The 69,564-nt window shown below is 42.9% G+C and overlaps 1 protein-coding gene across 1 annotated transcript; it reads left to right on the top strand.

Annotated features, from left to right (window-relative positions):
• The first annotated feature begins 8,864 nt into the window (after positions 1–8,864).
• rnd3a (Rho family GTPase 3a) lies at positions 8,865–24,022 on the top strand. The gene is made up of 5 exons (XM_008283146.1): positions 8,865–9,187; positions 9,384–9,471; positions 18,764–18,873; positions 20,698–20,832; positions 21,055–24,022. The coding sequence occupies exons 1-5, from the start codon at positions 9,038–9,040 to the stop codon at positions 21,301–21,303; spliced, it is 732 nt and encodes a 243-aa protein (XP_008281368.1). The 5' UTR covers positions 8,865–9,037; the 3' UTR covers positions 21,304–24,022.
• Positions 24,023–69,564: the final 45,542 nt, after the last annotated feature.

Raw genomic sequence — 69,564 nt, 5'->3', positions numbered from 1 at the left:
TGCTGGAAGAAAAACAATTAAAAATGTAAGCACATTGAACGCAATCACAGTCGCATGAAATGATCCATTACCAAATTTTTTTTTTTCACAAGACGGAATGTAAATAATATTGTTAACTAAAACGACGAAAGGCTCGCTAGAAAACAACATCCTATTTCAATAATGTTATCATGCCGCCAGCAGCGCTAGCCAATGTTTCGCACCTCGGAGGGAAAGAAGTACAAAATGTATGCACACTAAATAAGTTTACATTCTCATTAAAAAAACATGATCAAAACAAGCATGTCAGCGCATTAATATTCATAAATACATACGCTAACTCTAGCGTTCATTATCACGAGCCGTACAGCAGGTGGGGTTCATGCTAACGTAGCAGCTGTCTGCATGTAAACCAGGAATGGTACGATTTAATTAATTTAAAACCAATACATTTGAATGACTTTTTTTTCTCCATTTAATGATTAAACTTTTCTTTCTTCCCGTCATGTAACTTGACAGATATGATTATTTTCCCGTCACGTGGCTTATGTTAATGAAGACACAATTTCACGCGCGATTAACCCCCCGAACGCGGACACATCCTCACAAACACACACATATGCTGGAGCTTCCCTGAAGAATCGGGTCATCCCTGGAATGATTCATCCTTCAATCTATTGGATCGCTGTGCCTCATTACATCAGTGTGTGTGCTCAGGCCTGAACAGACCTAATGACTGACGGGAGACGCTCAACACGCTTACTGTACTCCGTCTGACATGTCGCTGCCTTTTGCCCGTCGGTGTGTGTGTGTGTGTGTCGGTGTGTGTGTGTGTGTCGGTGTGTGTGTGTCGTGCCCTTGCAGCCCCACGGTACGTTCAGCGGAGGATATTAAGCTAATGGTTTATTAAAGGAAAATGTCATGTGTTAGTAAGCCAAAGGGGAGGAGGAGGGAGGAAAGGAGGCTTGTTAGGATTAATTAGGAGGTTCCAGTCGGTTAAAACTGTTTCATGCACCAGAAACCCCAGAATGCAGCTCTCGTTGTCGTGGCGTGGATTTGATATGCGGCGTGAGACTGTCCCGCTGGCAGATTACCTGTTATCCATCCTGGCTCTGGTGCTCCACGCTGATGTTTGAGATGATGTCATGTTGAGCGATAGCAGGTGACTCACAGCGTCCGGTAAAACTGTGCTCTCCCTCAGAAGCACACAGTAGATAAATGACTCACAACCTCGGTTCTCGACACCAAAACACACCAGATAGTTTACAAACCGTCAGTATGCAAAGCAAGTTCTGGATGTGAGGAGGCCTGAAGAACCGGATTTGGTGTTTTGGAAACAGCAGGAGGAGGAGGAAAGCAATTTCGCAAGACGTCTTTAATACTAAAAGGAATTTTGGAAATCTTCCCAGGCATGTCCAGTAATGTTCTCTACGCTTCAAACCAGAGTACACAAAGTGCTGTAGAGAACAGTGGATTCAAAACACAGCAATTACAGTGAATTTTGTATTTCTGAGTAATTACAAAGCAGCCATGTCATTCTAAATATAGCAAAGTCTCGACTATGATGTCAAACAAACAGTCCAGGAAGCTTCCTGATGTCATTTAGAAGGAATTACCAAAGAAAAAGAAGCTGTAGCTAGCATCAAACATAGCTTAGCAACAGGTACAAGGTTATTATTCTCTTAGAATGAAAACACACGGGAGCAAACGTGGAGTGAATTGATTAATGAAACAAAAGCATAACATATACAGCAAGCATTAGCATACTCAGCTAACTAGCTAGCTAACGTAGCCTATGTGTGGCGTTATGGGGCGGCTGTGGCTCAGGTGGTAGAGCGGGTTGTCCTCCAATCCCAAGGCTGGCAGTTCGATCCCCGTCCCTCCACAGTCGAAGTGTCCTTGGACAAGACAATGAACCCGAAGTTGCTCCCAACGGCGGGCAGCACCTTGTATGGCAGCTCCGTCACCATTGGTGTATGAATATGTGTGTGAATGGGTGAATGAGAAACACTATATAAGTGCAGATCATTTACCATTTACGTAGACACAACCTTTCAGTCCACTTCAAACCCACCAACACCCTGAGACAGAAGCTGGTCCACTCGAAGGACAAAACACTGAGACACAAACAAAGCAACGTGGTGTCTGCGGTGCAGTGCAGCAAGGAAGCAGCATCGGGAAGACTAAACAACCGGTCCACAAGCTCCTCAGGACAGGACCCAGCAGTCCACCTGCATCTCAAGGACAACAGTCATTCATTCGAGGACAAAAATGTACAGATGTTGGCCTGCAGGGAGGACAGATGGTTTGAGAGAGGGGTGAAAGAAGCCATCTAACTGGAAAGACCGTCCCTCAACAGAGGTGGAGGTCTGAGACATCACCTCTCACCTGTTTACAATTCAGTCCTAAGAACTCTCTCCAAGAAGATGAAACATTCACACCAAGACACAAAGACCCTAACGAACCCCTTTGTGGCAGGAGGAGAAATAACGACCCACATGACGAGTGGAAGGAGCCACAAACCCCCAACTGAAACCCAAACTCAGGCGTTAATGGCTCCTTTAGGATAGAAGTACCTGGATCTCCTGACTAGTCAGTCGGAGCCGATGAAGCCTCTTGGATGAGAGGTGGAACGTCTTCAAGGAACTCAAGCAGTTGCTGCGAATAATCTATCAGAATAAACACAGAAGGGTGTGCAAGAACTTCCTCAGAAATTTACATCACAGGGATTCTCACCTACATGCACCTACAGGCCGGACCTGCAAGAATTAACATGTCAACACAACCCATTGTGAAGGTTGATGCTAATTTATTCAATGTCTTGCGTTGCTACCTGTTAGCTTTAGCCCTGATCTCTGAGCATAACATCAACCGTCTGTCATAGACTTCCATATGAAACCAAGGACCCAGTGTTTAAATAACTACTACGAGTTTTAATGGCTTGTCTGTCAGCATTAATACTGTAAAATATATGTTTCATGCAAGAACAGAAAACTCTCACAGCAACAGTGAGTCAGAAGGGCGGGAAGTTAGCCTGTTATTGTCTTAAGGTGGAATTACAGTGACTCCAGCGATTAGAGGGGAAAACCTTTTGTTTATGCATTTGTTCTTCACACAGATTCCATCCAGGAAAAATAATCAGTGTGAAAATGCAGACAAACATTCACACACACACACACACACACGGACACACACATGTCATTAAGGGTCACTCACTAGCTCAGCTGGTGTGAAATAACATCTCTCCTTGTCCTGAAACTGGAGCACTTTCATACCGCCACCCCCTGCTGCCGTCAGCCTGAGATCAAGGCTGGGAGCTGAGAGCGGGGGAAGAATACGGCGGGAGGTCAAACAACTCATGACATCTCATGTTTAACAAAATGTATTTTATTTTACAGGCTCCCTTTGAAGATCTCATCCAGGCCTTCAGCGCTGAGTCGCAGCAGGTGATACGAAGATGAGTTTTGTTTAGATAATTTAATTCTGACTGATCATCACAGTAACGTCCGGGCCGAGATCGCTGACGGCACATGCGAACAGGGAGACGTCCGTCGCTGTTTCTCCCTGAACTGTTCTGAATCTGCCCTTAATTTCCCAGTCACGGTGACTAACCATCGAGGAAACCCCTCTCAGACCGAAACAAGCGCCTGTTTGCCCCGGCAGTAAATGTCAGCGCGCCGCTGATTGAATGCACGTCGACAGAGATAACTGTGGGGCAGCGTGCTGTCAGGGCAGAGGCACAGAGACCCAGTGACCCAGACTCGTCACACACCTCCAGCGCTGCCGGCGAGAACCAAACCGCTCCAGACCTGGCTCCCACTCAAACCGCTCCTTACTCACCCTTAATCATTGCTGCGACCTGTTTTCAACATGCGATCGCCAAACGTTTCTGGAAATCGTTGCAGCAACGCGGCAAATCCCCCGGATTCAGGAGAACGGGAAGAGCGTTTGACCCGCGCTTGAACCGCAGTGACGAGTGTTTGCAGAGTTTTATTAGTGGAAAGTACAGTGTTGCTGCTCGGAGGTATTTTCAGGATGAATAATTGAGAATATTTACAGCTGCAAAAATATCTGTTCCTGATTTAATGTTCGCGAGCGCTGTGGTTTTTTTTATTTGCCAACAAGCAAAAAATGCTTCAAAAATCCTGCAAGGTAGACATGTGCTGACCTAGTTGTGCAATAAAGCATTATGTAGACCAAGGTCGTCTAGTGTTTATCTAAAACATTATACACGCTTCCAGATTTAATAATCATCGTGCACTAATTGAAATGCTCAGTTTGTCATTATTTTTGCTGCAGAAAGATTCAGTCTGTTTGTGTCCACAGCTGTCACAAACATCCAGAGAGCTCACAGGCATCCATCACTCCTCTGAAGAGTCTCCGCTGCCTGTCACATATATTTTATTATATGTGTCAGGCAGTGAAGGATGCTAGTAGGTAGCTGCATATGTGGCGCAGGGATCCCCGACGGGAGCAAACACAGGGCTGGAGCTTATTGATGTTTCAGTCAAGGATACCTCAAGATCAGCCTTGAAACGCGGCTCATGCGCCTCAACTTTGCTTTTTTCCTCCGGTGAAAAAGACGCCGACTGAAAATCAAAACGTAAACGTGTAAAGGTCACCGAAAATTAGTTCCGAGTCGCCCTCATGGAAATGTACAAGATCCGCGGGATGTTGACAGCACCATGTGACCACAAACAGGTGGTACCCTCATTTCTATTCCGGGAACCGTGTACAGCGTTTAGGCTACTGTACCAGTCTGCCAACTCGATTAACAGAAAGACCCAGTTTACTGTATCGCACGTCCTTCGGGGTCCGTTTTTGTCATTTATCTCAGCGAGTGTCGTGCTTGGTGACATTCACAGGGAAAGGAAATAAACAGGCAGAGGCGAGGCAGCGGTTTGTATACAGAGACACAACACGGTGGCTCTTTGCACATGTATACCTTCACTGAGGTGTGTTGATCGTGTTGTGTGAGGATTTCGAAATGCTCCTGAATGCATCCATCTCGGTTTACCTTTAAGATGTTTCTGCATAATGTCGGTCTGCACACTCTCACTCTGGCCCAAATGTGTGGCTGCACCCAAGTGTGATTGGCAACGCTGCAGGCTATAGCAGACTGCAGCACACACACACACACACACACACACAGTCAGCCAGACAGCCTGAATAAAACTGCAGAAGGGCACCGGGGCACAGTGTGTAAACAACTCAGCTAATGTGGTTTTGTTCACCGTCTCCTGTGCTGTGGCCCTTTCAATCTCTGCAGGCTTGGATTTATTTAGACACAGAGGAGGAGGGTAAACAGTCGAGCTGGGGAGTCCACATAAATACAAAAATGACTGCTTTGCAAAAACCAGGCAGGTGAAATCTCCATAATCTTTTGATTGCGACTGAATTTGAATGAGGTCAAATGCATATGGTACGGAGACGGCAGCCAAGTAGCAGCAGCAGAGCTCCAGTGTTCAGAATCCCCCCACCGCCGCCGCCGTCCCGTCTCTCCTGGCAGCGTCCTGGAGGCAGAGCTCCCACACAACAGACGGGACTCCCACCACACAGCCTGCAGGGTGGAGCTGTCTCACTGTCAAAACGCTGCCAGCAACTCCAAGAGTCCAATCGCTGTGTCGCAGAGGGGCGAGCTGATGCACGGCGCTGATGTTTTCCCATTTTGGTGGAAATTAGCAACGATGGCGCGTTGGCGACGGAGGTAGCCCGGAGGCTGAGAGACGAGGCCTCGAGACCAGAAGGGTTCCTGTTCGCACTCTGGAAAAAAAACTGAAAAATGTGAACGCGGTGCATTATCAATCCCGCGGGGAAATTTAGTTTCCATTTTCTCTGTCTTCTCATAAGAATGTGGATGAAAGCTAATGTGTTTTCTCTGGCTGCGCTCGCCACAATAAGCGCACGTATTGCTCACAGATAATGAGGGGAATCCTCTGTGGAAGCCGCTAATGCTGCTCACTGGAAATAGGCAGCATCTGGTACTGGATCCACTGGTTTATTATTTTTTCATGTGGCAGCGAGTTCAGCCGAAGTTCTTCACTTGGAAGTGTTGAGAGGAAGGTGTGCAGAACATAAAGAATAATAACGAGGCTTTGCTATGTGACGGCCTTCGCGAGCCTTTATCGAGCAGAAACAAAAGCTCTTCTGTAAAACAAAATTACGCATTGTGTAGGAGATACAGCACAATATATCATTTGTAAGCACTGCAGCTAAATCACACAAGTAAGAATTTATTTTACTACTCATTAGTCAAGCAAGGACTGACTTGAGTATTCCCTCACTGTTCACTGTTTTATTTTAGTCCTGACTAGTTGAATATTAATTACAGTATTTGTTATGTCCAGTGGTTAAAGGTTAATTGTGTTTTCCTCAAGTAATCTAATAAAGCTGCGCGAACAGTACAAAGCCGTACGATAACATTTAAATGTCAAATCATTACATCTAAGTTGAACAGTGGAGTTTTTGCACTTATGCCACGTAAACAACAATTTAGATTTAATATATGAGAAATTCCAGAGAACCTATAAGCTGCCATATTCTGGTCTCTGCAGGAGGGATGTGTGAAGGTGTTTTATTGAAATGCTTGGCCCGGTCATAGTTTTCACTCTTTTCCTTCTTTAGAAATGATTCTGGCAGCGTGCTCTGGATCGTTATTCCTCTTTTGCCAAGTTTCTCCAGTCTGGGAGTCGTCTTGTCAGCCTGTAGTTTTGCTTTATATCGCTGAGATTTATGGCGCCATCCATAAACGTCGTCCCCTCAACACCTTTTGTACTCGTGCAGCTCCCGCCTTCATGCTTCACTGTCAGGACTTTGCGTTCACTGTGGTGGTTCTGGCCCGGTTCATGCCAAACATGCTGTACTCCGTCTGACCCGGACAAGTTTACGTGGATCTCATCTGACCAAAAGAATGTTCTCCAACATTCATCAGGCGTCTTTTGTGGCAAAGTTTCATCTTGTAGTTTTGTACCAAACACCAAGCGAGGGTGTTTTTTTTGGATAGAGTTTCACGTTATGCAATGTTCTCTGAGCTGTCACAGAAACGTTCATTTTCATTGATAAACGCTTTGCCAAGTATGAAGCACTCGTCCGTCTGGTATTCAGAGGTAGATTGTGTAAGTAGTGTAGCAGAGGATGACCACTGTGGCTTAGATCAGTGCTACTATAGCTTCATCTATACCTCCTGTGTTTTCACTGACTTGGTGGTCTTCTTGTATCATTTTCTATCTCACACATGCAGAAACTGAGAAGGTTCTGGTGTTCTCAGTCATTTTATAACCATGTTCATGTAGTCCGGTGTGTTCAGTTATATTTCACTAATCACAGGTTTACGAACTTTTGTGTCGTTCATCATTTTCACTTTTGTTGTGCTGAATTTCTAGCTTAGGGCCTGAATTTGTAATTAAGTCTTTCTAAATTATTTGTTTTTGATTTTTTTTTTTTTTATAGGGATGCTACAAGTTTCAAGGGTTCAATATTATTGTTGAATAATATCACTGAATAATATATTATTGAATTTATTGCACTTTTCAAAGTCCAAGTTATAAAGTTTTAAGCTGCATTAGGGCTTACTTTGCACAAACCTTTTAGCTAAATGCTAACTGTAGCTAGCAGTTCCATCTTGTTGTGAGCAAATGAGGCTAATATAAGCTAATGTACACTTGCTAACTGTACACATGTTGAAGCAGGGGTGGTCACATTTTCTATAAATATAGTAAAATATAAAAACACACAAATGAAAGCCTCAAGTGTCTGACTTTGAAGGGAAACAGCTTTAATTGAGCTACAATTCCATGTTGGCGGCCATTTCGCAAGTGTAGCTTGTTTAAGTGCTAATTTTACCACTGTTTTTGTTTCATAACTTTTTTACTAAAAACAGAAAAGTAGAATTAGTGCTGACTATAAAGTTTAAGGCTAAATTAGGGCTTACTTTGCACAAATCTTTTCGCTCAATGCTAGCTGTAGCTAGCAAATCCATTTTGTTGAAAGCAAATGAGGCTAATATAAGCTAATGTACACTTGCTAACTGTACACATGTTGAAGGTGGGGCGATCCTGCCCCAAATATTATTTTTTTTTTACATTTTCATAAATATAGTAAAAGATAAAAATGTACCAATGAAAGCCTTAAGTGCCTGACTCTGAAGGTTTAATTGAGCGACATGTTAGCGGCCATTTTGCAGGTGTAGCTAGTTTAAGTGCTAATCTTGCTTTTTTTTTTTTTGCCACTGTTTTTGTTTCATAACTTTTTTTTTTAAAACAGAAAAGTAAAATTAGTGCTGATTATAAAGTTTAAGGCTAAATGAGGGCTTACTTTGCACTAATCTTTTTTGCTAAATGCTAACTGTAGCTAGCAATTCCATCTACTATAAGCTAATATATACTTGCTAACTGTACACATGTGGAAGCTGGGACGTTCTTGCCCCAAATATGTATATTTACATTTTTGTAAATATAGTAAAAGATAAAAATGTACTAATGAAAGCTTTGGGTGCCTGACTTTGACGGTTTAATTGAGCTACATGTTGGCGGCCATTTTGCAGGTGTTGCTAGCTTAAGTGCTAATTTTGCTTCTTTTTTTTGCCACTGTTTTTGTTTCATTATTTTTTTTATTTTTTTTTTAACAGAAAATTCAGTGCTGAAAGTACCACTACTTTATTTAGTTTTGTGTCTCTTGTTTTTTTTAAATTTATTTTTATTTTATTTGACACAAGCTGCGGCCCTTGTGTCGTCCAAACGGGGGCGCCATGATGGAGGACGGGCCCTGCAGGCTGCTGTGTGGAGGCTCGCAGGAGGAGGAGGAGGGCCGAGCCTCTCGAGCAGAGCCGCTGCCATTGGCTCCTGCCACGTTATAAATACAAGCAAATGGCATTTACCGGCTCAGAGCAGGCGGAGACACCGGAGGAGGCAGCGGGCAGGAGCGCAGGCAGGCAGGCAGGGAGAGGACACACCGCATCTGTCGCTTGTGGGGTTTTTTCTTTTTCTATTTTTTTTTCTTACACCTCGACGACTCCAGGGATTGGACTCATTTTTTCCCTATTTCATCCCGACTGAAATCAATGAAGGAGAGACGCTCGTGTCAGAAGTTATCTCTGAAATCCAGCATGGATCCCAGTCAGAGTGTGAAGTGTAAGATCGTGGTGGTGGGGGACAGCCAGTGCGGGAAGACTGCGCTGCTTCACGTGTTCGCCAAGGACTGCTTCCCGGAGGTGAGAGGCTGCTGAAGGCTGCAGGCTGGAGGCTGATTAAACACACATGCACTGTGATAGGAAGGAAAAACACCAGTAACAGATCCAGTCATGATGCAGGACTGTCTTCCTCTAATGCATGTGTTAGTTGAGACATCAGCTGCAGGATAATTAATCTGCTTCATGTTGCTCATCAAACTTTCTCTCCTTCCTGCAGAGCTACGTCCCCACAGTGTTTGAAAACTACACGGCCAGTTTTGAAATCGACACGCAGAGGATTGAGCTCAGTTTGTGGGACACTTCAGGTAATTACGATTTTTCAGTTTCCAGCAGGTCACTGTGGGAAAAATGCTGATTAGATCCATGTGCTGCAGCTTTAAGGTTCTACCTCAACAAATTCTAAAGAGCATGTCTGCCTATTTTTTTGTTTTTTTTTTGTGAGTAATGAAATTAATCTGTGACCCATTTTAATCAATAAAGCCGGGTTAATCCTTGCTCATAGTCTGGGGTTGCTGCTCCTATACAAGCCAGACACATTTCCCCCCTCAGATTAGAACCGGCCTCACCTTTTACCTACATGCACACATTTTGGCATCCAGAGTGGATTTGATTTATGGATTCCCTCCCAGCTGAGCAAAAAGCAGAAACAGGAAACCCAACGACAGGCGCTCACATCCATACATCTGGTGAACACACTTTGGAAATTTATCCGACTTCCCCGTTTTTTTGTTCTTTTTTTGGGTGGGGGTGGAAAGTTGTGCAACACGAGTCCTGGCTCTCCAGCTTTTTTATCGCTTGTTTGTTGGACTTTGTGTTCGTAGCCTAAACCAGCTGTGTGTGTGTGTGTGTGTGTGTGCTTTTAAGTGTGTAAACAAACCCACTTTCCCATCCATCAATGCCCGAGCGGTGAATGGCACAGCAGCGAGGCGTGAGCGAGGCGTATGTTGCATGTGTGTGAGCATGTGTTGTGTGTGTGTGTGTGTGTGTGTGTGTGTGGGAGTGATGGGCGGTGACAAACCGACAGCCAGCTGTTGCGGGTCCTTGGCCTGGAATTCCTGAGCGATGTTTGGGGAACTTTCTCGTATGCAAAAAAAAAAAAAAAAAAAAAAGTTGGATCCTTTGACCTTCTCGCTGAGTTTCAGAGGGAATAAAAGTAACGGCATCAGCAGAAGAATCCTCGTTTTCAGGCCCAGAAACGCTACGAGCACAACCAATTTGAAATTCCTCGGCCCCTCCGGTTTGTGTGGAAAAGTGGGGAGGCGATGAAATGAAAGGCGGCCGGAGGAGTGAGAGTTTTGTTTTATTGCGCCGTGTTGGCCGGCCGCCTGGAGCCATTTTTCTTTTTCTCTCTGCTTCATAAAACAGAATAAAAGGGGGAGTCGGGGATGTGGTGGTGGTGGTGGTGGTGGTGGTGAGGAGGGGGAGCGTTTCCTATTAGATCAGTGAAGCCAGATACCCCCAACCCCCACCACACACACACACACCTAGTGACCGATTGATAGAGCTTTCGACTTGACTGGTCCTGTTTGTAGAGACACCCATCGGCCACGGACCAATCCCATTGATCCCTCGTCTCCTGAGGTGTGCTGGGGGGGAGGCAGGGGGGGCGGGAGGCACAAAAGCCCCGCCACAGGGATGAAGACAAACACCTCCTCCCCTTCCCCACAAACACACACCTCCGCACGCCGAGGTGGTCTTTGTTCTGCGGTGATGAGCGGCCTAATGAGCAGCCTGGTGTGTGAGTGTGTTTAAAAGGGAGGGTGATGGGAGTAATTCGGGTCATTAAGGTAAACGCCTGCCAGTTGCACAGCCCTCCATTTGGCCCCCACACCCTGCTCGTCTGTGGGCGAGGCCCGCCGGGGCAGAGGTGCCGCCTTTGATGCCTCTTTCAGGAGGAAGCGGTTTCTGTCTGCTTCGTCTGAATGAGCCGCAAAAGGTGTTTGTTTGGGAGTCAAACGGGAGGCGGAGGGCAAACAGAGCAGCCTGTGGATCAGCACCTGGCCGCCCGAGGCCTCGTCTCACTTTACAGGAGAGGAGTCGACACAAAAGCATCTCGGGAGCTTTAAATAGGTAATCCAAGGCAGGGCTGTAAATAGCTGCTTTTATTATTAGCAGTCGAGTTTTTAAAATGTCAGAAAACAAACGCCTCCCAGAGCTTTGATGGGGAGCGAGGTGGCGGGTACAGTTCTAGTGCTGAGAAACAGCAAGAAGCACCGAATCCTCACATTTAAGAAGCTAAACTTCCACTTTTTACACTTCCTTCTTCTTAATTTGGCTTTTAGCTTTTGTTTTTAGGGTGGCATTGTTTGATAAAGTTGTAAGTCTATACAGGGTTGTGTTTCAGTTGTATTCACTTTATAATAGCTAGCTGCTAAATGCTCTGCTGTGTTCATCACGTAGCCGCTAGCGTAGCCTGCTGGGCCATTTGCTGCGTTTTATCCCAACGTAGTCTTCAAACAAGTCAGTTTTATTCGTTGACAACATATGCCGTCTCACAGGGCTTAACGTGGTAAAGTATAGAAACACATTTAAACAGAGAACCCAACAAGTCCCTCTGAGCAAAACAGCTGCTTGTTGCATCTGAAGCTAAACATTAAAGCTGCAGGAGATCAGCCCGAAACAATGAGCTGAAAGATGCTAAAGTAGATCTGACTCTGTGTAGGTTTGTTCCTACATCGTTTATATTAAAACATCAACGAAAGCAGCTTTAAAACCGCTGCCGTTTAATTCCTCGCCAATCAACTAATCGTTTCCGTGCTAATCTCGCGCTCGTAGAAGATTGATTTAAACAGATTTTGTTGAAATATTCCTGATATACTTATTGTAGGAAGCGGCTCAGTGTTTTTCTCACTTCCAGCCTGGAATGTTTGCTCCGACTCTCTCAGGCAACTTCCCCAAAGTTAGAACAAATAAAAGCTTCAGTATCAGAAGAAAACACGAGAACCACAGGCATTTTCAAACCAAGGACTCCCGACGAGACACGTGTTCGAGCCCGAGGAGCTCATTTGACAATATTTATCTCTGGGAACCTTGTGGGGAAAATGTGTTTTTGTTTAGTGAGCACATTAAAAGTTGACCCACTTTGAGGAACATCTGAGTTGAAATGGAAGAAGTCTGGCCGTCCAGGATGATCGCGCTTCACTCTGTGGTTTCTGGGGCTCGTCGCATGTGCTGCTTCCCATGTAACGCCGGACAGCTTAGCTTACTGGGCGCTCGCTAAGCTCCTCCGACAATCGCACCGTGCCCCCCTCCCTCATTCTTCTGTCTGTGGCCATTGTTGCATTGGATCACATTTCTGGGCTCAGCGAATTGGAGCCGCATGTCTGGCATTCCTCAGACTAAAGGTTTCTACTTCCTCCTCTACAAAGACCCCTATTGTACCCGGCAGCCCCAGATCCTCGGCCGGAGAAAGAGAAGTGGCGAGGATCACTAAAGCCCTACCTCGTTTCCAGGGAGGAGGAGGTGGAGGAGGAGGAGGGGGGAAATTGAATCACGGTGGAATTTGCCGACCGGTAGTGGGGCGGTGATAGGGCGCGAGTGAGGGGAGATTAATAGACATCCTGTGTGCTAATGCAATGGAAGGACTTTGTGTGTGTGATGTTACACCTGACATTAAAAACCCGTGTCCGGTCTTCACACCGAGCGCTCTGCATTCTTGGCCGTGGACTTGTACATGTGTCCTGCCGGCGCCGCTCACAAACGTGACCGTCCCGCATGTGTTTCACCCGCTGCCAGTTTGAACGTCCATGTCAAACTTGAATCACACTTGGCTCACGCTGTGTTGTTGTTGTTGTTGTGTGTCATTCGGTGCACCTCCACAGCTCACACCAGGGAAATTTAGTGCAGGTTAAACTGGAAAGTTTTCAGCCTCATTTTGTAAGTGATAAATCTGCTTTTTTTACGACAGGAGCTAAATCATAAGTGAAGTGCAGACTTTTAAGACAAAGCAAACCAAGGCAGGACGTTTGTAGTGTATGTGGAGGTAGTGAAGCTTCTCAGGCCGACAGTGTTGCGTTGTATTGTGTTAAGTATCAGAAAACACATCACAGCTTACTGTATTGTAGTGTATCAAATAGTATCGTGACATATTGTTGTGTGTTATAACTGATTGCATTGTAACATCAAATTATCGCAACATATCATAACATATCGAAGTGTATCACAAAGTACTGCAATGTGTCGTAACTCGGGATGCACGATATATCAGCGCCCACATCGGTATCGGCCGATATTAGCGTTTGTTCCGATATATCGGTATCGGCCTGATGAACAAATGTAGCCAATTTGAAAAACCGCCGATTGTCTAACGTTAGCGCCTTCGTCTCTACGTTCTCTACGTTTGATATTGCTGCTATTTCACCGATGTTTTTACTTAAATGGTTCTGGACTTAAATATGTTTGTTACACAATAAAGAAGACTATGTGGTCTAATCTGGGCTTCTTTTGAATCGCTCTCACGTTCTCGCAGTGCTTACTTATGCTAATTTTTTGGTGTGAACAAAAATTAGACATCGGTAACATCGGTTATCGGCGATATCAGAAATCTTGATATCGATATCGGCCAGATTAATATCGTGCATAGCTAGTCGTAACGCATCGTAATGTTGTGATATAATCTAAGTATCATAATGTCGTGACATACTGTAGCATGTTGTCACATATCGTAACACATTGTAGTGTATTGTAATGTATCGTATTGAAACAAAGTGTATTATATCATGTTTCATGTACGACATTTTAACTTATCCAACCATATCCTAGCATCATTTGTCGTTATCATCGGTTATCGGCGATATCAGAAATCCTAATATCGGTATCGGCCAGAAATTTTAATATCGTGCATCGCTAGCGCGTCATAATGTCACGATGTAATCTAAGTATCATAATGTGTCATGACATACTGTAACAGATTGTCACGTATCGTAATGTAGTGTATTGTAATGTATCGTATCATATTTTAACTTATCCAACCATATGCTAACACCATTCATCACACCCCAACACACATAACCTTAAACATTGCCATAACACTGTCTCCAACCACACTGAGTAATAAAATGTCGTACCATAACACGTGTTATTGTTCCATAGCGTGTTTTGTGTTGTACCATATCTCGTGTAGTATCGTGTCTTATCACATTGGGATAAATTGTGCGTCACATCTCGCTGTGTGTGTGTTATCACTCTGGATGTCGTTTTAACCTGATACCTGTTTAGATCCCACACGGTACGATTGCAGTGTTTACAGCATCAGATATCCCCGTAACCACAGCAACTACCTCAGATATTGGTGGAGGTTACTCCAGTTTAAATCGCTCTTTGTCCTCCGTTTGCGTCGCCCGGCTGGCGAGGGGAGGTTATATATTTAAACCGGCTGGCGCAGGATTGCTCGACGTGCCTGTCGCCGTTTTGCTGTTTCCACAGGTGTCCCCCGAAGGCTCCAACGCCTCTCCACACACACACACTCACACACATGCTGCACACAACAGCCTTCAGCGGCGCTCTGCTCAGCTATGTTAGCTATGCAGTAAATCAGCAGGCCTGCAGACCTGTTGCCGTACCTCCAGACTGTCAGCCGCAGCTGGCTTACCTCAGGTCTGCTCTGTTTGTGTGAGATAAAGTGAATTTCCATGTCAGAAAGCCATTACTGTGTAAAGTGGGATGTGTTGAACATCATGGAATATTTTAGAGCTTTAATCCAGACGGGCAACATCAGGAGACTTTTTTTTAATGGCGGAAAGCAGAGAACATCTGGGAATTTGAATAATGAGTCACATTACATGAAAAGCGCAGAATGTGTTTTCCAACTCGTTTCATGTATATTCATTGCGTTAAGTGGTGCTTTTTTTTATTCCAGCTGTTGTGGAAATGAGCCTTAAAGAGATTCTACACAGTCATGGAAAAATGTTGAGCATGTCGTCAGGACCACAGTGGAAGTTTGCTGGCGTTACGCTGCATCCGCCGGCGTCGCATCGGTTTTCTGTGACACTAGAGAGGGCATGTTTAGGAGGAGGCAGAGGGGCTGTTGAAGGGAGGACAGGGTGTGTGTGTCTTTCCTTCCAGATTTAGAGATCCTGTGGGAGAACAATGACAGGAGCTAATTAGATGACAGTCACCAGGTCTTTGTGTGTGTCGCTGTGGGATTTCCTCTTATCTTTCCGCCTGGCAGGAGGATGACCTCAAAGCAGAGGTTGGTCTCGGATGCAGGTCTATCCCAGAACGTCCTCTATTCACAGCCTACGCCGCACCAACATTTTGATCCGCTCGCTTTTCTCGGTCATGATGCGCAGCTTGAAGAGGTTTGCGAACATGTGGCGGCTATAAATACTTTAATCTCCAGGTAGATTCACAGGAATATGTGCAGACGTATCAACAATGAGCCCTCACACCCTGCGCCTCAGATGTGTTGATAAAAAAACAAGCAAATTCATTGTGAAATGTCAACTGGCTCTACAGCTTACGCTTTCAGTCACAGGGTCTTATTTTTCCAATGATTTGTTCCAGGCAGCGAGGGATGAGGGAAAAAAAACCCTTCAAACAATGCGATGTGGTCGTGATTGATTGTGAGACAGCCATGAAAAATGGGAAATAAATTCTTGTGGGGGATCCCGCATTCCTCCTCGCCTTGCATTTCCTGAGCTCCGTCGATGGTAGCTGCTCAGCGTCTGGCCTTTATGTTTAGGTGGTGTCACCTATTGGACAGCTTTAAAGATTCTCGGGGAGCGAGTGGAAAATAACCAGCCGGCGCGCTCCCATCTGAAATGCATTACGTTTGTAATTTGCTCTGTGTAGTTCCTGGCATCCACACTTCACTGACTCACAGTTTTTTGAAATGATAATAACCATTAAGACACAGAAATTAGCTGCATCCTGAGTGAACCCTGCATGTGAACATTTAGAGAAATGATACTGTGGAATGCGAAGCTCGAGCCAAGAGCGCCGATGTGACTTCAGATGTCCTGAAACCCATCATGTCCCGTCACTAAAAGCCCCCGTCACCCAATGTTCTGGGAAAATCTAGAGGAGAGCCAAAACCTTCAGCAGGCGTCGCATTTTTACCTTTTATACGATGTTTAAAGACCCCCTCTGGTGAAAATGGAGTTTTATTTTTACCCTGTTGACATGGCCATATGGTGTTTTGTTGTTTTGTTTTGTTTCTTCATGGTGGATCATATTCACCTTGAAACTGGAGTGTCATGGAAAACTTAAGGAACCTGCAAGGTGGTGCTTTCAATATCGACATTCTTATACAGAATCAGATTCTGATCAATGGCCAGAGAGGGATTTTAACACTTACTCCATTAGTTAGCTAAACTACAAAGCTAATATGTTGCCTGTTAGCGTGTAAATGTGCATGACAAATTTACTTCCCTATACTTTGGTAATTCGAATAACTTTTCCAGGTCATTTAAACTTTAACAGTTCTTGCTAGCTTGGTTGCTGCTGAAAACAAAATTCAAAAATAAGTCTGCAAACAATAGCCATGTTTCCATTTTAGAAATATCACATCAGAAAACGGTAATGGAAACAACAATATTTGGAAAATAACATCTCGGATTTCACAAAAAAGCGTTTTGCGCTCATTTGAGGTGGTTTGTGGCCTTGTTTGACAATGAGCTAACATGCTACATGGGAGATTAAACTATATTTTCAAATAAGTTCTGACATAACAAACATTTAACTCACGAATCTAATAGACTGCCTGACATGTCCGATACCAGCTGACATGACAGAACAATTCCAACTTTCCTGATTGAAAACAATTCCTGAAGACTTACCTCAATTTTTGTTTGTCGTATACAGCTAGCGTATTGTTAGCTTCTTTTTTGTCGTCGTGGTTTTTGGGGGGAGGGTGCGATAGCCTACAAGCCTAATTTGTGCTTTCTTGCTCAAATGTTTGCTTCAAATTCTCGTAACGATTATATAGAAACACAGCTAGCTTAGCATTAGCATGGCTGTTATTTTACAACCACAAACAGCATTTAAGTACTGATGGCTAGCAGATACTAAAATAAAATAAGAAAATCTTTTGTATACATTTAAACACCACTGTCTTTTTCCCCATTATTTTGGATTTGTGGATATTCAGAGTTGGGTAACAACTGCTCATGTTGGTCTGGAAAACTTTTAGCTAGCATTAGCTCGCTTTAGCTAACTTCTAGCGCAGCAGCCAAAAAGGAGAAAGAAAGAAGCTTATTTAGATGATATCTGCTGTCTTTTCAGAACAACTTATTAGTAGATAAGTGTCCCCTTTCAATGCAATTAGAATAATAATTTAAGTTTTTTTAGGTATTATAGTAATGTAGCTGCTATGGCAGAACGTGAGGTTTTCTACGAGGAGCTGCGTTTCTTTAACAGAACTATTTGTATGTATAATGTCTAGTTTGTAAGAACTTGCTAAACTATTGTTTTAATACACCGCTCCTACAATCCGTCTTTTACCTGTATAAAGGTTTTAATGTGTAGTTTATGTTGAAGCTATTAGCGAGTCTTTAATTATTAGATTGTTATTTAGATGGTGTTACCTCCCACCCAGCCTCAGCTCAAACACATGGACGCTGATGGACATAAACATGCACACATCTCTATTGTGCAAGACCCCGGCCTGGATGGAGAGTTTTAAAACGGTCTCTCCAAACCCAGACTGTTTAGATTAGGAACACCAGCTCTGCGAGTGAGCGTGCACGTGACCGTGCATTCCTGCCTTCTCTCTGCAGCAGTGTTTAGAGAGGACCTCCCAAGGGAACCTTTCAGTTACCAAAAACAAAATTCTCCAGATTCTTGGCAGCCGGTTGTGTGTGGTCACCTCTTGCTTGTCATGTGATCTTGACTCACCTTGACACGACGCCGCCTCCCCCCCCTCACCTCCTCCCCCCTCTGCTCTGGAGATGTTTCAGTCTGGCAGCGAGATGGGCGTCTCCTCGCACATGGTTTCCATTTGAGGAGGGAGTCATTTCCCCACTCTGAAGTTCTCTGTTTCTCCAGAGAACATTATTTTTTTTCACAAGTAATCTTGTCGTAGTCAGCACATTTTTCTACTGATGCGGCATTATTTGTTTTTCTTGCCTGGTTGCTATGGATTAGGGCCGAGCTGCAATCATGTCATATGAGAATAACTGTCAGAAATGTTTAAGAGTTCAAAGAGATAATTTGGCTTTTTTTTTTTAATGCATTAAAGAATCCTTGCTTGAGGTTTTTCTGTACATTCGGTCGCCGTCCCTCACTTGAATGCTGGTATTTCCTTTTGTGTGAAGCCAGTGTTCTGCTCGTCTGATGAGTTTTAGGTCTTCCAGGAAAGAAAGAACCTTCCTCTAACCGGGTCCTAAATGGGAAGATCTGTGTTAATCAGATTTGTGATCCAATTCTCTGTTCTGAAGCACTGATAGCAGGTTTTGCTGGAGTCCCTGGAGCTGGATCCCTGTTTAGATTATCCAAAAATAGCAAAACTGTAAATTGAATCAGGGAAACGTCTCAGCCTCAGCTGGCCACCTGTTCTCTGGGAGCAGACAAAGTTCCTTGCACGGTCATGAATAGAGCAGCTTGGGGTTTTTTTGGTAACAGCTTGTGAATGTACTTTTGTGTCTTCCTTTGTTTCAGGATCTCCGTACTACGACAACGTCAGGCCCCTCTCCTATCCAGACTCCGACGCCGTCCTCATCTGTTTCGACATCAGCCGCCCTGAAACACTCGACAGCGTTCTGAAAAAGGTACGTCGCTCCTCACCGAGACGTTGGTTCACGAAGCAGATCTTTGATAAGCTCAGTAGAAGTCATTCTTTGCTTTAAAGTCTGCTCACTTTGATTCAGTTTGATCTGCTAACAAAGGTTGCATTTAAATAGATCAAAAGTTAAAGTCTCCAGTCAGGAGGCCTGTTTGGGGTCTCGGTCACGTCAGATCTTGTGATGTGAAGTTGTAAAGCTGCAGTGTGACTGGAAGGTCGCTGGGTTAAATCCCCAGAGCGGTTGGAACGAGGAAGTACTGCTGAACCGCCAGCTGCTCACATGGAGCTGCTCGGCGGTTAACATCCGATGACTTCCTTCGGCTGACTCCCGCATGTCCGAGCGTACAGCGAACGTACAGACAGCATCAGTCATCTGACCGGTGGACAGATTTGATGGCTCTCGGAAACGGGTTGCTAAAAATATTAAAACCATTGTCTGTCCTGCAGTAAAAAGCACCTGGCATGTGCTCTTATTTTGCAATTCACGTCCTGTTTGTTAGCTGTCCACAAAACCAGACACATTTGCAAAGTCAGTGGTGAAATTAGATCAAATCTTTGTGAAGCTGAGGGCTGGGTGGTTTGGGCGAAAACCAAACAGTTCAATCTTTCACAACTTTCCATGTCTGTGTTCACTGTCTCCATCCAATAAAGACTAAAATGCCAATAAAGTAATAAAACATGTTTACATCCAACCCATGATGGACTAAACTGAAATTAAAACCATCGGTCCCAAATTTGGTCCTGGTCACCAGGAAGACCCATGAGGACCTGTTGGACACAACAATAATTACCCACCATGTGGAAGGTGTGAGGGGTTTCCAAAGCTCATCCAAGCCTCCGACATCCCCTCTGATGGAGCACACCGTTGGTTTTAATGCTTCCCTCTGCATCAGGGCCATCTTCGATAATTGAGGTCATGGGTCGAGGTCCAGCAAGACTCCAGGTCCTATTTATGTGGCTTAATAAAAGTCAAATATACGGACTCTTATCTGCAGAATGTAATTTCCCCCCAAGGTCTCGAACTGGTAAATAATGATAAAATCAGCGTTGTCAATGGTTCTGGCTTTCCTGGCAGCCCTATTTGAGGTGTGTGTGTACAATCACACTCCGGCTGACGTCAGGCTTTGAACAATTACGTTGCCTCATTTGGAAAATCATAAATGAATCAGAGTAATTAGGAACCAGCTGATCAGGTCGCTGCAACACAAATCGTTCCACAAAAGCTCTACTGATTAAACTGTTCCACCGTTTAGAGCTTGTGTTCTGAGACAATGAGCGTCCACTTTACGTTTAGCTTCCTTTCAGGCTTTTAGTCAAGTGATGTTTGCGCAGACGCACTTTAAAAGACGACTTCCTCTTCAGATGTCAATGAACTTGATCCCCTGACCAGCCAGCCAGCCAGCCAGCCAGCCCTGAGGCACTTTAGCCTCAGAGTAAAGCCCCCAGAGAAATACCATTGATCACAGAGCATTTATTGTTGTCAGGGAGGAAACATGGGGATTATTTGTAGTTCCTTCAAAGCATGAGGGGCTCCAGGAAGTGGCAGCTTTAACCTTTCTACTTAACGGGTAGTTGTGGGGGGGTAGAGGGACTCGTGGGATTTCTTGTTGGTTTGTTGTGGCCGACAGGCATGTTTGCATTTTAACAAATATTTGAACGCTGTCAGAGTAAACTCATCAATTTTAAATACAAAGCTTTATATTGGGGCTTTTGGGAATCGAGCTAATGGACCGGTGCTGATGGATAATGTCTGAATGGACTGAGAGGATCCATAGTTCACCTGATTGAGGGTTTTCGTCTGTCTCCACAGTGGAAAGGAGAGATCCAGGAGTTCTGTCCCAACACCAAGATGCTGCTGGTCGGCTGTAAATCAGACCTGCGCACTGATCTGAGCACGCTGGTGGAGCTGTCCAACCACCGACAGACGCCGGTCTCATACGACCAGGTACGCAGATCAGCAGCGACATTTAACCGCTGAACATGTGTGAAACGTGCTGTAATCTGGTGAATAGCTGCTCATTGTACTCTGCTTTAAGCCATTTTTAATTGATCCCTTAGAGTGAAAATGCTGCCGTCATTGTTGACGCTGGCACTTGAAAAACAGAAAGTCTTAACCTCTTGCTAGCCTGCCGTTCCCGTGACCATGTTTGGCCTGTTCCCTCCTCAGGGCTCCAGCATGGCCAAGCAGATCTCGGCGCCCTACATCGAGTGCTCGGCTCAGCAGTCGGAGAACAGCGTCAGAGACATTTTCCACGTGGCCACGTTGGCCTGCATCAACAAAAACAACAAAAATGTGAAGCGCAGCAAGGCCGCCCGCGCCAACAAGAGGATTTCACACATGCCCGGTCGGCCCGACCTGGCGGCCGTGGCCTCGGACCTCCGGAAGGACAAAGCCAAAAGTTGCTCAGTCATGTGACTGATGGGACTGAGGAGGACAGAGCACAGAGCAAGCAGGACGCTACGGGGCGACGCTCTCTCCTGCATGCTAAAGACCCCGCATTTGTCTGGAAACGGGGTTTATAAGCTTCAATTCATGTACATGTTACTGGAATACTCTGCACCAATGCAAACTCAATGCGTAGTAGCGTCCCGATCGATGTGGCCCCCCACCCCCCACCCCACCAGACCAGGAAGCTATCCGTCAGCGGGCTACCTGCTCGGGGAAGTGACTGCTTCCTCTGGGAGGACAGAGCGGATGTAGTCAAGGCTTTCCTCACCAACAGGAAATGAGCAGCAGAAGTGATGTCATTGGGAGATGCTCATTTGTAACAGAGGGTTTTAAGAACATGTGATCTTTTTGAACGAGAGCCAAAGCCAGCGATGGGGGGGCGGGGGTTTGCTGCCTGGGAGGAAAAGGAGGAGCTGCTGTTGTTTGTGCTGGATCAAAGACTTTTTGCTGGGAGGGCTTCTTCAACAACTCGTCACTGTGGCTTGGAACTGATTCACTCTCACCCCTGCTCCTGTTCCTGTTCGTCTGTGTGCAGAGGAGGCTGCGAGACGAGTTTCTTCAGAACCCCGACGCTGTGTGTGTCCCCCCAACGTCTCTGATATGTTGTCGGTATAATGTGAAGTCATTGGTGTGTAACTGCGTCATTGTTTTATTTTAGCTTCATCCCGATGACATCCGGCTTTGAACAGCTGATCTTAATCTAGTCGATCGTTCTGTCGCCTCAGCAGCTGTAGACACAGAATGACAGATTACAGTCGCTATTTTCCAAACTCAACGGTTCATGGACTCCATAAACAAGAAGGCGGAAAATTATGTTCAGCCTTTAGGGGTTGACTAACAGGCCTCAAGTCCAAATGGTGAACAAATGCTGTCTGTCCCAACATTTCCTCCCTGAATAGAAATGGCACATTTTAAAACCCTGTAATGGATTCTAAATGGGCCCAAGACCTTTTAGCTGACCAACACTCAGCAAGTGGAAATTTGACTAATTGTGTAAATGAGGACATCTTCTTGGCTGACGGCCTGTTTGAGCTGTGAATCACTGTTCCACGTCACTTTAAAGAGGGGAACGACGGTTAAAGCTTGTTTATTAGGCTCCGTAACATCAGAGCTCCTGACTTTGGCTTTTACCCGAAGTCGCACTGACTCTGCTGTTGTTGGGTTAAAAATCCTCATTAAGGTCCGGTCACACCAGCAGTGGTTTAAAGTGGTGGTACGTAGCAGTGAAATCAGTCTAGGCAAATGATATTTCAACAGTTTGGACCAATATGCACCCAATAGAGCTGCAACGATTAATCGGTTAGCTGTCGACTAAATTGAACTGTTTTGATAATCAGTTAACCAATTTTAAAGATCGTCTAAAATCAGATTGCAGCTACGTAAATGTGAATATTTTCCGGCGTTTCTCTTACTCTGTGACAGAAAACTGACTAAAAAGGCATTTATGGATATCGTGCTGGGTTTTTGGGAACCACAGGTCAAATTAATCAAGAAAATATCAACAGATTAGTCAACACTGAAAATAATAATTGGTTGCAGCCCTGTTAGCTAACTGTAAATGGTCTTTAAGAACAAAAAAAACACCAAAGGTGGAAGCTACGCTACATGTAGCCTGTTAGCTGTGTTGCTAGTTTTAATTTAACCTCCTCTGTGAGTGTAAATTGCCACACAAAAGAAGAAAAGTTTCCAGACAGTTATGAAACAGACTGCATTAGCCTCCTAGCTATGGCGCTACTGAGCTAGCTAACTTGCTAGCTTTTCAAACGCTTAGTTACTCTAATAAAAGAAAAAGTACACAGTTGGCAGAGGGAGTCGTGTAAATGGCATAATACAACAGAGAAACAGACATTTTATCCTTTTGTTAGCCATTTTAATTTGGTTAGCACAAGTAGCTAGCATGTTAACGGTTAGCTCAGCAGCTGCAGCAAGTTCCCACTTAAACCTGAATATTCGCCCTTGCAGATGCACAGCTGCAGACGCCACAGAGGTGTGATTAATATGCTGCTCTTCTAGTCCGTGGGAGTCCGCTTGAAGTACAGGCACAGTATTATTCCACGCACGCCGTCGTAGCATCGTAGCGTAGCATCTCCACCGATTCTCGCAGAGATGATGACATTTATGTAACACGGGCTCTCGTGTATTCATGAAACTGGAAAAGGCGACGCTCATCCGTCATCGCAGCGACTTCGCGGTACCACCTTCTGCAGTGACCAGACCTTAAGTCAAATTAGGTGATTGTATTTATTCCCCCCATTTCAATCTTATCGGGGCGTTTGAGTTCCCGGACCTCTGTGGCTCATTTAAAATTCAATGTGCTCCAATGTAAACAAAGAATAGGTGTCAATATGAAGATGAGACTTCCTCCCAAGCCCTGAGAAAACAATGTTTATGAATTGGTGTTATTTTCCTGGAACAACGGTGCGATTCAGAGGCTGTTTAAAGCACTGATGCACTTTTAATGTAACTTTCATCTTTACCAATTAGCTTGTTCAAATGCCACGGCTGTCACTTTTGGCAGCTCGGCGCCCCGACTCGTCATTTTCTAATCTGTCGTCCCCTCCCTGTGTACACAGCCATGTTTTCTTGAATGTTAATGTCACCTTCAAAATGTCTTTGCCAATGTTGTTGCCTCAATATTTATTGAATTATATATTTTCCCTTTAGAATAAATGCAAATGGAATTGAAGAGGAGTGTGTTTTCTGTTTATTGAGAGGACGTGGTTTGAGAAAAGGCGGTTAAATAAGCTTTTTTTTTCATTGAGGAGATCCCTGTAGGTTTGCTGATGGAGATACATGTAGCCTCAGGTTTAGACGATCCATCCTGGAACAAATTATAATTAATTCACACATGCAGACATGCCGAGGTTTGTTATTAATTGTTGTGAATGCTCGCTCTTTTTTTTTTAATATAGATTTCCAGCAGATTTGATGCCTCGTGGCACATTGCTGCCTCCATTGGAATCGTCAGTGGACAAACCTTAATGCATCTATGGGACAAACCCATTCTTCCCCCTGTGAGAAGCAGCAATGTGCCGCGAGGCATCAAGTCTGCTGGAAATCCATACAGAGGAGAAGAGCGAGATGACTGCATCCTCGACAAAGAGCATCACAAACGGCACTGCTTGGGGTCACGGTTCTGTCTATGTTTGTAGATATTATTCATCCCCTTGCATTAAAGAAAAGGCAAAATTCACATTAGTCACTCAAATAACTAGAAACTGAAAAAAGTAATAATAAATAAAAATTTGCTAAATTATAATTTCGTGAAATAAGATGTTGCTTTTGAATTTTGGTCGAAAAAAAAAAAAACGTCCCGGCCACTCAAAGGGTTGTTCAACAAAATATTAGTTTATGGGTCCCATCATGCTTGTTTTTTTTTTTTGTAATATTTCAGTTGAACCACAATTCAAAAGCAATGTCAGGATTTTTCTTAAATTTTTATTTATTATAAATTTTGTCAACTTATTTCGGGGACAGATGTTTTCTTCCTTCTTTAATGGGAGGCTATGAACACATCTGAGGACGACTGTATATTTATATATATATATATATCCTGTCAACTGGTTTGATTTCCCACGATTCTGCGGGAAGTTTTCTCCGTAAACAAGCAGCAACAAACAGAACAGAAAAGATGCTGCACGAATGGGGTCTTTGTTTTGTTATTGCTTGTTTTCTGAGATAACTTCGAGCAGAATTGTGGGAAATCAGACGGTTCTACAGGGTGTATATATGTACAAATAACACCAAGTCAGTTATTTTTAGTTGCAGACTAATAGTATGAGAAAATAACTGAAAGAAAAACAAGTGGCACGTTGTTCTGACGAGCATCTCAGTGGCTCGATTATTATTTCTATAAGGTTTACTTCTATCAGAGAGTTTAATGTGGCTGCGAGGCCACGCTTATTATTCTGTCTCTCGTGTACACACTCCAGTTGTTTCCATCATAAACCAGAGGGATCTTGTGTAAACACAGACAATCAGATTTGCTTCCAACAAAAATCTGATGTGGACGTCAGCACCTGTGGTGGAAACAACTTGAATCCAGACACAGAAACGTGACAGCTTTCTGGATGCGACTGTCTTTGTACCGTTTTCAGGTGGACGTCTCTCTAAAAATACACCAGAACGTTTCACACAGCAGCTAATGAGGCTGTTCGCAAGAAAAAGGGAAATGTCAGTTTCCTCATTTGAAGCAGGCAAAGTTTCTCCAGAATAAACTCCCCCTTTTTTTTTTCAGACAAACTTCAGAAGAATCAGTCGACTGTTTAACATTAAATGCACAAAAGGCGGCTTTGCTATTAAATCTATGCTAATTCTAATCTGGAGCTATTAGAGATTATATGTGTCTGACCTCAGATAAGACATATACGAGCCATTCACAGGGATTCAAATGAGCATTGTGTCCACTTTTACTTATCTGGATGAAATCCCGCATAAGGCTGCTTATTTCCTGATCTGCAGACAAAGCCATGCAGCGGAAACGCAAAGGTGGTTGTTAACGTTGGTTTGCTCTCTGGAACAGCCAAGCTTTACTTGTGCAGTAAACAGAAGTAGCCGAGTCTTTCAGAAACCATAAATATTACCTGCTTTTCCAGTGGATTTCTACGTGTGTGGTGTGTAAACTTTAGTTTTGACCTCAATCACACTGTTTAGGGTGGACAGTAATCTTTTATTGACCCACTTAAAGAGAGACGAAATGTAAGCGTGCGACGGGAAGAATTACTGAAATTCTGCACAAGCCGGACGCTGTTCCTCGTACGAAGACAAGCGACTGGAGTGTTTATCTGGAGTCATCACCAAAGAAACACGATTAAAACATCATAAAGAACGACATCAAAACGCTTAAAACAAACGACAGAATTTTGCGCATTTAAAGACCGAGATCGCTCCCGGTTTAGTTCAGATGTGCTGATTGGGATCTGACTAATCAAAGAGAAAACTATGGTAATTAGGTTCTGATGAGGAATTGTCATTTAACTGTTAAGTTGTGTGAATTTCAAAGGGGAAGATTATAAATACAAATAGGATTGATTAGAATGTTAAACGAGATGTTAACAGCTTCACGATTAAGTCGTTCATTTATCCCCTGAAAACTCATCTCTGTCTATCAAAATATATATATTTATATGTATGTGTTTGTTTTCAATGACAGTAATGTTTTCATACCTTAAATAGATGTAACACCACTCGCTGCACCTCGAGCACACCAGCTCGCCTACGACTCTGCTCAAACACTGTACACTACACAAGGACGAGATGTTCAGCCATATGTGTTTGAACCTAAAACGATACAGGAAGCCCCGCCCCCGCAAGATGATTGGTTCCTTGTGTTTGTTACATACGAAACTCTAAAAGTCTGAATCCGCGTTTTTGAGACTGCTATCGGTACACTGCAGTCTCACAGAAGAAAACGTCTTCTGTGGTGTTGACTGCTTATTTTGCTTATGATGTGTATCAAAAAAACACCATAGAAATGTTAACAAGGTAGAAAACTCTCCATATGTCGCCCTAAATGCTGCACAACAGCAGTAAAATGCTGCTTCGTTAGCCATAGCGCCATGCTAGCTCATCACATCAGTGTCTAATTTGATGCAGAATAAGCAAATCAAACCACTTACTTTCATCCAAAACGCTAAAAGATTAGAGTTTAATTTTTAGGCTGAGAACAAAACGTTAGCTTCAAACATTTGAACAAAGTGCCGAGCTGTAGTGGAATCACCCAACAGGTTAGATGTACATCAACATGTAAAAATAACTGGAAAAAAATGACTTTAGTGCATTAAAATAGTTCAGCATTTACTCATCCGTGCGTCTCAGCGTGAGAACAGCGTCTCCCGTCTGACAAAAACAAGTCGGACTCGAGTCCTTGACTGACTTGACATCGTATTGAAAAGCAGGTTTTGTAGCAGCTAAATGGAACAAAACATTCTGTGTGAGTCAGCCTGCGTCGTCGCGTCTGCTTGTAAAGCTACAGTATCGCTGGGAGCAGACGGGGCTGTGCAGGCCGTGGTGAATTCCCCGAGGCCGCCGAGCATGCAAACTGCTTTCCCTCACACAGCGAGCCCATACATCACGCAGTGACTTCATCACATGCACAGGACCGAGATCTATTAGATCGTCAAGGGAAAGAAAACAGGCCTGTCAGGTGAAAGAAATAAAATAAAGAATGCCGGCGATGAGAGACGCACAACTGGGCTCCTTATGGCTGCATGCATGAAAGATTTTTCCAATAAAATGCATTAATATTGTATATAAGTAACCTCTGCAGGGTTTTATCAGTCATGTCTCATCGGGGGCTGACGTAGTGTAGGTCCTACAAAGGATAAACTGAAGCCTTTGTTCAGCTTATCTCCTGCATGGATGTCTGTAATGAAGGCTTGTAAAGGAACCACAGTGGGTCATTTGAACACTTTTTGGGGCTAAACAAACAAGACAGATGTGATGAAGTGAGATTTACAGATGAACCCAGAGACGTGTTTGTTCTAATGTAAGATAAGCAGCTTCTGGTAACTTCATACACAAAGAAGTTTCAATCTTCTCCTCTGAAACTCTTCATAAAGGCACATTTTTTACACACTGTTCTCTCTCGTACTGTTACAGTGACATTTCACACGGCAGCTATAATAAGGTTCTGGTGTCAGTCCCGCAGTTTTCAAAGAGCAAACTCCTCTTTGTACGGCGAGGTTCGCCTTTTTTATTCCACAGACTCACATGGGAGTAGTCTGTTGTGCGACGTGTAAATCATCTCACACTTTCTCCACCCAAAGCGTAGCCTCATTAAACCAGAACGCGAAGACGTCTCGAGCAAAAGTTTGGGTTTGACTTTAGCGGAGACAGTTTTTGATTCCATGAGGCCTTTCATAGTCACACAGGAGCCTCCACATATATATAATATACATACACTGCAGGATGTTTGTGCATTAAACTACATCCAAATGTTTACGTTTATAAATGTTATTTAATTAATAGAATTCTGAGGTTAGTATTATTGGGTAAAACTTTAGATTTAGAAGAATCCCATCATGCATCTCTTCAAACATTAACATTGTATGAGAGTAATGCACTGACGGCAGACAAGAGACAGGAATGCACCAGACGGAGGTAGGGTGGAGGAAAAAGGAAACCACAGACTGCATTACAACACATATCACTGAGCAACTCCTGAAGCATTATTCATTATGTGAAGAAATCCGTGTGTCCCAGCGAGCGTCTGTTGTTTTATGTACTGCACACCTCAACACACTTCACTCGCCGCCGCCGCAGACTGACACTGACCTACACAAAGAACACATTTAACCCTAATTCTACTGGGTCCGGATTGTAGCCTGACCCAGATAATGTAATAGGTAAGGAATCCCAGTAAAGCAGAGCTCTGAGCACAGCTCTGGACCTCCACGCTCCCTCTGGGCGGACTGAGCTGGCAGAAAATCAGCCTTCAGCACGTCCGCAGTCCACCCTGTCCTGTACAGTACGGGTCCCACAAGGCCTCATTTTACACAGACGTGTTGTATAAATATGGGAGGTGAGGTGAGCTAATCCGCTGATTGCAGATGTGCTGCAAGTAATTTCCACCGTTCCCAAGCTCGTGGTCCTATAGCGTGCAGCTGTGTTGTAGGTTTAGCATGTCAGCAGCACGGCTCTTTGGACGAGTGTTTTTTACATTTATCAAGTTGATCATCTTGGAATTTGATGCACACATTCATGTAGTTTAAACTTTTTTAGTGTTTAGCTCAATGTAGGGATCCTTAGATGAGGATCAGGGACGATAAAGGCAACGTTTAACCAATCAGTATGAGCAAGAACCTCAAAATCCTGTCCTTTGGTTACTTCCAATGTCACACACGTGTTGTAAGTTTGTATGATGGAACTCAATATGCAGCAGCGCAGCTTTAATTTGTCATATTTGCTGACAAAACTGCAGATGTATAAAATGAGATGTGCCCCTAGATTGCTGGAACAACGTCCTAATTGTTTACAACCTGATTGAGTATGAATGCACTGGCTGGATGGGATGAGTACGGCGGCCGACGGGGGCAAATGATGTACAAACGAGCTGCATATACTTGAGCTTGTTGCATGAAAAGAAATAAGAAAACGCTGCATGTCCAGTCACATGACAGAAGTGCCCCAGGCCTCTAGGGGCAGTAGTGAGCTCTTCACCTGAGAGACAGACAACGGTGAGCGAGACAAGTAGTTGAGGAGAAAAGCTTCATGAAGAGGTAAGTGTTCTCTTGTCTGCATGGATAAACATAAATAACAGAGAAAGCCAGGAGTTAAACGCCACTTCAGCACCCATAGAATCACAGAGACTGAAAAGCTAAAGACCTTAGAGGCCTGTGGCACTTCTGTTGCAGTGTTTTCTTTTTGCATTTGTTTCCATTGATGCAGTGTGTCCGTATATTTCCTTTTGCAGCACGTTTGTATGTTTGCAGCATTTTCTTTTTGCAGCCTGTTTTTGTTTATGCACGTCATTTGCCCCGTCGGCCACCATAGATCAGGCCTCACAGAATGCTTTGGTCATGTTGCCCCTTTACAGGCCAAACTGCCACACTGCTCCCTGCTTGCCAACACAGACATGTTCATCTTGTCTGATTGCAACTAAACAGTCTCACCTGGTGGCGCAAACATGTGCTGGAGCTAATCTACGATACTTAAAGAAGATCGTATAACGTATTGGTATATACGAAATAATAAATTTCCTGGATTTGCTCGTGGATTAATCGTAGCAACTGCTTGAGTTCCTTGAAGACGTTCCACCTCTCATACAAGAGGCTTCATCAGCTCTGACTGACTAGTTGGGAGATCCAGATATCCTTAAGGAGCCATTAACACCTGAGTGTCGTCGTGTTGTCTGCGTCTCAGGTTGAAGCGTAGATGATTCCTGTCGTCTGCAAGTTTTCTGGAAATTCTTCTGCACCAGTTAAGGGACGTTCTTCCCAAAGTGTGTAGCCAGATGTCTGTGATGATTCTCAGTCCTCCAGGTCATGGTTGTTCTCGTGGATGAATCGTAGCCGATCATCTTTGAGGAACTCAAGCAAGTCCAATTGCTACGATTAATCCACGAGAACAACCACGACCTGGAGGACTGAGAATCTTCACAGACCTACTTGAATATGATTGGAGGCAAAAAAAACAAAAACAAAACATGATTGTGACATCCCTACGTACTATAGACCTACTTAGTGACTCCTGTAGTGCTAATTGGCCAATGCTAACATGCTAAGCTAAGGTGCTAAGCATGGTAAACGTTGTTCCTGTCAAGCACCAGCCACTTAACTCTGTCACTGTGAGCTCGCTGATGTTAGCGTTTAACTCAGAGCACCACTTAGCATTGCCTCACACAGCCGCTAGCAGGGCTGCAGCTTTATGGTGCTGTTTAATATAAAACTCTCAGTGACAAATAGACTGACACAGTCGTGACTCACACACACACACACACACACACACACACTGAGGTGGCATTTATGTGTGAGAAATGTGACAAGCAGCCACTCCTATCTGGCTCATTGAAAAGGTTGAGCTGCATTGTAGCCTTTGGCAGCTCGCTTCCAAAAGGCAGAAATTGTGCGAAGAAAAGAGATTAGAGAATCTCGTCGTCATATTCTTTTGTTTACACCTGCCTCCCGCTCCGTTAATCTGACAGGTGACAAACTGGGTGCTTTGAAACGTAGCTGGAAGCGGTTCCACTTTCTACAGGATGCTGTTCTTCGTTGGACATTTTTCTTACTTTTGCAGCACAAAAAGCTCAAGTTTTAGTCGATTCGATTGCTGATTTGATTTTGGACCGAACCGTCTGAAGAGTGTTTTAACCATCACTCTGGGTTTCCTGCATATAGTTTTGATGAATTGTTTTAATATGAAGCCAGAGACCCCGTTCCCACTCTCCACTGCAAAACAGAACAAATGTCTCGATCCGTCAGCGCTAACAGGCTTAGAGGGAGAAGGACACTATTCATCACCGTCGCTGCAGGACCAAAGCAGCTTCTTTTTTCATCTTGATTAAGAAATAAAATTGCCCGGATGAACTGCTTTGGCAAAAGCAACAACTCGATTGAGCAGCAGCGATGATCTATCACCCGCATATTGCTTTTCATATGTGCGATCGACTGTCTGATATTGAGCCGGGTGAAGTCGAGGTGGAAGTGAGTTGTTATGTTGCACGCAGCAGCTCGATAAATCTGAATGTTCTCACACACTGTTTGGCTGAATTTAAATCCGCTGGCTTCCCCAAGTTGTGAGTGTATGTGTGGTGACCCCCCCACATGCAGTCTCCCTATTTTCCTGCAGGACCAGCTGGGACGGACACAGACTGGGAGCGTGTAGATCAATAGGTCTAAACTGGTGCTGCATTGTTCCCATCCAATCCTGCTGCCTCAGACAATCAGTCATGCACAGCTGTAATATAGAGACAAGCTGAAAGCAAAACAATGGGCTTTTTTTTCCCTTTTTTTTGTACAGAAAAATCTGGTGCTGGACTCGGGCTGAAGGTCTTGAGAAAAGAGGATGAAGAGAAGAACGTGTTCCCTGCGGCTCTGTGGCACGCAGACGGCTTGGGCTTAATGACAAGCCTTTAGTTCATTATGAATGAACCGGTGCAACACGGGGCTTAATCTAAAATGCTGACACAACTAGGCAGGGGAACGGTGTGGAAGCTGGGAACGCAACAGTGGCTTCACTCAGATAATGCTTTGACTAAATTTCGCGAAGCAAGTTTACGAATATTTTACTCGAGCTGGGAACAATGTGAAAAAATACTCAATCCTGAAACATACTCCAGGAATTGTGTCAGCTCTTTGGTGCAGAGAAAAGCTTCAGTCATAAATAAAGAGAAAATCATGCAGTGTGGAAAATTTGCATTATCAGCTCATTCTTTGGGTTTACAAAGCACATGTGTTCTTCTCCATGTATTCAGAACAGAAGTGATTCAGGGACGTGTGAAGAAATGAGAAGAAAAAGTTTCTATCCATCGACTTTAATTTGTGAGAAAACTCCAGAAATCAGCGGGGGCAAAAAAAAAAAAGTACAAATTATTGCAAAAATAAAAAGTTTTTATGCTGGGCTGAGTTGGAAAAGTATATCTATAAAACAGAACTAGCACAAATAATTATGATCCAACTACCACATTTCCATCTGGTTTTCTGCATTTTTTGCATGTTTGAGGTTTGACTCGTCTTTTCATTCCTCTTTTGCAACGGCTTGGAGGCACCCAGATGGAGAATTAGCACCACCAACTGTTTATCCCACCGTCATTTGGATGGAAGCATGGCTGCAGACACATGTAGGACAATACAACACATATGCAATATAACAAATTAAGGTAAATATAACTAGGGATGCGCAATATTGTGATATTTCAAACAAAACAGCACATTTTGGGCTTACTTGCTGCTCAAAGTTAACTTTGGGCCAATGGTAATATTTTATTTTAATGCCTTTATCGGCTGATGACATCAACATCATCCCTGAATATTGATAAATGTCACCGTTAAATGTTTTTATTGTTTCCAGGTGTTCCAATCTATGCTGTCCCATTTTCTCATTTACAATATGCATTAAAATCATTCTCTTATATGTAGAAAAAAAATGTCAAAACATGTCATTTAGTTTGCAGAGATGACACTGACATATGAAGTAAAATGTTTTAGTAACTATTCAGCACATAACCATCAAGTTTTAGTGATCTCTGTGGCGCTAATTAGCAATGTTAGCATGCTAACACACTAAGTTTTGAATACTGATAATCACAACGGGCATTTAGCATTCCACAGTTAGCTCAAGGTATCCCTTAGCATAGCCTCACAGAGTTGCTAGCATAGCTGTAGCCTCTTAGTGTCGTGTAGCACCTGGTGGCATTTATGCGCAGTTATGTCTGTATATCTGTTTAAAGTTTGCTAACATTAGCTAACATTAGCCACCATTAGCTCCTGGTCTTGCAGGGGTGTCGAACTCCGGTCCTCAAGGGCCGCAATCCTGCATGTTTTATGTGTTTCCCCTCTTCCAACACACCTGATTCAAATGGTCAGCTCATCATCAAGCTCCGCAGAAGCCTGATAACGATCCTGATCATTTGAATCAGGTGTGTTGGAAGAGGGAAACATCTAAAACATGCAGGATCGCGGCCCTCAATGCACTGAACTGAGCAGTGTTGTGGTATTTTGCAAACAGATTTAACTGCCCTTGTAAGAAAACTGATCTCTTCTTTCAAAAGACTTTCTAAAACTCAGGACTGTGTATCCAGATGTTCAAATCTGCATTTTTATCTGTTGTCAATATCACATTCCTGTTTGCCGTTTTCCCACAGAACATAAAACACGACTGATTGTTGGCTGAGTCGTGAATGTTTCTTAGTTATATATGATTATGTTGCGTCTTGCAGACATTTTACTAATTAAGCGTCTCTTTCCACTTCAGCGTTCATGCAATCCACCAATCAGCTCGTATTTCAGCGAAAGTGAAAACTTGCTGGCTTGCTGCTGCCCTCCGTGGGGAACTGTGTTTAGAGGACTGTGAGAACAACAGAAAACCCTTTTTTTATGCTCCTTGGTGGAATTTTTCTGTGGAGAAAGTTCCTGACTCATGTTTTATTGGGTTCAGAGTTTGCCAGCAGGACAACCAGAGCCAGGTTTTTTAGTGGATTTTGGCAGGAAGTGAGCTTGGATTACAAAGCTCATTTTGACATTTATAAATCGACATTAAACTGGGTTTTTATATTCTGGTGAACTGGTTTCCCTCAGCTTTCTCCAGCATCCTCCCTTCTTCTCCCTGGTCAGGTCTGCCATATGCCTGAGCCTCACCGTGGGCTACATCCAGACCACTGACCTCCTGCATTTCTCCTCTCCTTGCCATCTGCTCCCCGCCTTGGCCTTTTTGGTCGGAGGCCAAACGTTGACTGACTCGACACATGTCGGAGCATTTTGTCAGAAGAGTCCCCGTTGCCTGCTTAATGTATCAACTTCATGGCAATCAAACTGTCTAATTATCTAGGACACATGGCGGATTCGTTTTTTGTGGTCCCATCCATTAACAGTCTAAACGATGCCGCCTGTGATCCTAGTTTTAGGTTGGAAGATCTTCCTGAGTCTGTTTCGAGCACATTTTTGTCAAACATAAATGTATAAATATTGTAAATCTGCATGACCTCATGTAAGGTCCAGACCTTGATAGTGGGAGCTCTTCCACTTTGGGAAACAACTCAACAACTGCTCGACGAACTACCATAAAATCCTCTGCAAATATTCTTAATCCCAGCAGATGAACCCTTTGGTGGTTTGTCATCTTTACCATGAGGTCATGAGATTGTGTTTTTAAGTGAGATGTCTCGACCACAGTTGGAGGGATTGCTAATTTGATAGAAACATTTGTGTTTGTAAGTCCTTTGCTAATTCCTCAACGTTGCTAGCTTCACCATCAGGTCAGAATTGAGTTTGCTTGCTTTGTGTTATAACCAAATACCTGCAAAACTAATGGTACTCTCATTAGCATGAGCTGTACTGTTATGTTTAGTGCTAGTTAACAAATGTTAGCATGCTGAGCTTAGATTGTGCCCAACCAGTACATGTATAATACACGCTGATGTTACCATACATAATCCATACTAAATATTATTTTTACACCAGCTAATATACAAAAAAATCAACAACTACTTTATACTAAGGGGACATAATATAACACATGCAATACTGAAAATCAAACTGCAGGTCTTTTTCCAGATACTGTATGTTGGACTACACGTGAAGATGGATCCTATTGGTTTGTGGACTCCTGTTTTGAATCCTCGAATTTGGAATTTCGCTATCTTGGTCTTTTTCAAGCACAGGGTCTGTCTGAGAACTCGAGGATTCAGTGCATGATGACACAATAGTGATTTGTAAATTGAAAGGGTACCCTGCCCTACAACCCTACTTACTCTAAATGGGACCATAATTTTAAAAATGACATAATTCTGTGTTCAGTAAGTATCGAAACTAGTGATTGAGACCATGAACACATGAATAAAATGTTTACTAAGGCAATAAAGAAATCGGGAGTTAGGATTATTTTTTCATAGTCTTCTATGCAATCAGTCTTCTTTTTGGAACCAGTGGAGTCGCCCCCTGCTGGTTGTTCGAAGGAATGCAGGTTCTTTGGTCGTCCACATTGGCTTCACTTTTCAGACCCGGCGACTACGTTCATCTTTTATATACAGTCTGTGGTTTTTTCCTAAAGTTTAATACTGGCATAGGACACTTGTGATTGGTCAAGTGGTCAACAGCTTTGTCTACATGTTGCTTGTGTCGCCCAGAGTTGTTAGATGAGCAAATAAAAAGTGAATAAATACATATCTGTATGTTAAACAAAAGCAAGTAAGTTCTTATTAAAAATATTTAATATTACACATATAAACTAATGTGGTCTCGGATTAAAAAAAAAAAAAAAAAGTTTGTGTGATGAGCGTGGCTAACAGCCAATGAAACCAGGTTTACACTGACTCTGGCCAATCAGAAGCTTCAGCCCGCCTCCTGACTGTCCACTGGTCAGCCAAGGTCAAACGGCAACGCGCTAATTAGCGCTGTATCATTGATGAGGGCAGAGATTCATTACAGAAGTGACCAAGGATGGAGAAGGAGGACATTTTGTTTTGTAAAAACACTGACGCCCGTCGCCATTGTCGCACTGGTGAGTTGAGTCAGTTTATATTCTGGGACACGTAACAAACTGTGGCCTGAAAGTCCGCTAGCCACCATGCTAATTTTTTGCCATGTTAAACCCCATTGACTTCTGCTAAAATGTTAGTGCTATAAGATTCTGCTAGCTTAAATGCTAATTAAAATGCGTCACAGCCCAATAGAATGTACTGGAAGTATTCGCGACTTGAATGTTGAATTTGTAAAGAGTTTAGGAGATATTGCTGATTAGCAGACATGTTCAGTCATGTTTTTTTTTCATTTAAGACACTTGTTTATTTCATTTTTAACCACTTTTAAAGCTATTAGTTCGCTTAACTGCAGGTGCTGGTTAATATGTACTTTGCTGGTGTTTTCTACAGTTAAGGTTGCATCAGTGGTTTTATGTTTTCCATTATATTGACTTGCTTCAAGTGAATTTTTGCTGACAGCATTAGCTCTCAGAACTAATTATTGTGATGAATTATCTGTTTTGTACTACAGACAGTTAAATTGGAGTAATAAGTTGATTTCATAAAGGTCTATAACATGCTATTGAATTAGCTTAGAGGTAATTTTCTGTTGACCTTATTTACAGGTCAGGTTTCAGTTGGAGTGTTCCTCAGAAGAGCTGAGAGTAGATCTGAGCGCTACCCAAGAGGATTGCAGACATTGAGACCAGATTTCAGACATTCCAGAGAGACCGTTTCCAGTACTGGATGGCGAGCCCAGCCCACAAGATGCCGAACCTGTTGCTGGTAGAGGGACTACTGTGAACTATAGAACCCTCCTGTTATCACCCCCAACTTTGAGTACGGTAGGATTGAACTGTTCACACACATCCAGCGCCACAAGCAAGTAACCGACTTGCCTCCCTTCATGCAAACGAAGTGGAATTGTGACTCTTACAAGGACTTTGAGAAATACCCAGGGTTTTCTTTATTTTTTTCTTTTTAAGTGCGCACAGTTTATTTTGTTTTAATTTTTGTATTCATATGCATTGCTCTCTGGTTGATTGTGATTCCGATCATTACCTGAATCTTGTTTGTTTATTGTATATTATAGTTAATTATATACAGATAAAATCTAAAGTGTTCCTCTGTTCTGTTACACTGTGGTTGATCATTCTCTCGGCTCCCATCATTCTGAATCTGGTCCTCTTCTACTGTTTGCGTAACACTGTGGTTATCAGCCGCAAATACTGCTTACCTTTGCACTGTGGTGGTCTCTTTTTTTATTAGCTAGACAAATGTGTATTTTATGAGTCACCCCTTGTCTTCCCTCTCGCGTCCATCTCTTAACAGCAGCCTCTCCTCCAGGCTTTAACCTCGTTAACCTCAGCCATCACTACATCCTGTCTAGCAGTCCCAGACTTGGCATTGGCCACACACACACACACACACACACTTGGGTCACAGCTAATCCAAATTCCAGCCGGTCTCCATGAACACCAATGAGTGTGGGTTTGTTTATTTGTTAGTTAATTTACAGTATCTCCGTGAGTGGAGGACCCCCTAAAGATTCTAGAGAAAGTGGAGCATCAGAAAAACCACTTGATGTGTGTGTGTGGTGTGAAGCCGAGCCACACAGAGTGACTCCCCCTCCTGCTGAGTGTGTTTACTTCACCAATAACAAAAAAGCTCACAGGACTCCCACCTGCCCTGATTAGCATGAATCAGCTCCGGATGAGTCCCTGGCATGCCCGTTACCCATCAACACCCAACGCTCTCACACCTCCCCACCCAAACCCCCTGCTGCGCCACCGCAGCTACACCGAGCCAAAGACGCTTATCAGTTGTCAGCCACTCCTGGTGTGCTGCTGAAACCCTGCGGTGCGTTTGTTTTGCTGAGCTGTAACTCAATTTGCTTATAAAGCTCATCTTTGCTTGTGGCCATTGTTTTCCTCTGATGAGCTGTGACTGTCTTAGAATCGCGTTACGTTCGAGAAAAGGAAGCTATGACATGATTTCATTGTCGGAGGATGGCATTTTTTTTTTTTTTACCCATGCTAACAAGCTCATTGTGCAAGAATGTGTGTGGTTGCACAGAAATAAACATGCTGAATGGGGAAATCATTTTCTTATGAGACTGGAAATTTGCTGTGCTCTAGAAATGCCTCACAGGTAGTGTCTGTGCTAAAGCTAAACATCATCCTAACGTACTGTTTATGCATTGTAGGGATGGCTGATGATCACCTTCTTAATCAAACTTTCTTTTGGTACGTGTCCTGTCTCAGGCCATTAACTCACAATTACGTCCCTGCTGAGGCTGTTTGTTCAGGGACTGTAGTGCATTCAGATGAACTGGCTCAGCAGAGAGCCTCTCTAATAGTGTTGTGTGAAGGCGGGACAGAAAAAAAAAACCTCAAATCGGTTTAACAACACGCACCCAAAAATACGCATACAAGTAATTTTAATGGTTGATTGCAGATAGTAAAAGAGCATCGTGGCATTTCCACATGCTCTCAGGCAACAGACACACTGATTCATTGTAAAATGTTTACACCTGCTGTCCACACTACGTCAGGCGTTTTAGGAACCTACACCTGAGACTTTTGGCTGCTGACCCTGTTTAGTTTGAAAACTCTGTGGTTGCAAATGTTTGGAAATGGTGACACAGACACCAATGCTCGCTTTCTGATTGGACCTCACTGTCACTAGTTTTGTTCCCTAATTTGTCGCACTCCTACCACGTGATCGTTTTATGGAAGAAAACAAAGACATCAGCCTCGACTACCATTAGTTCATTCAGCGTGGATAAGGAATGAGGCTGACCATGTTGTCACAGCAGCTGTTGTGCTATTAGAGAAATCTGTACTCTTAATTTTTGCCATTGCTTTTCTCCCTCCATTGTATTTTCTTCAAGTGAGGAACCCTGAATGGTTATGTGATCCATGTTTTTAAGTGTAGTATGCGCAGGGATTTTGTCTGAAATGGAGCTGTGTGATTTAAATGTAAGATGTAGTGTTGATGTAGCCTCTAAAATATAATAATGGAGCAGTGGCTAGAGATGCAGCATAATTAACATAACCCTTTACAAAGAGGATGAACCTTTTGCCAAGGTCAGATATGGACCTTTCACCTTTTTATTGTGAGTTTGGCACTTGAAGAAAACAGAAATAATTGAATTAAATGGCTAAAAAGTGACTATAATTTGTTGTAGTTTGAGTAATCTGAGTTTAGTTTGTTTAAATTCAGTTCTGGGATATCTTATTTTCATTTTACAAGCTCAAAAATTTTATACAGACATTCATAATCCTCGGGGGAAGATTCATAATGATCCCTAAACTGCAGAAAAGTGACCCTAATTTTTTGTGGTAGAATGTAGTTTGTTCAAATGTTGTTATTCTGGACCTCTCATTTTCATCTCACAACCTCAGTAACTGTATACAGACTGTATTCATCCACAGACGATGAATCGTAATGACTTTTGTAATCCTTAATTTTCTATCATTGGGTTAGAATTTTAACTCGTCCATTTGATTTTTTTAAAACGAGTGTATGTTGTCGTGAGTCACAGTTTATTCCTTTTATCTGTTTCCTGTGTCTGACTGTGGAAATGCTCTAACATTCTGCCTATTAAACATTACATGTTAGCGTCGTTTTTAGCTCAAAGAACCTGTGGATGGATACAGATTCTTCATGAAAACTCTTGTGAAAGTTCCTACTCTTCGGTTAGGAGCAACTGAACTAAAAGTACAATTAGCATTTATTGTCTGGAACAGTTTTAGTCATTGGAGCAATTTCTCCAAAATACAAGACACCAGTCTCAATCTGCAGAAAGCTAAAAATACACTCTGTAGATATTACTCTACTTTGTGACTAGGGACACAGATATTAAACAGTTTCTATAATCTTTACAGGAACAATATTTCATCCTTGAATTTAATTGAATGAAGTGGAGTTTTTTCAAACCAGCTAACCATTTCTCACTACTCATACACGTACATAAGAATTAGGAAAGATAAACACCTTGAATTATGAATTACTCCTTTTTAAATTCTACTCCCTTCTGTTGCTGTTCAGTGATTGACGTGAGAAAAGCCGCACAGAAAACAGCTGCACAACTTCCAGGTTACATCCAACAGCACAAATTAAGAATTAGACGTGTCGGACAGATGGAACAATTAGTTTTGTTCCCTTTAAACAGCAGGCTGCAGCTTTCAGTAGTTACCTGTAATACTGCTGAATATATATAACAGTGAGATTACCTGCATACCTTCTCTACATGATGGAGAGCCTCGATCACTGCAGGTGACGTTGGTTCAGCTGCTAGAAACAGCTGGAACAGATGTCCACACACACAGTTGTACCAACTTCCAGGAATCCTGTCAGTATTCACCAATTAGAATGTATGTATACATGTACAGCAGGGGAGTGTCTGTGATAAAGACTGTTTTTAGTTTTGAAGGAAGCATGTGTAAGTACAGTCCTTCTGGATCTGAATGTTAGCAGCAACAGATAGCCAGCTGAGCCATACGGCGGTTTGTACTGGGCTCAATGTATGCTCAGGAGTCAAAATGAACAACGCTTTACATGCAAGCCTGCTGAAGTTTACGTCTCTTTTCACAGTATTTTTTATTTACGTAGTACTTGCATGCTTTTCTTTTACATATTTTATTTAGAATTTCTTAGAGCTAGATTTCTGCATCTATTCCTGTCTTGTTATTGTTGTGTACCGGTCTCTACGCCAGATTCCTTGTGTGTGCGTGCTCACTTGGCAATAAAAAAGCTTCTTCTGATTCTGATTCTGAATGTCCAGCACGTGAGCTTTGTTCGAAGGTATTTATAAGAATGGGTTGTGGAGCGTGGCGGTGCTGTTTTTGCATTCAGTGTGAAAGGGCCGTTACTTTACCTGTAACTCTGTCTGTTTAAAAAGCAAGATATTGTGAACCACTAGTTTTCCTGGCACATGTGCGGTCAGACGGGCGCTGGCAGTGTGGACAGTCCATCTGGTCACGAATCTTGGGTTGCATGTAGACCTTCACAGATCAATTCAGGTGTATGTGCTCACGGCCTTGAGCTGATAATAAAATCACACCGCCCGGAAAGCCTTTACACCACACGTCCCTTGTCTTCTGCATTTATAGGTTTAAATATTTGAAAAGCTTTAAATCAGCGATTAATTATTAATATCTCTCTGGACAGAACACTTAACTGGCAATAAACCTACTAAGCTGTTCTATCAGTGAGATTAAAAAGGGCCTTTTCCATAAATCACTGCAGCGTTTTCACCACATTACAGTTCCAAAGGGCAAAGTGTAAACTCTGTGGCTCTGTGTTTGCTCTTCCACTTTAAGCTACCATGATAGTATCTCTTCAGTCTCTGCAAAAAAAAGAAAAGAAAAACTGTCAAGGTTAGGTGACCTAATGCGCACACACACATACAGAAACACACAGAAAGCTCTGAATCAAACTGAGTGTGGAGATTAGAGGTGGGTCCATGGGGTTGTGCACAGACTTGGCTTATCAGCTGCATGCAGCCTACTGACTCTTCACCTATCAGTCATCTCTGAGCAAAGCCACAGATTGAGGATGGATCACAGATGGAAGAAGCCACAGCAACACTATTATTAGAAAGCTTCTTAGACACATTCACATGCATGTTACTGCGTGGCAGAGAGCAGCCTGCAGCTTGCCGAGCTCAGAGAGAGCATCTTTTGCTTACGCTTCCACCAAAAGCTGTTAAAGGCTGTTTGCAATGAATGCGCTCATTGGAATCAAGGTGAAATAAGAAAGCTGCAGCACTACTTTGTGTATTTAAGGAGCTACCTCTGGTGGGGGCGTCACAGCAGAGAGAAGCACAAAAGCTACCGGAGGAGAAAAAAATAAAAAAAACCCCCAAGGATCTTCTTTTAACACCGAGAGACAAAGGAGTGAAGCAGCTTCTTTTTCAGGCAGCAGTTCAATAGTGGAGACAGTGAATTTGTGTGTAACACAACATTCAGAAGCCAACACGAGCCTTTCAAATAGCTTTTCTGCTACGTAATCATGATGATTATGTGAGCTAGAAATGTACCATAATTGCCTTGTTAATTAGTTGTTGCAGGCAGTAGATGTGAAGCAGAGACAGGGTTTGAGTGCACTCTCTAAAATGGCAAAAATTAACACATTTGACACTCTAATATGGACAAAGAGAGGCTTGTAGCACTGCAGCACATTAGGATTGATGTATCCATGGCACACTTTGTTTAGAAATCTCCTCATTCTCTGCATGATGAGTGCAATGAAGCCTTTTAGCACAGTGGAAGTGTGTTTGAGTACCTCCTAACGCAGGAATCCTGTACAGCTGCCAGTTTTCTCCCCGAGGCGCTCCACAGCCAAAAGCAATTAAAACTCAGTGAGGTTATGGATGACTCAAAGTCCCCACAAGGTGGGGGCCCAAAAACTGAAACTCAATTAAACAAGGGAAAGACTGTACCTCCGCTGTCATTCTGCATATTTCACGGCAAACTCTGGGGATTTCCCCAACCATCTGGAAAATTAGGAAGTAACCCGATGAGAAATTCCCAAGGCGCTTGAGAACATCCTGCATCATCTAATCAGGTGCCTCAGAAACACCTGAAAGATCATGTGTAGGCCATTCAGGAAAAAAGCTCAACAGATTGGGAGGTTTGCTCGATGGAAAGCGACGGATACGGACCCTGCTGGGACTCCATCCACGAGAAGTGGCAACCTCAAAAATGAAATGAACTCCATCCAACAATCGTCCAAAGGAAAAAACAAGATCCAGCTGCAAAAACAGTTTACCATCTCTTCTCTCCCAGGCCACAAGGAATTTGTGAAATCTGGGCACTTAGTGTGAGATTCCTGAATTTATATTACAAGATTTCTGGGTAATGAAGCTCCTGATGCCAACAACTGTGTTTCCTGGAAGGCGCTTTGGACCACTGAAGAGTGAGGGTGTTTGATATAGCTTCAGATAATTACTATATACCAAGCGTGCAGAACATGAAAGATCTCTGCTCTGACAAAGCTAACACCAACATTTGACCTTTCCCTGGATTGTTCCTGTAGTGTCCTTGTGCCGCTGTATTGGTTAAGCAGACCAAGTGCAATTTACTGAAGTCACATTGTTGTATTTCTGACGACTAAACTCATTAAATTTCAAACACTTATCTCTCGCTTCCATTTGCTGCTGCCAGCATGTGAAATTGCCTCGTGTTGCTTTAATGTCAGATATTCAAAGAGGTCCCTTAAGAGATGCCTTAATAGTCCCATTAAATGAAAATCGCCTTCTCTGTGTTGTTACCTTCGCTTCCAGAGTGAGCGGTTTTTTACTGTCATTTAGTGTAAGCCAAAAACAGCCTGAGAATGAAGCAGATTCTTGTGTTTTTATTTCAGAATTTCCACCTTTAGCCTGTAGCATTTCCAAGCTAACGAGCACTTGTGGATGAGCCCACTGAATGTTGACTGGTTTCTGTTTGTAGTCACATTTTGATTTTGTTTGTGTTGTAGCCCCATTTAAACCCCATGTTTTAGCATCAATAGCTCTAAATATGACAGTATCTTTGACCTTTGTTGTCACTACAGATGTTATAAATTGGAACATTTGGAAATTCAAAATGCTTAATAGCTGCAGTTGATCAAAGGTGGTGCCACAGCTGCACAGTTCTAACAGGACTCACCCTGAAATAAAAAGTCAACAGAGTTACACTTAGTGTTTGGATGTGTCTGTGTTGCTTTTACCTTCAACTTTTTATCAAAGAACCAATGTTTTTTTATCGCAGTTGCTGATCATTTCGGCTGATGATGATGGCACTTCCATGCCAGTTAGGAACGCTGTAATCATATTCCTGTATAGCTAAACTGCATTCTCAGCTAGTTTTTGACAGACATTTAGTTCTGAAACGTGTTTTTTGCACTAAAGACTGGCAAAACCACAAAGTCTCTGTAAGGCTTCCAGAGGGTCAGAGACTGGACATCCACTTGCTGTTTGGTTGGCTTTAGTGCAGTTTTAGTTTTAGGTTAGCCTTAAATACAAGTCATTCACTACATGTTTGAATCTGCTTCTCCATTTTCCATTCCAATGTGTGATTGTTTGGCTTAAAGGAGCGACAGCGAAGTAATAAAACAAAAAGCAATTCTTGTTGATTTGATCATTATTTAGAACGTGTCACTAACAAACTGGCAGAAAACACCTTTGCCTCAAAAATGATAATGTAGTTCAGTTATAGAGAAATGTCATGTTTGGGAGACAGGGTTACAATTAAATTGTCAAAGTGCCACAACTTTGAGTCATCTGGCTTTTTTTAAAAAGGGAAAATTAGATATTTTTTTTATTTTTGGAACCAGATGATAGCTCCTCACACTTGAGTTCTAATAACTGTTTACCTCCTTCCCTGAATTGTCAAATCAGAGCTTAAACAGACAGTTCACGAGCCAATCTCTGTCGCTTTTGGCTGTGATATAGTTTGATACCATGTCCTCATAACAGCATTTTATTTAAACTGTAAACTGTATCGAGCGTTTGCAGTGTTTCTCAGCTTTTGTCGCTTATTCCATTCGTACCAGAGCCAACGCAATCCCCGACTCGAGCATCCTGCAGCCTATCCTTGGTCATTGTTTACCTAAAAGATTGATTCACCGGTTTGTGTTTACCTGCTTCGATCGAGAGGATGAACTTGGCAAGCTTTCTTTGAGATTTTTACATCTGTGTGTAAGATTAAGAGGCTTCAAACCATTCCTTGGTGTAGGTGTGGCTAGCAGCTCTTGTTTTTGTGTGATTGAATGTTAATGGAACTTGGATTTGACGCGTGGGGAAAGTTAATGCTGTGATTTTTAAGGAGGCTGGCAGCTTTTGCATAGCACAGCTCAGACTGATTTTGAAGAGGGGGACCTTGAATGGAAGCAGAAGGGCAACCATGAAGTGAAAGTGACTCACTCCTGCTTCATTTTGACTGATGACAACCACGATGACACGAGTCGACGAAAGTTTTTGTTCAGGACGAGGAGGACGATTACGACGATGGTTTCATCGCTGCAGCATTAATCACCTACTACATTAATAACAAGCCGGAATTGTGACACTAAAAACTTTTTTCCAGGAGGTTTGCCAAGGACGGTTTCTCTCGTAGCAACTGCCGGTGATATATTGTACGCTGTGTGCACAAGAAAACCCTCCGAGGAATCAGTTTCTGTCTCTTGAACACGCGAAACACACAAAAGCCGTGCTTCGGCGTTATTAATAATGGATCAAAGGAGGCCGTGTAACCAGGCAGTCATCCATGTTGGCTTTGCATTGATCCATGTAAAGCGTCATGAACATGGGGAGCACTGATATACGACCTTGAGCATTGGATGGAAAAAAGTAATCTCACATTCACTCTGATGGGCTTGGTGACATGTTCTCAAATGAAACGGAAAAGCTGCGAAGGTTTCTTGATCCTTTTTAGTAAAACAGAATTCCTGTTTGTTTCAGCCTGCTGTATTTCCCATTGATTTGGCGATTGCATCTCCATAAGTCACGCTCAGTGTTTACTCTCATGGTAGAGATTCAGTGGGAGGCAATTAACACGAGCTTGCTGTAGATTTCTCAAGGTTTTTACCCACCTGAGCCAACATTTTGTTTGTAGGTGATCTGCACATGCCACTGTTTCCATGTGTGACTTCTCTGTGGGGTTGGATGCAACAGAAGTCCTGACTGTTGGTTAGCACCGCACATAGAGCCACAATATGAGGGAATATGAGTTGAAATAAATGGGAATTCTCTTTTAAGTCATCATTTCAGAAATCCTGTCCTAAAAAACACGATTGGTTTTATGTTTCCAGGTTCAACTGTAACTGTAAGCGGACTTTTTAGGGGGAAGGGCAGGAAATATGTCATATAGCCGCGATCTTTACAAAGTTCTCCTGCAGATTTCAATTTCAGTTCACAATCAAAATAAATTAAAACTGCAAGAAGCGATGCTAAATGATGATCAAATCACATCCATGGTCTTTGCTCCAAAGATCGAACCACCTCTGTAACACATCCAGACACTACATGATCAACCCCCAGATCACAGACACCTATCACGATCTACACCTGACTGACTCCCAATGGTTCTCACCTGTCACAATCCCACTGGGACACGCCCCCTCGTTTGAATTCACCACCGCTAAGCATCATGGGTAAAACATTTACCCACCCTTTTGACAATTTCTACACACTTGATGAACAAAAAACAAACTGACAACGCTAGAATAAGAATATACACACTGTTTAGCTGCACACTGAAAGACAATAATGCGTTTTTTTTAAAACTTAGAACCGCGACCAAGGAGGACACCACCAATATAGACGCCAGCCCACTTAAACCCCACCCCCCTCTCCAACCAAAAGGTTACCTGGGGACGTACGGTGTATGGGACACAGGATTAGCTTATAAATAAAACTTTATAACCTTAAATCCATGTTTGAATTAATTTTCCTCTAAAAACATTTTAGATACTTGTGGACTTCTTTAAGCCTTTTATTTAGGTTTTTTTTTTTTTTTTTAAAGATTTTTACCCTGCAATTATCCTTAAATTACTCATAATAACCTTAGAATAAAGCTTAAATCAGGTGCTGGAGGATCTCTGGAAGACAATGGCTCGCCATGGCTGGTCCTGCGCTTGTTGAAAAAGTACTCGTCCCGGCGTCCTCAACCAAGTTCTACAAACCTATCTGGGCAGGTTGCGGCAACCTAATGGTGTCAACAAACGATCTGTTAACCTGCATAGGTGGTGATTATGCGGCCCCCCCGGGTTCGGACTCTAGGAACAGCACGCGGGGTGTGGTGGTCCAGGGCCTCAGGACCTTAAACGTAGCTCAGTCTTCTATGAGGACTAGCCTCACCCATACAACACCCCATACCACACCACACGCGACAAATCTTTTTTTCCCCCCAAAATCAATTGGGCTCCTTCAAATTCTCCACACCCCCCAAATTCTACATCCCCTAGTCCGACTTAGGTGACTAGGCCGAGGATGCACCAGGACCTAGCCTTCTCATCACCATCCTCTAGCCTAGCGGGTCAGGCCGAGAATGCAGTACAGCCTATTTAATGGACTTTTTTGTGCGTCCCGACCTGCTACATACGTGTACTGGTTTTTGAAGCTCTAAGCCAAACGTTGCCCCGATGGGAAAAGAGACAGACGTTTTAAATCGTTGGTGGTTGATATAATAAAGCAAAATGTTAAATACAAAACATTGATGGTTATGATCCTCGTTAGCTGCACTCATGTTCCCAACTCCTGGATCGTTTTCTGTCGACGCTCACACTCTTCCTGCCACTGATCCATATGAAAGGCTAAGGCGAGCTTTTATCTTAATGGATTTTAGAATTATCTTAAGTATTTAATAACTCATTGATTCAACGCTGCGTTTCGAGGAAGATCCCGAAGAGACCCGATGAACGCCACTCGCAGAAACCAGCGCACACTCACAGGAATCAATATGGCTGCTTCCTGCAGTCAAACCCTGCTGCCTCTCCCGTATTGGATGACGGCCGTTTACCACATCCTGCGTGGATTCATTTCATCTTCAGCTCAAGCATGTGATCAATACTTTTCACAGGGAAGGGAAAAAAACACACCATTTATCTAATGACAAGAACAATTTCTACATCGCATGTATAAATCTGAAGAGAAATGTAGAAATGAGGTCGGGCTGAAATCAAATATTGATTGAGTCGTTTGGTGTTTTCATGTGGCTGGAGTTACATTTTTTTGTGTCACTTTATTTTGGTAGGAAATTTCCATAAAAGGTAAACTTGAAGAGGACAAGTGCAGCAAAGTGGACGTTTGACTTTACCTGCTGTAAAGACTCGTCGCCCTTTGACCTTAATTGTTAATTAATGTAACAGGACTTGGCAGCTGCATGTGTGTGTGTGTGAGAAAGCTCATCTCCTCTCAGATGCTTAACTGCTGGAGGTTTGGTAGGAAGTGAACTGCCCTCCCCCTCCATCCCTCCTCCCTCCGCTCTCCTCTTTCCTCTTCTTTCCTTTCGTCTTTCCTTCCTCTGAGCCGGGACTGAAGCTGGCTGAGTTCAAAGGCGAAACAGAGGAAGAGGCAGAAAAAGGGAAAAAGAGATGCAGGCAGGAGGAGGAGGAGGAGGAGGACGGAGCTCTCTAAACATCCCAGCTTCCCTTTAAAATCCAATCGATGACATCTGTCTCACAGCCTCATGTTTCCTGATGTGAATTCACCCAGTGAGGGGCTGCGATACAGACTCCTCTGTACATCACTGGGCCTTTATTTAAATATCATAAATACTCTTTTTTTTTTGTTACTTTAACCTCAGTTTGACCTCTCCTATAACCTGCTGTGGATGCCACTCAGAATACCTGATATCCAAATTAAATAATATTTTTCTAAAATCACACAAATTATCAGCCGTAAACTGTAAAAAACCAACAGAATTATTGCATTTTCTGATTTACATCCTTGAACTATTCATCTGTGACGTGCTGTTTGGTCAGAAAACGTAACAAATCTTATATTCAGATTGTCATATTTCATCGAAAATCACTTAATCCTGCATGTCTCGTTTAAAAATATTGCCACAAATGATGCATTAGCACCAGATCCTGTTAAAAATAATACAAATGGAATGCACCAATTAGGGACTTCTCAGCTGAACTGCAGGCGGTGTTTCCTCAGAGCAGAGAGTTGACGAGTATGGACTCAAATTAGAAATACAAGTAGTAAAATATCTATAGCATAGCACAGTATAGTAGAGCCTCCATTATTTTTTCAGCATTGGTAGCACCTGTAGGGAAAATGTTGTACATGTTGATTTCACTTTTTATGAGTTTATCAATAGATAATCAAAGAAATTCAACCATAGTGTTTTTCTTTCTTTATGTTTTATGTCATTCTACTTCGGTCACACATTTCTGAGTTCTCTCTACTTCTCACCATGTTTGTTCTTTTTCCATAGAGGTGCACGGCTTTATATTGCAGTAAAAAACGAGCCCACAGTGAGGAAAGGTGTGACATTAGCAAACAAACACCCAGAATCTGCTTGGAGTTCAGAGGGTTAAATGCTGAATTTAAAAACTATGATGTCATACATGCTTGTAGTTACAGCTTTGCATTTTGCAGCCTTGTGCTTATTGATTACTTGACGTGTTTCCATCCAGAAAGTACAAATATTGAAGGAGTAGCTCAGCTCCTTTGAAGTGTTGCACCAGTGGGCTGCACAGGAGCACTTATGTGTAGGAATATGGAAGTTGAGTGGATGAGAAAATGCAGCGCCTGAGGAAAGACTTGTCTGACGGTGAGGTAAAGTGGAGGCACACTGAAACGGATGTAGTTTTTATTTATTAGGTTGACCTCTTTGTAGTTGGCTAAAATACGGTTTGCTGCTACACCAGAACATCAGAGCGCTGGACACGTTGGTTTTAGCTTTATTTAGACGCCAACACGTGCCTGTATTCCGTCTGGTTCGCCAAACTAGGGTGCACTCCATCGACTGTAAGAAACACAAGTACTGTAGATAAGTAGCTCGTACAATTCCACTTTAAAGATTTGAGCCAGATTTTTAGGAAAGTGGAACAAAAATGTCTGTAAAATGAAAACATATGCACATCTCACTCCATTCCTTACCACAATGCACATATTAGGAGTTGGTTGGTTGAGATGCGGGATGCAAGGTGGGGCGGTGGCTAGCATCGTTGCCTCACAGCTAGAAGGTCGCATCCTGGTGAGGACACCCGGGATCTTTCTGTGTGGAGTTTGCATGTTCTCCCTGTGTTCCCTGGCTTCCTCCGTCCTCCAGCATGTTTCTGGACCTTGTGGGAGGAAGCCAGAGAACCCACGCTGCACGGGGAGAACATGGAGACTCCACGCAGAAAGATTCCCCCACCGGGACACAAACCAGGACCTTCTTGCTGCGAGGCAACGATGCTAACCACCTCTCCACCTTGCAGCCCGTCCAGAAACATGTTGAGGTTAATTGGTGATTCTAAATTGTCCGCAGGTGTGAATGTTAGTGTGCTTGGTTGTCTGTCTCTAAGTGTAGCCCTGTGATAGACTGGTTACCTGTCCAGGTGAACCTGCCTTCACCCTGAGTCAGCTGGGATAGACTCCAGCCCCCCACCACCAACCGAGTGAGGATTAAGGTGTCAAGATAATGGACGGATGGTTGAGATAAACGTGCAGAAAATGAGAGCATAGCCAGATAATGTGGTTCATTAAGTGCCATTCGATCTCAAATAGTAAAAATAAGTGTTTGTTTCATGCATCCGTTTGAGGAACATTACGGTTTTCTCGTTGCTGACTTGATTTTTTTTCATCTTTCACGTGGATCAGGTGCTGGACATGATGATTTATTAGATAAGTCTTCCATTGCATTACATTGCATTGCCTCCACTTTTTCATCTCAGCATAATACAGAAAAACTTTTCAGTGATGTTGGATTTTTTTTTCATGCTCAAATAGAAAATGCACATAAAACAGGCCGGCATAAACCTTCCTAATGTTGTTTGCCCTGAGAGCTCTGATTTTAAATCCTTTCTCAGTCTAATAAAGGCAGATACATTCTTTGAAGGTCCATTTTTCACACTGTCTGCAGCAATAAAGTCTGTCCTGTAGATATGGCACTAAGCATGATTTTCAATATAGGTTTGGCTAGATGGATGACAAAGCAGTAATCTGATTCCTCTTTGTGCTATTTGTGGAACGGTTGATTGTGTGGAAGCATTAACTGAACTGTCGCAGTGTGACAAGTGACAGCCCGCGAATGTTAATGATAAATCTGATCAAGTTTGGCAACCAAAGCAGAGACGCCGCATGAAGAGACAAAGCAGGTGAAACATTAATATTGGAATCAGTCGGTTTGTGAAAACAGGAGTCGTGTTTGTGGGGTTTTCAGTCGTAGAAGCAGAAGAAGATGGACCAAAACAAAAGGACTGAAATAAGTTAGAAAGATGATTCTTTTATGAAGACTTCAGAGAAACCAAAGAGATGAGAATGCATGTTTCTAACAAACAGAGAGATCAAAGAGTATTGATCAGCTGATATGAACGCACAAAGACAAAGCTGGAAGGGCGTACATTGATGGATGATTCAGGTTTTCTTCTTTATCCTCGTGGCTCTGTTCGGCTTTTTTCTTTTGCTGCCCTTTGATTTTGACCTTAAGTATGTTGTGATGTGAAATATTTACTGCAGTTTCTTTCATTGTATGTGATCAACATTACTAACTACTCAGGAGCACAAATAACTAGTTATGTTACTATTTACCTTTCTATTTCACAAATAAACACCAAGTAGAGAGTGTGGTTTAACAAGCAGCCTGTCTTTATCAGGTATTTACGTAGCATTTACGCTAACGCTAGGTTAGCCGCTGTGGTTTCAGAATCTGGAGAAACGTCTTTGAGGGCCTGCAAACTGAGTGTAGTATGAGTTACTCGTGGGTAGCTGATAGCTAAGTCAACACTAGTGAAATAAACTGCTTTGGCGTTACAGAGAAATTCATTTTCCTGCTTTTAATCGATGTTAATCACCTTCCAAACACGTCTATCAGCAGCCCAGACTGCAGGTACAAGGCTGCCATTTCACACGGCATTCTCCTTCCCTTCCGCTGTGTGTGTGCGACCATTTTTGAAATCCATTCCAACCTCAACCTTTAAGCTACATGCTTAAATAGCTGCATTTCCATATATCTGTGAAGCACATTTGAATTCAACTTGCAATGCTGCCAAAAACCTTAAAAAGAAAATGTAAAGTAGGTTTGTTTCCATTTAGTGCTTTGGAGAAAATAAACGAGGCTGTGTTGTGTTGTCAGAAAGTGGCAGTTTAGGCTTACATAGGTGCAATTAACAGAGTAGAAGAAGATGAAAAAGAACCCAGTTGTTTGCCAACTGCTAAAAAAACAAAAAAAAACAAAAGTGGAAGCAACTGATCAGTCCGTTAAATGTTCGCTACTTCAGAACTTAATCTGAAAAGCTGTTCCCGTCTCCCGTTATGTGCATTAGTTCCATCTGAAAAAGTCAAAAGTCACCTCAAGCACTCAAAAGTATTTTTGAATAATGCCGTCTCCATTAACCTTTTCTTAGGCAGCACCTGAAAATGTGCATTAAAATACATTGATGACAAGATTTAGCAACAGTTTGGATGCTGCAGTGAGGCAGGTCTGCTTGTTTCTTTCAGTCAATTAGCTGTTTTAATAACGGTCTTTGTCTTCCTACGCGCAAATGTTCCGTCAAAACAAGTTCCTACCAGTTCTGCTACATCCTGGGCTTGGCACCACCCAAAACAACTGTGGTTGTTGTACAAAAATACAAACAAACCCGCATGTTTTTCTTTTCCTGCTCTAGTGTAGTAATAACTGGTGCAGTCAGACCATTCTTCAGCACTGACACAGCACCGTGGAAGTAAATCTGGCAATGCAGGACATACCCTCCTGATATCAGCCTCCAACAACACAAATAAGCTTACAAATTACTGTCGAGTTAGTTGCTGAAAAATACTGTAATTACTGCAGCTTTTTTTTCTCCTCTCAGAACAAAGAATAACCAAGAAATAATAGAAAGAAAAACAATGTCGCAGTAAACTCATAAACTTAAAAATAGGAAATTGAATTAGTGGATGAAGTTTGAAAAGATGCTTAACTTTGCTTTGGTTTTCAAGGGTATGCTTGAAACTGAATCAAAAGCAGATGAAGCCGAGCCAGTGTGCCTGTGCTGTGATTCATCCATCCCTCTGCAGTTTTCTTACACCTTATTGTCCTCACAGTCTGCATGTAAACCCATGTGGGAGTGAAGGAGGTAAACATCCAGAGACTAAAGCATCTCTCTGTAGATAAGTCTCTTTAATACAGCCTCAGAAACATGACTAATTAAAAAACGCTGCAGGTGCACGCTGTCCTGGTCCCCCGCCTCTGATGGAAACACAATTAGGCTTCAGTTGCAGAGAACGAACTGAAAAGCATTTAATTGCTTTTAGGGGATCGCTCTGCACCGCCATAGAAGATCAATTAACACCAAACCCCAGCACTGCCGCATTACGCGTATTTAGAAAGAGTTTAGTTGGCAGACAAATGTGGGATTCGCTCTTTGTTTACCAGAGTCAATGCATGGCAAACGGAAAGACTTCATTGAGAACTTCGGGAGTGTTTTCAACGCGACAGCCACCGCATTGCATAACATGTAAATTCGCTCCCTCCCTGCCTACTGCTGCTGTGTTGGTGAGGTGGTTTCTAGTCAGCGTGGCTGCTTTGATCTCGCTCCAGGTTTGACACGTTACTTATTATCTCCTCTGTGTTTTCCTCTGCCTTCCTACACACCGTGAAAGCCAGGGGATGGCAGTGGGAGTCTATCCAGAGGCTTACAGCGAGCAAAGTCTCCGTCAGATGCTCTTTTTAAGTGATTCTCGATGGAGTGGCAATGGGCGAACTTGCTGACATGTTGGAAAAGTGCACTTTAAGAGAGATGAATAAGCAAAAGGACACAGGGAATAAGGGTCTTTCGCAGAGTAGAGTCTGTTTGGTGTTAAAACGAAGCGAGGCCGATGTTAATAAAAAGTACTTTGTGGGGACCTTCATTGATTAAATGTGTTTTATAATGTTGTCAGTGTCAGCAAATGTCATGAAAAGATCAGAAGCAACAATGTGTTAGCCTAACTTTTAATACTTTTTGGCTTTCCGAGTCTGCTGCAAGTGGTTAGCATCGTTGCCTCGCAGCTAGAAGGTCGTTGGTTCGTGTCCTGGTGTGGACACCTGGGATCTTTCTGCGTGGAGTCTCCATGTTCTTCCCGTGCAGCGTGGGTTCTCTCTGGGTTCTCCGACTTTAGAATCACCAATTAACCTCAACATGTTTTTGGACCTTGTGGGAGGGTCCAGAAACATGCTGAGGTTAATTGGTGATTCTAAATTGTCCGTAGGTGTGAATGTGAGTGTGCTTGGTTGTCTGTCTCTAAGTGTGGCCCTGTGATGGACTGGTGACCTGTCCAGGGTGTCCCCTGCCTTCGCCCTGAGTCAGCTGGGATAGGCTCCAGCCCCCCCGCGACCCTAATGAGGATTAAGCGGTGTATAGATAATGGATGGATAGATATAGAGATATATATCGACCTCAGAGCTACAGCTACGCTAGACGATTCTGCGCCTTGTGATTTACCACCTGTTTCAGTTGTTAACCTGCCTCTAGATATCTCCAGTAGGGGTCCTCCTCCACCTTCTAGTAGCCTCAGTCACCTGTTAGCATTTAGGGCTACGTTAGCATCTCATTTAATGATAGTGGTATTCGACGACAACAAGCAAGTCCACATTTGGAGATTGGAGGGGTGGTGGTAGCATAAGTAAACACTTGAATTGAAGCATAGCTGCTTTGTTTTTACTTCTGATTTCACTCGCTGTAGTCGTATTTTGATGTGTTTACTTTTTGTGTTCATCAATTCTGACAGCAGGTGACACCAGGGCTTGACGTAAATGCTAGGTTGACATTGCCAGCATGCGATTTGTATACTTGTTTACCAGGGGGGTATATTTATAAAAAAGAAAAAAGGCAAAGTTGTCTTCCAAAACAGCTGGACAGTGTAATTTTTGGCAGATGTGCCTTAAACAGGAACAAACAGTGCCTTTATTAGGGACTATTTCAGGCAGCAGATGAAAACAGCGCTGGTTCTAGTTTGTATTTACATCAGCAGGACAGTTTACGGTTTGAGCCAAAATGAAATACAATGGTCACGTTTGTCTTAATTAAGGAACATGTCGCACAGTGCAGCAGTGTGGCTCACTGATGTGTTTTTAATGTGTCCTATGGGGGTTTAGCAATGATCCGGCTCTAAAGAATCAAGGGAGGCTCAGCTTTGGATATTCAGACCGTGCTTGTTAGTCGGATCAATTCATTGTTAGTTTGGTAGTTTAATGGGATTTATTGATATTGAGGGAAAAATACATATATCATGAAGTTTATCCTGTAGACAGGCATGTTAGTGTTTTATCATTTCTGGAAGTTGGTCTTCTTTGGGGATGAGTTCCTAAATGTTATGAGGTGGTACTATGTTGATGTGTCACCACATAAAACCTACAACCAACACAACCTCCATCTTACTGCAGAAATCTGTGTTGCCCAGGTCAATCAATTCTGGGAAAATAAAAATGGGAGAATGGTTATTTGACACACAGAGATTGGGTCCTGGCCCTCGTTAGTTTCCAGAGAGGAGGTCATTCTGACGGAGTCAGCAGTTAGAAATGAAACTGAATAAAACATATTAAAGTGATTTAATATGCTGGACAGCGTTTTGCACCACTGACCGGTAGTGCCTCGGATTCTCCGTCAGCATATAAAATTGTATCTCATGTTCTCATAAACACGAAGGAAAATCAATAACAATATCAGACGTGGTTGTGTTTCCCACTGCTGCTTACTTCACACTCCTGCCAAGCAGACCATAAAAAGAATGCATCCGTGCCGGGCCATCACTACCGCTGAGGACACAAAGGTCATATCCTTGGTACTTTTCTTTGGACTGCACAAATAATGCAATGCACACAGATGGTTATTCTAGTTTCTCGTTATTATTCGGGGGAAAAAATCAACTCCATGACAAAAATGTCTGTTTATTTCTTCCCAATCTGTCTGCAACATTGATTTCAACCACTGGTCATTTCATTCACTGCATATTATTGAAATGCTATATTGTGTTGTTGCCCCAGAACACAGCAGGCAATGGAGGAGGAGCTGCTATCACTCAGGCATGGAGGAGGAAGCATCATGAGCAGGAGGAAGACAAAAACCTTGTGTGGATTTCTTTCATAATAAAGTAAAGCTGAGAGGCTGTAGTTTTTAGTTGCATGAATTGATTTTCTCGAATTAGAAAAAAAGCTGTCAAAGTATCAGTATTTGTCACTTTAAGATGTAACACGGCGTATAGATCAGTCAAAGGTCGGCTTACCTTATGCAACTAATATTTGCACATTGTGCAACAAGCAGAGGCAGCGTTGTGAAACATCTGTCAACATCTGCATTTCAAAAATCTTCTGTACAAACACACAGACAGATATTTTTGCTTTTTGAACAAATACAGAAAGTGACATCGCTGTACACATCAGATCTCCACGTTGGATAACTACGTTTTTTTTCTTTTTTCTAAGACACATTTCATAATTAGGGCCTCATCCTACATTTTCATCAATGTTTGAGCCTCTATTGCACCTGCAGATGCCATCTTGGGTCAATCAAATTGATGTTTTTTCAAAGGCCTTCCTATATGCACAGTTTGTGTAAAATGAAGAATTGGGAAGCACTGATGTCACGTCTCAATTTGTCCATTGTTGCTTTGTGTAAGCAGCATTCTACCTGAACAAACAATAAATACAGCAGTGGACAGTTTTGTTTGTAATTAATAGTAGTAGTTAGTAGCAAGACCTCACAGCCATCAAAACGTCTTATATCTGCTGTGTCCTGGATTACTTACTCCACTGTTTTCAGACCACAGAAACAATGAATTTCATATCTGATGTGTTGCAAGGTGGCTCGGTGGTTAGCACCGTTGCCTCGCAGCTAGAAGGTCGCCAGTTTGTGTCTCGGTGAGGACACCCAGGATCTTTCTGCGTGGCGTCTCCATGTTCTCCCTGTGCAGCGTGGGTTCTCTCGGGGTTCTCCGGCTTCCTCCCACAGTCCAGAAACATGTTGAGGTTAATTGGTGATTGTAAATTGTCCGTAGGTGTGAATGTGAGTGTGCTTGGTTGTCTGTCTCTAAGTGTAGCCCTGTGATAGACTGATTACCTGTCCAGGGTGTCCCCTGCCTTCGCCCTAAGTCGGCTGGGATAGGCTCCAGCCCCCCTGCGACCCGGCATGCTTGTTGGGGCATTTGCAGCTGTTTTGGGGTTCTTGTGTCTATCTTCATATTTTGTGTGGACCGCATTTTTCACATTTTTATTTCAGAAGAGACGAGAGTAATATATGTCAAGTAAATAAACCATGTATTCTAGCTTTTTCCCCCATTTTTTTTTTGCTTTTGAAAGCTGACATTTTGGAGATGAGTGGCATTCAGGCAACATAAACGAAGGGAAACAGTCCAGTTATTCAGTTCAGTTAACTGAATAGACTTTACTGTGGGACTAAGACTCGGATGCTGTCCTGTTTTTTTTCTTTTTGGTGACCTTTATCCAAAATGTCCTGGTTTGTAAGATATTTAGGAAACACAGGAATGCAGACATGGTGCAAAGTCTTGTGTTTTTGTGTGTGTATATATATTTTACTTAGACTCAGCTGTGGAAAGGATTATGCATGAACCCTAACGTACCATGTAGAGGCAAATTAAAGGATCGACTTCTAAATGTCTTTAGATCTCTCTCATGAAACGATCACATTACAGCACTGTGCCTCTGAGATACCGAGATTTTTAACAGGGAAAAAAAAAAAGCATTTTATTCCATTTGTGTGGTGCCCAATCAGGCGGTGAGACATCTAAATCTCAGCCTCCTCCACTCACTGTGCACAGCAGCAGTTTGCTCTGAAATCAGCCGTCGTGTCCAAATCGGGGGTTAAAATTGGCCTCTTAAATCATGTTTCCAGCTTTGATTTTAAGCCCAAATCCAACCCTCGAGTAACCCAGATATGTCATGACTTTTACGGTCTGTCTATCCTTGCGAGGACATTGGTTCCACACATACTCAGAGTGATCCACAGTGCTGTTGTGAGTGGCGTTTTTAAACTTGGAGAGGTAGTAAATGTACACTTAGTGTGTGAAGCTGGAGGAAGAATCTCGAGTGACAGTTTTTGGAGCTGTTGGGAGATGGAGTCGTGTGCTGCGTGTATCTTAACTGTGAATGTCTCGAAATAGTCCTAATGTGCGTTTGTGAAGCCGTCCGACACAGCGGGAGCAGCTTGACTAATTTAAACCTGAAATCCTGAACGCAAGTGACTCACTGGCGGCGGCGCGGAGCTGAAATACGACAGCGAGTTGTTGTGACTTCACATGTACGAGTCTGAGACAATTTTTCCACGCTGGTGGAGACCCAGATATGTCAGATCTGTGATGCGTTTTATAGAAGACTTATCTTTTCAAATTCTCAGGCTGCAGACTTTTACTCCAGTGGCTGAGCATACTTTTCCTCCGCTATAGATTTGCTTGTCAGATTGTGTAAACATGACGTCCTCCTCTTCTCAGAGACACAGTCGCGTGAACACTAATGTGTACGGAGGCACACACACACACATGTACACACTTTGCCCTCTGGTTATTGTACACAATGTCATTGGAAGGACCTGAGATGTTTGTGTGTGCGTTCATGTATGTGAGAGGATGAACTGTTTTTCTCCGTGTTAGGCCAGATGACTGTGAAAAACCTGCGTGTGTGTTTCCAAAGGGTCACTAGAGCAGCAAATATGGATTCATCCGCCGCTGAAAATAGACCCCAACAAATACATTATTTCCTGATGTCTTTCTGACGTTTGCTATGAACTGCAGCTGTTTTGGGGATTTATTTAGATTTTTGAAAACTGAAACAATTAATATGTGATATAATTTTTTTAAATAGATGCTATCTTGTTTTTTTGACCTATTTTTAAAGCCCTTTGTGGCTCATTTTTATAAAGCTACAAATCAGCAAAATTAAATTCACCAAGACTTGTTTTGATTTCTTTAAATCCGTCTTTCCTCTCAGCCCAGATTCCTCTCTGTCCTCCAGCAGAGTGTTTGGGAAGCTATTTATAATTCCTACCTACTCAGACTGGCTGGAGGCGTGGCCCCAGGTTCACCTCCAGCCAATTGGAATACTACATAATGAATAATGCAAATTTCCATGCGCTGCACGTTCGCTGTGAGTAATGGCTACAGCTGGGCATGCCTGACTCAAGCCTCCAGGAAGACTGTGAGGGTGCATAACACATGGGCGCAAATGCTGCCTGATTCCCGGGTGGCTGAGTCCTTCCTGCATGTCACCGCCCTCCCTGCTCTCTTTCCCCACATTTCCAGTCTGTCTGCACTGCTCGTTCTTTTAAATAAGTCAAAAAGCCTAAAATATAATCGCAAGGCTGTGTGGCCGCTCTGCTATAATTTATGCATTCATCAGCCGTGAAGACTCCCCAAACCTGATTAAATAAATTATCAGAATTTGATCCATTTAATCCTGTGGCATTTAGAAAACCTCAGATGGCCACATGACTGTTTCATTCATTTCATTCACATGCACAGGAAGCAGGAACTTGGCAGGTTGGATTTTTGGGCTCGATTGAGAAGGACGGTAAAAATCCAGTTCTCTACATGCCCATATGGTGTTTTTTTTATATGCTAGAAGACATATCAGAACCAGTTTGTGCTGTGGCTGAGCATTTCCACAATGAAACTGCAGTGTAGCGATGACAATTTAAAAAAACACTGATTCAACCTGCAGGGTGTCATACATAACAAACCTAACGAACCAATCCTGTCAGCTTGCAGGGTCCAGTATCGCAGCTCGTCATTGTGCAGCGTAGAGAAGTTTTGCAGTGTTTAAGCAGAGTTGTAGGTGAGCTGGTGTGCTTGAGCTGCAGCAACTACTTCATAGATCTAAACGGAATAATGGTACAGAGTTACATCTGATGAGTTTTTTAGGGGTTGAATCAATGACTTGAGAGGAACTTTAACAACACAGGAAGGAGCCACCATCCATCCACCTCTCAGCCGTTTGGGGCAGATGGCCGCCACTCCTGAATTGAATTGAACTGAATTGAATTGAAGCTAATCCTTTTTAAAGCTCGTTTTTGTTCCCCTGCTCACTTTACAGATTTAAGCCTGCAAAAGGAACCGATGGCTTTGGACCTGAGTGCCACAGGCAGCCTGGTTCAGGTCTTTTCATGGGATTTGTTGACCATAAAAACTTGTGTAGAACATTGTTCAACTCGTCCCGTAACCTGCGTCACAGGTTTGATTCCTGTGATGTTTGGTTTTATGTATCTCGTCTGTTTACTAAAGTTTGGGATCTGTTTTCTGGAGTTTCCAACCGCAGAAAAAGGCAGGAACTGGCTTGGAGCGCTGCCTGTGTCTATGCCCAGGGGCCTGTTGTCTCATAATCCGTCCATTAGCACCACATGTAACGTTTTCAGCAAACGTGATGCTTTGTTATTGATGCAGTGTAACACTGGGACAGCTTGGGGACGGATTGGGAAAGCTTATCTTCTCAGCTCTCCGAGGGCTAATTTATTCTGTTATTGTGCAATGTGGTTTGTTTTTTAAATTGTTTTTGATTTAACTTGATTATTCCAAGGCACACAAACACAGCAATAATGTGAATAACGTCCTGTTGCAATAAAGCACTTGTTCCTTTTGTAAATAATTAGAGGAAAATGGTTTCCTGGTATCAGCTATGACACATGCGTTTTGGCTCCTACTCAGAAATCCAATGTGGACATCAATGGAAAACTGAAGGCAAATAAGAGACACACACTTTGTCAGTGTTGTCATCCATAATAATAAGCGAAAGAACAAATTCTTATGCGTCTGCAGTCAGTTTAGAAGTCCAGCTGCAGTCTTTTTCATGATAAAAGCAGCCAGACTGACGCTTCAGGCTCTTTGTGGTTTTCTTTTGTTTTGTATGTTTTGTTTTGTAGTTTCAGGCAGTTAAAAAAACAAAAACAAAAAAAAACAACAGTTTTTCTGTTCCTGGCAGCGGATAGTGGTTTAACAAAAGCAAGCCGCGTATCTCTCATATGCAGAGTTGTCAGAGTGGCTTGTTTTCTGGAAGACAAACGAATCAGGATTAAGTGAGAGGGAAGGCCGGGTGTTGAACATGTGTGTGTTTTCGGCATACGTATCTTTACAGCTCCTTACGTAGAGGAAGTGAAAGTGAGGCAGCAGGTTGGCTGGATGGCAGACTGATGGAACAGGTGCTGTGTGGGAGTGAAGCATCTTACAGATTTACACGTTTTGGTGTCTTTCACCTCCAGTGTTTTGGCATCTGGAGGTCTTTGTGATGACTATATAGGAGTAAGGAGGGGGGGAGGAAAAAAATGGTGAAAATAAAAATCAGAAAACACAGCAGCCATCTCATCAAACAAAACCTTAAAACTGCTTTATCCCAAAACACGGTGACATTTTAGCTTTGTGGAGCAGATTATTTTGAGCTCTCCTGCAGCTCTGCAGGCCCAACGTCCTGCTGAGCAGCCGGACTGCACATAAAGAAAAGCAACTGGTCTTTTAATAACAAACTCATTACCGGCCTGGCAGGTCCCGCAGGAAAAAAGAGAGACAAACTGGAGAGGAGATTCACGGCCTGCCATGTCCCCGCTATCATGGAGGTGATTCACTGACCAACCAGTTGCTGACCAGAAGCCCTTGGAAGTCTCTTGGGTACACTGACTGTATATAAAGATGGATGAATCCCCTGTGATGTCATCCATAGGCTTTCTGTGGAGGGAGGAAAAAAAAGCAGTTTGAAGCTCAGTGTGGTGGCTACAGGTCTGCTGCTAACTCCTGGCTAATCTGAAAATTCAATAAAATGTGAGCGGATCTGAGGGAGACCGTGTGAAGTGACCCACCTGTCATTCAAAACCGCCTCACTCTTGAATATGCATAATTTTAAGGCTTAATATAATATGTTTATTGTGCCAGTCTGTAAACGTCAGCCTCAAGTGAGTAATCATCCCAGTATATTATTTACGGAATATACTTGCACAGGATTTATAAGAAAAATGTTCAGAAATGTTGATGTAAACAGGATGTAAGCTTCAATCCTCTTGACAAGCACTTCCCATGCAGGTGTATGATTATCAGCACATTTATACAATCATTTATCCCTTTGTGCATGTCATAGCTTTGCATCAGTGTGATTGGTTATCATATGCTAACCATGTGGACGATGTATTACAGAAAACTTGTTGGCTCGTTTGGGTTTACTGTGAAGCATAGACTCTCATTCACTGACTGCAGGATATATATTTTAAAAGCAAGTTCTGTCGGGTTCCAAGACGCAGCAGATTTCCTTGAGATATAAATTTTTTGGACACTCTGTATGATTTTTTTGCTTTGTAGCATCTGCCAGCAGTTGATTGACATTTAAATGCCATCATTGCCAGACTTATCATGGGATTTGTTTGTGTTCAACATTTAGAAGGACCCTAATGTGCAAAGTGAGTTTCACTAACTGAGGCGCAGCTAGTTAGCCTCGAATGCTGATGTGAATCTTGATTCTCATCCAGCATTACGTTCATATTACTTCACTGCATGCTTATTTCTGTTTTTATTATGTTGATCTTGAACCTAAACGTAACCAGGATTCGTTAAGTATGGGAATCCACCAAGACAGGCAGCCACACAAATCACAAATTAAAGATGTGTGAGGGGCAATCAAAAAGTTCCAGGACTGTTTCTGGTGCGTGGAACAAGTGTTCAACCAGTAGCTGTCACGAGTCAGGATGACGTGTGATTCTGTGTTAACAGCAGTGGGACCTTTGTGTTTTTGTGACCATGAGTAGGTGCACATTTGTAGTTTATTTATGGATCTCATCCTGGAGCAGAGAGCAAACAAGTCAAATTAGCAGCAGCCTCCGTATGGAGGATCCTCACTGGGGACAAGTTGGTGGGTCTGCAGCTTCCATCAAGAGAAGAAACCGGATTCTCACAGTGAAGGCGCTTCAGATCAGGAGCACCAGGAGCACACCCATGGCGATTAATCTGTCAAGGCAGATTTCTACTGTAGCATTCTGAGGTGTTTGAGGGAGAACATTTTGTGAAAATAGCCTGAACTGCGAGCTGCAAGGTGGCTCAGTGGTTAGCATCGTTGCCTCGCAGCAAGAAGATTGGCAGTTTGCATCCTGGTGAGGACACCCGGGATCTTTCTGCGTGGAGTCTCCATGTTCTCCCCGTGCAGCGTGCGTTCTCTTTGGGTTCTCTGGCTTCCTCCCACAGTCCAGAAACATGCTGAGGTTAATTAGTGATTCTAAAGAAGCAGAAAGGATAAGAGTGCATTACAGGATCAACAAAAAAATGCAAAAATGTCAGAAGTCGTCATGTCAGTAAAGAGAATGGGTCAGTGTGACTCAATCATAATATGTAAATGTGAATGTTTGTGCCTTGAAGTCACATAAAGTTGATCGACTCTTTCAGATTAAGGCAGCATAATAAAAGCTATTTTCCCCAATTCAGTATTTAACCTAAAAAGTCACTATTGGCTCTTTCTCATTAGCGTGTAGAAAAACCTCAGGACTTTGCACATCAGCTGTTATGTGAGTGTAACTGCTGAGTAGTGCTGTAATCAAGAATGGAGGAAATAAAAATCTCCCTCTTGTTCACTCATGTTATCCTCCCTATGTGTAGTATACTTAGAAAGAAATCGTATAATCGGGAGCTGTATAACCAGCGAATGGACACTTACTGATCACTGTTTTGCATCAATAAAAACACTTTCGGGTCACACAACTGCAATTCTGCATCCATAAAACGCATTGCATTGTGGTATTATTAGCAGAAAAATAAATAAAACTTACACTTTCTCTTGTCGGTAATTATAGTTTTGTTAAAATATGTGCAGACACCAGAACAATAAGGATATATTTGTATGGATTTCTCAGCCAAATTACTTTTAATCAACTTTAAAATGCACTCTGTTCCAATCAGTTGGGCGCATTACATTTCCAAAAAGCAGTCCAGCTTTAAAGTAGTTTTGTTGGAACTTTAATGTCCTGGTTTGTACTTTTGTTCGTCTAGTTTGGCGTCAGTTCGTCCAGTCGCGTTGCCAGCAAGTTTAAGCATTGTGGGAAATGAGTTTTAATGATTCTCAAACGACTGATAGGTCAAACTGCAGAATCTGAAATCCCCCCTCGGTCACTTTCTCATGATATTAACGGGGAGCAGCCAAGAGCCCGACATGCAAATACCGTGCGTCCTTTCTGCGTCCCGTCAACACTCGTACGAGCAGCCAGGTAATCACGGAGCTGTTTTAGTGCCTCCGTCTCTTTACAGCTCATCTCCTGCTTCCAGAGCTCTCTCTCTGTTTACACTGCAAATGGAAAAGTTTTAAATTAAATATACTGAGGCGGTGTTTGCCTGAGAGTTTTATGATTTGGAGACATCGTACGCTGTGTGTGGGGTTTTTTTTTCCCCTCACTTTTTATTCCAGATTGCTTTTCTTGATTTCCAAATATTATTACAAAAGCAGTGGGGAAGCATTTACTGAACTTCTGAAGCCAACAAGAAACTTATTTTTCTTAACATTTGCGTTAGAAACTTTTAGATGTGTGTAAGTCCGTCTTCCTCTGAATGTAATCCTCCTGAGTGTGCTTAGCTGAATACTGAAACCTCTTTTGTAAACATTGGCAGCATTTTATGTTAATGAACAACTTTTAAGATTGCATAAAAATCCAAGACAGGTCGTTTATTTGTTCATTTAGTGACATAAAATGATCACAGAAACTTAAACTAAATGCAGAATTTCGGCATAAAACTCAACAAAAGAGAAAGATAAAGAACAAAGTACACATGTACACCCATTTATTCTGGTCTCCTCTTCTGTTATTTGTCAGATATTTGCACATTTACTGAAGATACAATCTGACCTGATGGATTCTACTCTCAATGCGTCCCAGTTCATTACAAAGCAAATCAGTTCATTTTATGCCTTTTATCTCCCGGCGTCTGGTTCTCAGCGTGAGTCCGACAGCGCGGCAGACTGATCTCTCCGCAGAACGATCGGTTTACGTTCCAACTTATTTAATCTTTTGATAAACGCGGATCCCGACTGTGACGATGATAAAGATAACTGCTGTAATTGAATCGGTCCTCGCACATAAACAAGAGGCCTATCAGTCATTATCAGAGAGGTTTGGTGGTAGAAAGATTTATCCTCTCCAACGTTAGATATCGTATTCATTCAAAACCAGATGTATGACCAGATGTAAACTTTAAAGCTGCACTGATCTTTTTGTTTTCCACTTGGGGTTATGGGAACGGTTACATTTTTTAAGTTGATGTGCACATGTTGGGCTGCAAGGTGGCTCAGTGGTCAGCATCGTTGCCTCGCAGCTAGCAGGTCGCTGGTTCACATCCCGGTGAGGACACCCGGGATCTTTCAGCGTGGCATCTCCATGTTCTCCCCGTTCTCCGGGTTCTCCGGCTTCTCCGGCTTCCTCCCACAGTCCAGAAACATGTTGAGGCTAATTGGTGATTCTAAATTGTCCGTAGGTGTGAATGTGAGTGTGCTTGGTTGTCTGTCTCTAAGTGTAGCCCTGTGATAGACTGGTTACCTGTCCAGGTGAACCTGCCTTCACCCTGAGTCAGCTGGGATAGACTCCAGCCCCCCACGACCCTAGTGAGGATTAAGCGGTGTATCAATAATGGATGGATGGATGGATTGATATGTACATGTTGCTTGTTTTTGTATCCAGAGCGACATTAGCATTCAGCTGAAGTCGCGTCTCTCAACACCTGCACATGCACATCCCGTACTCGCTCTGCTTTTGGCTTTGTTTTGGTTTCAGCCGATGCTCATTAGCTCGTCGATAGCTTTGTTTTTCTGCCAATTGCTGATGAGTAGGCTGTCGGTTTGTCAGAGCGTTCATCAGAAAACAAATGCCGACAACCAAGCTAATGAGCTAAAAGCTGGTAAAAAAAAAACCTGTCGAGATCTGCAACAAAGTGCAAAGTCAGGTGATCACGGTCTGTGGGTTTTGTTACCACTAGTGACCCCTTGGCTTGACACGTCGTCATCTGACCCGCAGTTTGTATAGAAATATTGATTGGTGCAGCTTTAATAACGTCTTACCACTCGGGGACAATGAACTGTGAAATTGTCTCTTGTGGCTTTATGCCTTAAGCATAATTACAAACCCACGAACAGAATATGAATGATACTGCCGGAGGACGAGTTTGACAATTTGGTAAATACGCCTATTTGCTAATTTTGGATCAATATGAAGTTAAAAGCAGCAGGTTTGGTGAGGTTAGCCAATTTAGCATAGCTACTGGAAGCATAGAAAACAACAGGCCTGGCTCAGGATGGAGGTAAAAGGATCTAATTTGGTGATTTTGCGTTGCTGGAATTGGTCAGGTGCAGTAAATTTGGGGAGTTTTGTCAATAACGTGAGCGTCCAACGCAGAGTTCTTAACACATATCACCCCGTAAAACCCCAACTTTGTATTTTTACATGTGTTTATACTCGAGTAGTGAGCTTTACAAGTTGGTAGGCAAATTTTTGTTTGGACAGAGCCGGACTCTCCCCTTACTTACAATCATTTTTTTTCCCCTTTGTTGTAAAACTGAAGAAGAAGAAGAAACAGAAGAAGAAGAAACAGAAACAGAAGAAGAAGAAACAGAAACAAACAGAAGAAGAAACTGAAACAGAAGAAGAAGAAACAGAAACACAAGAAGAAGAAACACACAGTAGAAGAAGAAGAAACAGAAACAAGAAAATTATGTTTGGCATCATCTTTGAATCAGCTCATATGGTCACAGTCCAAAAAACCATGAGTTAGAAGGTGATGTACATAAAATATAACATAAACACACGCCAGATACTTGACATAATAAGTGCAAATCAAGCGAATCATCATTTATTCGCTTTCCCTGAACCTTCGTAATAGCCTTGATTGCTACAAAGCCATTAGAAAAGAAAACCACTAATTTGCTGATGAGCTTCTTTCTCTCTGGAGCTCAGACGAAGGCGTTTCTCATCCTCGGTCTGCTTCGTGCTACAGCTCAGGCACAAACGCTGCATCCAGCCCCCACAAGCCTGCCAGCTTTTTGTACCCGACCATCAGAAAAATGAGCGGCCATCATCCCGTGACCCATAAAAACAGTGACTGGGTGGCGGCAGAGGCGCCAGATGTGGGCAGGTGTTGCCATAGCTGCTGTATTTCCCCCCCGAGCAGGTGGTTAAAGGCAGAACAGTGACAGGCCACAGTGGGGGACGGTGGTGCTGATGCGAGTGGACAGAGTGTCACTGCAGAGCACAGTGGTCTGTACAGCCGGCTGTCACATCCGGTGACACTCAGTGGACGCTGCAGAGCAGAGATGCCTTTGAAATATTGTGAATATTACATACACGAGCGCGTATAAAGAGGCCTGAATAAGTAATTCACAGGCTGCACATTTGATTGAATTTTATTGTTGCTTAGATGCGACGAAAAATGATGTGCACGAAGCAGAACAGTGAGCCTTTTTTTCCATTTCAGCAGTCGTATTTCCTCCTCCACAAACGCATTAGTGTGCTTTTAACTTTCTTTTAACTCATTTTATAGCGACGCTCTCACTTTGCCACCTTTGGGGAAAAGCTCTTATGTCTCATCAGCTTCTAATTCTATCCAATACAGTCGAAAAAAATATTTTTTTTTTGCGCTGATGATGCTTTTAATCAATCAGACTGAACGTCGGCAGAATAGCAGAAATTAATCCGTATATGTGTGTGTGCAAACTGCAGCAGCTGTCACTCACGCTTAATCTGGAGCTTTCAATTCATGAGATCTCTGTCCTTCGATTTCTGCGTTTGCGGATAAGAAAATGGCAAACTCGTGTTGTGCATGGATTGCTTTCTGCTCTCCCGCTGATTTAATGAAACATGTTGTGTTTTCCTTTCTCTCGGGCTCCTTTGTTTTCTGCCTCTTTGAGGGAAGTGTCGCGGGGAGCCACAGATTAAATGAACAGTGGCACATTCCCCCACCAAGCTGAAAATGATATCTCACTGAGCTAACGTTCTGCAGACTCTGTAAAATGTTGATAAGGCCGCTTTCCATCTATAAATGAATTTGTTTCATCGGTTTAGAGTGAATTTTGTGCGCACACTGCTTTATTGCACCGCAAGAACACAACATAACCTCTGTTACGCTAAATATGGGTTTATAAATTATTCAAAATTGCATTTTTTTTTTTGCATTTTTATGCCAAATGCACATATTTGAAGGAGAAATAGCAGCTCTGTGGACTAGTTTGTCATCATCATGTACAGGGAGAGTGGCACAGAGGCCTCAGGGTGTCAGTGTAGCACTGCTGACCAGAAAAATACTGTATCAGGACTCAGCGTCACAACAGTTTAGTCGCAGAATGACACACCAGCAGCTGACACGTTAAATATGGAGCAGAGGCGCTGTACTTCATTAGACAGTGACTGCCGCTGCTCATATCGCTGCCCATCAGCCGGTAGGTGTGCTTCACGTGTGTGCGTTTTAATCGGACGCGACGCTCCGATCACTGTCACCGCTAATCATGGCGTTGTAGTTTAACAGCCCGGAGCTGTTTGGGCTGCAGTAATGTGAGGCGGATGAGCTGGTAATGAAGAGCATCAACAGCATTAATGCGATCTGACTGAGAAAACTCATTTAGCGCCTGATTACAAACATCATCTACGTCTGAGTTCTCTAAATATCACTTAAATAGAACTTTCACTCGTCGTTCTACACGATGCATATATCAAGTGTCGTCGCTCTCAGTTCAATATACAGTAAATATGCAGACAACTTTTCAGACTTAATTGTGTTGTAGATTTACTTTAAACTGATAAAGTTTAATTTATTTTTTCCCACCAATCTGTCCTCAACCAACCCCAATGAAAAAGTGTAAATGTATTCCTGCAAATCATTTACAAATTAAAGCTGAAATAATTTACAGAAATATTCAGATGCTGCAGCTAATAGTGAAACTGCATTTTTGTTGTGCTTTGTGTTCCCTAGAACTATGAGAATATGAACTAGAGGACTTCCAGCTTTACAAGCCATAAGAGTTTTGTCCATCTTCTACATAGAAACTGAGTTCGTCATCCAGCTGTAGAAGCTTCAGAACAAGCAGCTGCCTCACAGTCCAGCAGCTTTATTTACTTTGCAAAGCTGCTTCTGCTGACTGTATAATATCTCAGCTCCAAGCAAAGCAACCAAATGTTCTGCTGTTGGCTGTAAGAGTGAACACAAGAACCTTCATGCACTCCCAGCATCTGAGGATCTTAATGTCCGGTGAATTACTGTGAGTGATAGCAGTGTCCTCGCAAAAAATACTGGTAAAAAAACACACTTCAGCATTTAAAGGAAGAGGTTGGAACAATAATTTCACATCAAAAGACAACCAGGTGTTAAATATTTCTGCACATCTGTAACAATCTTCAGTGTTGGCACAATGTGTGACTAATGTTGCTAGTTGTTAGCAATAGTTCATTGTTGCTAGCTGTTCATATTTACCAATTTTTCAGTTATTTTGGAGACAGAAAAAGTTATGTAATAATTACGCAGCCTATTAGGACCACAGTCATTTCAGAGCCATTTCCATGCTGCTGCTCAGCACCTCTAACATACTGATTTTATAACCACAAGTTAAAAACAGCAGCTGTGCTCAGAGAGAAAGTTAGAACCAATAGAAAGTCGAGGCCTCCCACACTAATTTACATCAGTATCAGCTGCCGTTTAGTCAGCCGTTTTGTTGTCAATCACAGATGCAGAGAGCGTTTTCTTCCTGAAGGGGGCGGGGCCAGCAGCAGCTCAGCTGGATTTGAAGCTACAAACATTGAAAAACTCCATTTAGAGCAAAGTTAAAACCAGGAGTTAGGATGAAATGAACCATCTTTGTGGCGTTTTGAGCTGAAAAATTGAAAGACAAGAAAGATTCTGAGGACATGTTTTATTAACTTTTGAAAGGGAACAGTGTGGGACCTTGAAACTGTTGCTACTCCACTGATCGCTAACTTGTTCTGCCTCCTCTTGTTCTGATAGCTTCACCTGAACT

Source organism: Stegastes partitus, unplaced genomic scaffold, assembly GCF_000690725.1.
Source record: "Stegastes partitus isolate 25-593 unplaced genomic scaffold, Stegastes_partitus-1.0.2 Scaffold298, whole genome shotgun sequence".
Classification (NCBI taxonomy): domain Eukaryota; kingdom Metazoa; phylum Chordata; class Actinopteri; family Pomacentridae; genus Stegastes; species Stegastes partitus.
This window is presented reverse-complemented; position numbering and strand designations above follow the sequence as displayed.

Bases quoted from the DNA above. Each gene is read 5' to 3' on its own strand.
- rnd3a (XM_008283146.1), top strand. From the start codon at position 9,038: ATGAAGGAGAGACGCTCGTGTCAGAAGTTATCTCTGAAATCCAGCATG. The intron at 9,188-9,383 runs GTGAGAGGCTGC...TCCTTCCTGCAG, and splicing joins CCAAGGACTGCTTCCCGGAG to AGCTACGTCCCCACAGTGTT. The intron at 9,472-18,763 runs GTAATTACGATT...CCTTTGTTTCAG, and splicing joins CAGTTTGTGGGACACTTCAG to GATCTCCGTACTACGACAAC.